Source organism: Xenopus tropicalis, chromosome 2 (genome assembly GCF_000004195.4).
Source record: "Xenopus tropicalis strain Nigerian chromosome 2, UCB_Xtro_10.0, whole genome shotgun sequence".
NCBI lineage: Eukaryota > Metazoa > Chordata > Amphibia > Anura > Pipidae > Xenopus > Xenopus tropicalis.
The window spans coordinates 78,757,182-78,829,270 of NC_030678.2; the positions used below are offsets into that span (position 1 = coordinate 78,757,182).

Consider the following 72,089-nt stretch of genomic DNA (forward strand, 5'->3'; position numbering starts at 1 on the left):
TCACGGCCTGTGAATGGGTGTTAGGAGCCACCTAGAGCATGGGTAGCCAGCATCTCCTGAAATAAAATGAGATGGAAAAGGGTGCTGCAAACAAATAAGCTGCTTCCAGTCTCCCTCTGTCAAAACATGGCCCTTTTGCAACAGATGTGACAGTGTGAGACTGATAGGTGACACTACAAGTAGCTGCTTTGACTCTCCCAGAGGCAAAAGAGGGCACTTTTCAAATTGCAAAACAAGCTTATGGCAGGCAGGGACTGGTTTGACAATGGGAGACAGAAAGCAAATGTGGGCAAGTTGTGCTAGACATGACACAAATACTTACCTAACAGCCACCCGTGAGGCATTTGTCCTGTATCAAAAGCATCGTAAAGTGCGGACTGCCTTAGGATGTAAGCATCGCGAGAGGAGCCGGGGAACCCAGACACAATACTCAGGATATTCATCTGTGCATCGCACACCACTTGCACATTGAGTGAGTGGTAACCCTTCCTGTTCCTAAAGATGTGCTCCCTGTCTTGGGGGGGGTTTAACCCCACATTGGGGATGCCACTTACCCCATAAAACTGCCTTTTCACGGCGTTCCACTCGTTCCGATTTTTGGGGAACGAGATGAAATTCCCAGATACTGAGCAGATGGCGTCCAGGACCTGGCCAAGGCAAACCTCTGGAAACTGCCAGTGGCCAAAAAGTGCGGGGAGCACAGCAGATTGACCATTCCGGGAACGGCACGGCTTCTGCGAGTCCGTGGCTGCAGGGAATGCTCAAGCAGCTCATAGAGGCTGGATATTGCGCCCGATTGAGCCTGTAGCGCCTGACCACTTCATCCTTGCTTAAGCCCTCTAAAGTGGCCCTTTCTCAAAAAAAAGCGAGGCCGCATGACTCTGGAAGGCTCTGGGACTTGATGTTCCTCCTCCAAATCGAGCAAAAACCCCATCGCAAACTCCATCTTGCCTTTTTCCACCAAAAAATGAAAAATGTGGTCTGCACAACGCCTCCCCCAATTAGGCGCTAAAATACGCACACATTCGCACACTAATTAACGCATTTAACACTTCATGCGCTTTTGTGAATCATGCGTTACTATTCTTTTCATTCGCTAATTAACGCACTGCGTTAAAATTAACGCATTTGGTTGCGCACTAATTAACGCACGCAAAATGCAACTTAACGCATGCGATAATACTTTAGCGAGGTTTTTTTCGCGTCTATTTTAACACAAAAAAAGCATGCGATAACGCTTATCGACCTTTAGTGAATCAACCCTATGAAGCGTTAAATGCACTAAATATCGCATTAGTCTGTGCGAAAATTAACACCTACTTGGGGCAGGCGGTACTTAAAGAAAATTGTGGTTTGTGAGCTTTTGGCAACACAACATGGACTTTACAGTGGGATTTTTTCAAGTATGTGTTGGCCCTAGAATGATGCATCCTCCGGTTTTCAGGGAAATGGTATTTTTCAGAAAAGTAGTTTTCAGAAAGTAATGGTTACGTGTGTTAAATCATGTGCTAATATAGCACACGGCGAAATATATCGCACACGGCGGGAAATAACGCACGTGCCGGAAATTAATGCAAAAAAAAGCTCATCGCGAGTTAAATAACGCAAAGAATATCACGTCTAAATTATGACGCGTGTCCTTTTAGTGAATCGTGCGTTGTCGCAAAAATAAGAAGCGATAACATTTTTAACGCATGCTATAATAAATAGTGCTCGTTTTAACGTACTTAAGTGAATTGATGCTGTGTCTAAACTTCCCATCCATCACTGCCTTTAGATGCATTCTGAAGTGAGAGACCCACAGTAACATGACTGAAAATACAAGATAGGTCCAGGTACACCTAAAAATATGAAAACAGGCAAGGGGCTACACTTTTCCAAAATGATAGAAAATCAATTTTTCAACACTCTATAAGTACACAGAGAAGATTTCTACATAGAAACACTATGCATTTTCATGCCAAAATGTGCCAATCCCACAACTCAGAAAACACACACACAAGGGACAGAAAGAAGTTCATTGACTTTTCTAGTCATTTCAAAAAAATCAGTTGTTTGCCAGAAGGAAGGCTAAGAGGAGATGTTGATCATCACATTGTGGATTGTGCAGAGGGAAGATCGCCATATCGCCATATTTGAAATGACCAGAAACCAAGTTTTAGCAGGTATTTTTTAATAAAGCATTCAGAATAATAAACACTGTGAAGGATAGGGCAATTATTGGAGTAGGGTAGAATAGATTTTTTACTTAAAAAAAATTAGTGTTACTTTTCCTTTAAGCTTTACTTCTTAAATACTTCAGGCTGAGATTGATTGGAAAGGCATCTCCTAGATGGGGATCCCTCCAGCATGGCGAGATCCCCATCTAGGAGACTAGTTTCTGCCTTGGGCAGTGCATTTCCATTTAATTTTCCTGTTCATGGGAACAACTGCAGGAAAGATTGTTGTGACCTTAGAGTACTGCACTGTCAAATGCGGCATGCCCAGCACTATATGACAGGGAAAGCCAGAAATCTATGTAAGTACAATTTTGCAAAGCAACCACCAGAACCTAACTGCTAACGTTCCGCCCCCAGTAATAGTGCGTGCCTTTCATAAAGTAAGTAAATAAACTTGCCCAAAAAATTATACTTCATGCTAATGTTAAAGGAAATGTAACAAATTAATAAAGCAGAGAAAGACTGCTATATTATACTGTATGTGCTTTTTAAAAAAAAAAAATACTTTACTATAGATTTATTGAGCTCAGGCAGCACATCTCTCCCAAGTCTCGCAGCCTGCTTCCGTTCTGCTCCCCCTCCCTTTCCCCGTGCAGGCTCTGGCAGCGCTCGCTCGTTGATACAGACACACAGACGCAGCAAAAGAGCAGGAAAGGTCCGTCTCCTGTCCCTCTCCTTTCCCTCTCTGTGCTTGATCACTAGAAGCCTATAAATCACTTTAAAAAGGACTCAGAAGAATGCACTAAATCAACTTCCGGATTAAACTGGAAGTCTACCCATTGCCGTATCGCCTTTTGAGCGTGTCCCAGTAAGACAGTGGCAATGTAATTTATTAAAAAACTATTCACAATATTGCAATTTTTTAATGTTAAATAGCTTAATAAAAGTATTTAGAATTGATATCTTTAAAGTGAAAATTTTGTGTTACTGTTCCTTTAAATCCCCACCTTTTATGGAAAAAAATACCCGCCTTCTTATGTTATCAGAGATAATAAGAACAGAGTGTCACCTTACTAGGAAAGCTGGTAAAGTATGAATCAGATGGCAACCATTAAAGAAGGCATACTGCAAGTGACCCCCCCTTCCCTTAAAACTGCTATGGCCCCTGTCCATGTTTCAAATGAGGGGTGGGTGTGTCCTAATGGTGCCTGCCAGAAACACAGTAGGAGGGGGTAACAAGCAAGGACAAGTTCAGTCCCTATCAGGTCTACCTAGCTGCTGAGTGGTTTCTTCTCTACGGCACAGAGTAAAGGTGCCCATACACCTTCAGATCCGCGATATTGGGAGAATCCAGGTTAATTCAATGATTTGGCCCTGGGGCCAAACGATCGAATTATAACGATGGGTATAGGCAAAGTCGGTCCGACTAGATTTTTTAACCTGCCCGAACAATATCTGGCCAATTTCAGGCCAGATATCAGTCGGGCATGCCCGTCGGTAGTGCCCATACACGGGCCGATAAGCTAGAATCAGCCCGTGTATGGGGGCCTTAAGGAGTGCCACTGGCTCCCCTGCACAGTCTGGGAAAGGGGGCAGCAAGACATACAACAGATGGGCGGGACTAGTAGGGTTTTTGGAAATAATTTCAATAAATCAGCCAGAAACACATTTTTTTTAAGCACATTCCTTAAATATTTAGAAGTATCATGCATTGGCATATTCCTGTTTTTTATACAATGTGTCCCACTTTAAAGGAAAGAAATATAAAACAGAGATGTATTTTTCCCCTAAAAGGCAGCAATCCTAAATCAATCTTCCATGTTGCAATGGCAGATCAATCATGTGAAAAACAAATTGCTTGTGGGTAATTCAGCTAGGAGTGCTGGATTGACTGCATTTAACAAAAAATTTCCAGGGGTTGCTACTTTTTCTGGAAAATATACGAACCATCCTACATCAATTACACGGCTTGGAGGTCAAGAATATGCCCCTATGCTGCTATCAGCTTTGGTGTGCCTATACCAGGAGTCAGTGTCGGCCCAGTTGCAGGCACATGGAGTGGATTTCGGAACTGAAACACAGTTTTTGAAAGTCAGTTTTAAAACCAGCCCAAAACTAGCCAAAAGCCACTTTGAAAGTAGCCCAAAAAATAGCCCATTGTGCCTGTAAGGCTGATGCCAGATGTGGCGTAGGGCTGATACTTTTGGCAAGTGGAAAAACGCTTGGCGAAAATACAGCCCTACGCCTGCTACATGTGCCTGCACCTGAATGAATGAGATACGCTCGGGTGCAGGCACATGTAGCCGATATATGCATGAAAACGCGAGACTTCGCATTCTATCCCGTTTTCATGCGTATATCGGCTACATGTGCCTGCACCCGAGCGTATCTCATTCATTCGGGTGCAGGCACAAGTAGCAGGCATAGGGCTGTATTTTCGCCAAGCATTTTTCCGCTTGCCAAAAATATCAGCCCTACGCCACGTCTGGCATCAGCCTAACTTTATAGAGGTAGGTTGGGACATGATTGGGCTTGGCCAGGGTGTAACAGAGCATGGTCAAACTTCCAAAATCTATATTCTGCTAAAATGGCCTCATTTTAATAGCATTACACATACTTTTTAGTAGCAAGGTGGTAACCCTGCAACATGCAAGCTAACAACCCACATTTAATGTCCTTGATTTTTCAGGTGATGATGTGAACTTTAGACAATACCCAAGCATAAGGGCTGTGGCATACAAGGAGATTAGTTGCCACGCGACAAATCTCCCTTGTTGCGGGGGACTGACCTCCCCGAAATGCCATCCCACCGGCTAAAATGTAAATCACCGGTGGGATGGCAAACGCGGGAACTCTTGGCACGTATGCCATCCCACCAGCGATTTACATTCTCACAGGTGGGATGGCATATTGGGGAGATTAGTCGACAAGCGACTAATCTCTCCCCTAAATGCCATCCCACCGGCGACTAATCTCCTTGTCTGTCACAGCCCCTAAGGGCTTTGGCACACGGAGAGATTAGTCAGCGTGCGACAAAGCTCCCTTGTCGAGGGCGACTAATCTCCCCGAAATACCATCCCACCGGCTAAAATGTAAATCGCAGGTGGGATGGCATACACGGGAATTCTCGAGGCAACTTCGGCAAATCGCCACGCCACATATGCCATCCCACCGGCAATTTACATTCTCGCTGGTGGGATGGCATATTGGGGAGATTAGTCGCCCACGACAAGGGACATTTGTCCTGGGCGACATATCTCCCTGTCTGTCACGGCCCTTAAGGTGGGATGGCATTTTGGCAAATCGCCGCACCATATATGCCATCCCACTGGTGATTTACATTCTTGCTGGTGGGATGGCATATTGGGGAGATTAGTCGCCCGCGACAAGGGAGATTTGTCGCAGGCGACTAATCTCCCCATCTGTCACAGCCCTTAAGGGCGTGAGAGGCAACTTCGGCAAATCTGCGCGCCACGTATGCCATACCACCGGCGATTTACATTTTAGCCTGTGGGATGGAATTTCGGGGAGATTAGTCCCTGTGTGCCACAGCCCTAAGTGGTAAAATATACGTTTGCTTGTTAGAGATTATCTTAATTTACATAATAAACCACCGGTCGTCTACTAAGGGCTCTGGCACACGGGGAGATTAGTCGCCCGCGACAAAACTCCCTGTTCGCGGGCGACTAATCTCCCCGAGTTGCCATGACCCGCCATCCCGCCGGCGAACATGTAAGTCGCCGGCGGGATGGCACACTCGGCGGCGCGATTTCCCAAAATCGCTGAAAAAGACTTGCGAGTCTTTTTCGGCGATCTCGAGAAATCGCGCCGCCGCACCAACTTTCAGCTTTGTGTAATCATGAATTATTTCTGGCATTTTCCTGTACATAGACGTTGTACATTCTAGCATTACTTATATTTAAACGTATATTTTGCTTTTCTCTGATCTATTCTGTGGTTTCCAAATTCCACAGTAATTGTATGTTAAACGGCACGCACACGGTACTTCACACCACTCTCGGCACTTAGGCTTCATTCTTCCATCTCTGCCTTAGAGGGACCCGATTTCTCCCATGTCATTGCCAGACATGCCTCAAAGAGCATGCAAGGCCTCCGTCTCACTCAGTTGCCCCTGGCAACCATTTACAACAGTCTGGTGACGCCAAGCACAGGGATTTTCCTTAACCCGCCCCTTTCTAGACCGGTTCCCGGTCGTTCTACCACTGATTTTGCCTGTCGTACTTAATTCTTTAAGGAGCGTTCGTAACCGATGAGTCAGATTTGTTGAACGCATTAGTGATTTAAAGTTAAAGCTATGGTTCTGTACTGTATAATGGGCTACACTTATTTAATAAATCATATTGGTGTGAAGGTATCTTATATTTGATTTGTGACTGTAGAGGTGACATTGTGTGTTTGTAAAGTGCTATGTAGAGCTATACTGATCAGCATATGTTTCACCAGTGCAGTGTTTCCTCACCTTAATATGAATTATGGAAATCTTAGACTGTACTCTTTTAACAGCCTTTCCTATGTTACAATTCAAATGGCCAGTCTCTTAAACTTTAGTATGTATATAATATAAAGACCATCAGAATATTATTAGGCGTACACACAGTAGTAATTTATAGTAAACATTAAGCGGAAAACATTAATTTTAGGAATTCACATAATATTGAACACTATACATGATATACAGTGCAATACACAATACTGCCAATGTTTAATATTTGAAAATAGTATATATTTCTAGATAGGGTTAATTTTGTGCCTACACACACACACACATATATATATAGATATATATATGTGTGTGTGTGTGTGTGTATGATATTTATGGTGGTAACAAGTGTGTAAATTTGCAGGGATCACACTGCTCAGTGTGCTCGGTACAAATCTCAGCCAGTCTCATGTGAAACAGGAGGGAGGAGGAGACGGGAGAGGAGGAGCAAAAGGCTGCATCTTATTTATTTATTTCTCTCTCTGTCTCGCTCCCTCTCTCTAAATGCTTAAGGTGAAGAGTGCAGAGCTAGCCGAGCTCAACACATGGTCCAACCCTGCTCTGTCCCAGGAGGAGAAAGACACGAAGGGAGCAAGAGAGAGACTCCCTGAGAGGGAGAAGCAAGGAGCATCTTCTCTCTCATTTCTACCAAGCAGGTGTGACCCCCCCCATTCTCACACCCAGCATTTCACTCTCTTCTCTTCCAGCCAGGGATACCCAGCAGTTCCCTTTTCTCTGGATGCAGACCTTTCCTCCTAAACATTCAGAATGGATGAACCCCACTGATCCCCAACTGGCAACCAACATCATGACTATGAACATTTGTGTACCTCTCTCCGAAACTGCAGCATCTCCCCACGTGTGTCTTCTGGTTGTAGTAGGGGGGCTCATGTGAGTCTCTGAAAAAAGGGGTTCAATGTTCTCACCTGACAGAACAAATGATACCAAGTAATCTGGAATAATCCCAGCATCAAGCATTCCTGAGAGGGAGAGAAGAGAATTATGCCTTTACTTCTCATTAAATGGTCACTAATTTAAAGAAGGGGGATTTGTTTTTTTTGGATCCCATACAAATTTTTATCTTGGAGGAATGACTTGCCATTGAATCATATTTAGATTTTCTATTTTAGTTTCCCATATATAACATCTGTTGCTGTGAAAGACTGAGATTAAATACCATTTTGGACAGATTTCAAACACACCTTCCTTTCTTTAAATACACAGAAATCTCTTAGTAGATCTTAAATGGAATTTAAAAATCTGGCATATGCACCCTCATATCCTTAACCCCTGATGTCTTGCAGTGAAAGATCGTTTTTGAATTTTGCTGTTGCAGAAGATTACATTTTAGTGCAAACTATCAGGATTTTATTGCAAATTACAACTGCTGGAAGAAATGCTGTTATGCATTTTTATTTTTTTTTACATTTTTGTTCATTTGATTTATTGAAATGCAGATTTGATGGCTTCCTACCTGCATGCCGAGTCTGGCTGTTCAATGCAAATTAGTTTGCAATAATTATTGCAATTAGGAAAGCGTTTGGCAGACAGTTAAGATTATCCTTTTAAGTTTCTACTCCTATTTGAGCATCAGTTTCAAACAACTGTTCATTTCTTACAATTAGATGAATTTTTTTTCCACTTTTTGTTAGTGAATGTAGACATTTTACATTCTAAGAAGGCTTTACAAATAAAGTGCATTTATGGCCAATTTGCTAAACCTAGCTTTTCCCTCTTAATCATGTGCACCTAGCATAAATTCATTGGCAAATAAATAAAAATACTTCTTTTTACCTACATTTCAAACCCATTTTTCTACCTATTCTATTTTTACTCAACTTGGTGGTCTTTCTTAGAAACAGCTTTGCAAATGCGGAATTAAATTGGTTGCCATATTTCATTGTATGAGAAGACACAGGATTCTTTTTGGTAGTACAAATGATGGAGAAGTTGGACGCTGAATCAGATGTGGAACCACAAGGTCGCCCTCGTTCCTGCACATGGCCCCCGCTTCCGGACCCTCCTTCAGATATGCCGTTGCCACCTCCTGGCCTGGACCCAGGGCAGATACGGAAAGCCAAGAGTTCGCGTAGAAATGCCTGGGGTAACTTGTCTTACGCTGATCTCATCACCAAGGCCATTGAAAGCTCACCTGAGAGGCGACTGACCTTGTCCCAAATTTATGATTGGATGGTCCGATTTGTTCCCTACTTTAAAGATAAGGGTGATAGCAACAGCTCTGCAGGGTGGAAGGTGAGGCTCTTAAAAGGGGATCTGTTTGAATGTAACCAAAATTAATGGTATGTAGAAAGTATGGATGCTTTTAGGTAAATAATAACAAGGATAATCCTAGAAAGAATGTGTACATCTGGGGTTTAAGGCACATGTTGACTAAGCAGTGTATTTAATGCTCATTTCTTTTTATATAAAATAGTGTGCCTCATGTGGCATTGTTGGCCATTAAAGAATGAACAGTGCTTATATATATATATGTATATATATATATATATATATATATATACTCTTATTTAGTGAATATTGTAAGATATTCTTTTTTCTGTGTTACTTAAAAATGCAACTCTTTAAAGCTTTGATGCAATTTGTGGGTGGAGTCAGATAGTTTTTACATTGTAGACTGTATAAAGAAAACTCTGTAACAGTGAGTAAAAAATACCACTTAATGTACACTCGTTTGTTTTAACTTATTTTGCGTATCTGCAAATCTCTGAATTGTATTAACAAGTCTTCAACAAACTAATATTTCTGAGCTAAAAATAAGAATTTGCAAATTCATCCTAAATGTCTTCCATAGTGGTAATTATGTTACGTGGCTGTAAAGCAGGTGGTGTGTAGAGGGCAAATATACAAGATAGGGGGCAATGCAGCATGACTAAATGATAAAATGTTTTTAATCTGCTTTCCTCTGGGGCAATTAGTTAAGTTTATATGGTGTGAATAAATGCATTAAAGCTAATAGTAAATAATATAATAAAACAGAGAGCTTTTCATACAGCCACCATTGAGCAGTTTTTACAGAGGGAGGGCAAAATCATATTGTGGAATGAGCTGCACTTTGTCTTCCCACTTTAGGACACTTACTGGAGGTCAAATGTGTATGGAGTGGAAAAAGCACATCATACTTAGGCGTCTGGCTAATATAATTTAGTGCTTTAGGTATTTTGCTAGTTGGGGGTGCAAAAAAGCATTGGATATAAATAATATGCCCAACCGTGGGTCAGTTGATTGACTTTATATTAAAAAGTGCTTGTTTCTGTAAATGTATGGATAGACAGATATGTGCCTAGTTGTTTTTGTTTCCGAATGTTGCTTTGGGGCAGATTTATCAAAAGTATAAAATTAGAGGTCACCAAAGTAGAATTCCCCCACTCTTTACTTATTTCTGTGGGATTTTTAGAGGTGTATTTATCAATGGGGGAATGAAATTTACCCCATAAAGAATAAATCAAGATATTCAGTGACAGTCCTTTCACTAGTGAACTCTTTCCATTCACTACTCTAAAACACATCTCAAGCCACATTCACATTCAGCCCCTAAACACTTTGTCTTTTTTTAATGACTGACTGCCTTAGTTAGTAGATGTGGCAGTAGCTCAGTCTGTTTCAGTTGGAGATCGGCCACCTGGGCACCTGCCATTTACTTGGATAAAAAAAATGTTAATCTTAAAATTGTTATAAATCTCATTATTATTTATTGTCCTTTCTCCTCTATCTATCTTCTTTTGGATTCTGTCTTCATCCCTTTTTTTGCTTGTCTCTACATCCAGTTCCCTCTCCATCCCTATTATTTTTAATGCTAATAGACTTGTGCAGTGTTTTCAGCTTTAAACACTGGTATTTTAATGTGTAGAAGATTCAGTAAGGCACTAACCCAAGTTGTTTGTCCCTCCCCCCCTCACACCAAGCCAGTGACATAGTCCATTTATCCCCCTGCAGGGTGACAGGCAGGGGGGAAATATGTGACATGGAATCTTCCTTTCGTGTTACTGCTTGACACTTCAATGCCCCCAAAAGCATTAGTCCTTAAGATGTATTTGTTAAACATAATTAACATGCTAATAATGATTTTGCTCCATACATATGTGTCTACCAGACAGGTGTATTCAAATTTTTATTAGCACACATAGTATTTGCTTTTTGTGATATGATTGCTGAGTGTTATAATCTGCCATAGTGTCATTGACTTTTAAAGTAACAATACACTAATATACACTTTTGGAGGAAAGCACAGTGGCCTTTAATTAATTTTGCTTTATATGTTAGAGGAACCTGGTCTACAGAAATTATAGTCTGTATTATAAAGAGATATCTGGTTACTAGTGTAATGATAGTCAAGATTATTATGCTCACTAAAAGTCTAAAGGGTTATGTAGTAACATGGGCAAAGTATGACCCTTTCCAGTAACCCATAGCAACCAGTGAGGTTTGCTTTCATTATTCCAACTGCAGCAAACCAGTAAAAGCAAATTGCTGATTGATTGCTATGGGTTACAGGATAGGGACAATCTCTGCCCACGTCTATAAATAACTTATAGTAGTAGATTTTTATATTATTGGTGTTTTTAACATTTGTATAAATATATATAATTTTGTATAGTTCAGTACCCCATGTTATATGCTTGTGGTCATTAAATATATTATTTTTTTTCTTGTGTTAAAAGGCATTATAAAAAGAAACGGAAATATACAACACATTAATAGTTCTATTCCTATGAGAACTTTTGGCTTAGGGCATTTAAAAATGCATGGAAATACATAGTTACATAGTTAATTTTCTTTTAGCATCCATGCTGGTTTTGAGATTTAGGCAACTATTTAAGGAAAGAAAACAGTAAATAAAGTGCAACCCAAGAGCTTCCCTCTTTTGGAAGTTCTTGACATTCTGTATAAGATGATGTTACTTGCTTTTAGTGTACATGAATATTTTAGTCAGATGCTTTAGAGTTGTTGGACTGCATTGCCTTGGTCCTGATATATCAGAATATGGTTTACATTTTAGTCCAATTCCCAGTGCATCCCTGTAGCCGCTGTTAAGGCTATGGCACTTGGGGCATTTTGACCACCACTGTAATCAGGGGAAAAGTAGTGGTAGTCATAGCGCCTGTATCTGCTGCCCATTGAGATATATTGAAAACACTCTGCCCATGGCTTATGTGCTGTTTACAGGGGAACCTCAACTTGGAAAGTGGCAGATTTTAAAGCATTAAAAAAACTTTGTTTCCTGTCTGATTAAAGCATAAGCCATAAACCTTACTAATGAGCCATTAAGAAGCATTTAGAAGCATTTTTTGTCATTTTACGTCCTGCTAAGTGTGGCCAAAATGTTTTCAAATCACTGGCCAACTAATTGTGCCAAACTTTGTTATGATACTTGTGATGTAAGGTAACATAGTTATACCTTACAGATGACTTGCTTTAGCCTCAGAAGCACATAAACTACATTTACATATTTACAATATGCCGAGGGGCAGCAACTCATAGGGTGCACTAGGTGCATGCTGACACATTCAGAGTCTTCCTTGTGACCGGAAGTGACTTTTTTGTTGAATTTACAACTGGTCAGCAGTTCTTCACCTATAGGTCAGGAACAAAAAATGTATTACTGTGCTGATAAGACTGGGTTTTTCTCGTGTAATACAGAAAAAATGTCATAACCATACTTTAGCATGTATTTAGCTGGTAGTCAACAGTGATGATGCTGATTGAAAGCTCACTTGTAGGCATAGTGATTTAGCTCACTTCCACACATTATGAGTCCAGCCTGAAAAATTTTAAGACATTTTGAACTAGTGCAACATGTTACTAGTCTTTTTGTAGAGTTATTCTGTCATTATTTCTTTGAGTATATTAATGAGTATATTATTATACTATACTGATAACAAGTCCTTGGGTACTCATTTTGATAATGCAGAAAAGCATGCTCATTGTCAGGGTCACAGGAGGACAGTGTGAGGTAAGTTTGGGGTTCACACTGGGACAGCTCTGCCTTTTATTATATCTATAAAAGTATCCTGCTGTCCTTAACCCTTTCCCCAGTAAGCACTGACTTGCCATGCATAATGCTGTTGAAGATCAGACATCCAGTCCCATGACTCCAGATTTTAGGAGGATTACAATTCATTAATGAGTTTGCAAGAGCTCGTCTTTCTTTTGTATGCTGTTATCTGGGACTTTGGGACACAGATGTAGGCTCTAGTTTCTTGCTAACTCATTTGTTTCCAAGTGCAAATATGCCATATTCTTCAACTTAACACTTGGGGTAAAATATTTATTTGTATTTTATAATAAAATTTTGCAAGGATGGGTCTCCTAAAGCACCTTTTTTATCATCAGCATATTACCCTGTATTCACTGGAGCATTTTGTATTTTGGTAGTTTCCTTGTTCAAAGGCAAAATTAATTTTATTTAGAAATGACCTTTCAATTGTCCTATTAAGTGTTGTCATACTGCACAAGCAGGGAAGCTTCAACGGTCTACAGGGTACTATTTTTAAAATCATCACAATTTCCTGAGATATTGATGGACATTTTAGCTGTTCATTTGCATTTAAATTTCTTAAATAATTTGTTCCCTTATATCCTTCTATTATGACATGATATAGTAATTAGTGACTGGAATTGGCAAGGAGATTCAATAATTTGAAGATTCTTATTTTTTGATGCAAACCGGGGTGTACAAGGAGTAGAAACGGAATCTTTTGTGCCAATACTAAAACTGAACATTCCAAAAGGAATAGATTTAAGAATTAAGAAAAAAGATAAGTAAATATGCATTAAAATGGCAGATATGTATACGGGGTACAGCTTTGCTTATTCTTATAATTCATGGAGCCGTGAAGACTACCTAAGTGACAAGTAGTTGGTCACAGCAGAGCCCAAGTGTTATATTTGCACAGGTATCCAAAACACTAGGTGAATTATCTAATGGCATATGAGAAAATGGAATTGTCCTAAAAGAGAGAGAGAGAGGCACAAGAAGATGCATCCATGTTTATGGTTTAATGTTTCCTCATTTACTTTTCTGGGTTCCATCGTCTTAGTGTTTATTCCCTGGAGGAAGGGGATTTTATGCAAACCAATTACCTTTTTATACTTTTTTTAGGTACTTTTCAATGGGAGGCATTGCTTTATTGTCATGGGAAGTAGAAATCCCTTTTTTATATGGTGCCCCAGTCACTGTGAATGGGGATAGGGTACCGTCTACCCAGCAGTATCTAATATTACCAGGTAGTGCAGATAAATAAAGAAATTTGTATCAAAGCAGATAAGCGCAAGAAAGGCAATTAGGATTTTTAGGGTGATGGAGTCCTTTGAAAGAACTATCTCCTATACATAAATATATATGTATGTGTGTATATAATTATGGAGCAATTCACATTTACTTCCCTCTATTAAATATGCAATTCATTAAGGTTGCACAACTGCTATAAAGCACTAATACAGCGGTTCTCAACCTGTGGGTCGCGATCCCTTTGGGTCAGTGTTTACACAAATATCTTTTTTACCCATAATTTTTTTATATATAAAATGTCAACATTTCTTTGTTGGTCTTCATGTAGCAGTTTTACAATTTTGTTTGGAAAGGTTTCTTCCCATTTTGACTAATGTCACAGTGGCAACTTTCCATATTATTTTAAGTAGCTGAATACTTCCTTTGTAAATCATGTATCAGAAATTTACAGTACCATTGTTTTAGTATAATAATATGTGTCTCAGAGTCATTAAGAAAAGTTTAGAGCAATTTCTCTGCTTATGGCAACTTTAAACAATAATGACCCCAAAACATGATGTTTTTAGAGTGTCTCTAGCATTTGTTATAATCTGGGGTCCTGCCATTTTCCCAGGTAGTCAAAAAGATAAAATTTCCCATTTGGCATTAACCTTAAGCCATATACTATAAGATCCGCCAAACAAGTAGATCCTTCCCCCAATATGCCTGCCTAAGGTTGCAGATATTGGGCTAATCTGATCGTTTGACCCTAGGGCCAAATAATCTATTGCAACAATGGGATATGAGCCATCAGTGCGAGGATCAAATCAATGAGCCGATGCGGCCCTCTATCCAGTCGACATCTGGCCTGTCCTAGCATCTCATACACGGGCACAAAATATGCCAACTTGGTCTAAAGGGCCTGAATCTGCTGTTTAAATCAGCCCATGTATGGCCACCTTAACTCAGCAGGAAAGCCAGGATAATATTTTATCCATTCTATGTTAATGTAATTTTTCTTAACTTTTACTGGATGTCATATAAGGATGGAAGAGTATATGGCGTAAGTCTTATTTTAGCCTTGATATCTTGTGCTAAAAGTAGAAGTTTTACTTTCAAAAAGTTTTTCACTTCTAATAATCCTCTACAAGACTTTGTTATATTACTTCGTATTAGAAGACATGCAGGAAAATCTAAAAAAGAAAATAACTTTGGATTTCCTATGGTCCTCAGAGGCAATTATCTCAGTTTAATCAAGTGGACAAAGCATGAAATGTAAATGCAAATTGTCCCTTTAACAAATCGCATTGAAAATTGGATGGAAATAATTGTTGCAGCAATGAGCTAGTGGGTGTGGGGAATTAGGCTACATATCACATGTCTATTTCTGTCTGGACCAATCTTTAGTTATAATCTCCCATAAACTACAGAATTATAGACCGAAACAGTGTTAAAATCACAGTTGTCACTTTACCTGTACCTTTAGGGCTCTGGCACACGAGGGAGTTTAGTCGCCCCCCACAAATCTCGCTTGTTGCGGGCGACTAAACTCCCTGATATGACATCCCACTGGCGAAAATGTAAATCGCTGGTGGGATGGCATACGCGGAGGCGCGATCTCCTAAGCTGCCTCTCGAGGCAACTTTGGCGATTTCCACAAATTGCCGTGTATGCCATCCCACCGGCGATTTACGTTTTCGCCGGTGGGATGTCATATTGGGAAGTTTAGTCGCCCACAACAAGGGAGATTTGTCGCGGGCGACTAAACTCCCTCGTGTGCCAGAGCCCTTAATTGTATCTGCAGCATGTGAGGACAGAGGTTTTTATGATAACAGTTTCTGCTTTACAATAACAGAAATGTAACCCTAATCTTTTCAGCCTGCCCCCACCCACTGCTTTGGACCACTTTTAGGGTATAGCCCAAGTTTGGAAGGCTTTATGTTTAAGCAGCCATTCAATAAAGAGAATAAAATTTTTTTTTTCATGCAACACTTATTTAAATCTAGTGGGGCAAGGGAATTCCATACGAGTCCAAGTCCAGCTGTAATGGCCAGGAAGTATACAGGTTATCTGAAAACCTATTATCCAGAAAGATCCAAATTATGGGAAGGCCATCCCCCATAGACTCCATTTTAATCAAATAATTCATTTAAAAAAAAACAACAAAAAAACTATTTCATTTTTCTCTGTAATAATAAAACAGTAGTACTACCTTGTATATGTTTTTTGGACTTGGGGCCATGGCCCATGGAGAGATCAGTTTCCCATGGGCCACAGCTCATACCTATACAAGCTTTTAGGCTACCTGTGTATGGTTCAAAATTACAAAATGTATACATGAACATATACCCACAACTGTGTTTTTTTATGTCATCTGAATATAGCACCATACCTTTTATTTTGAAATCATTATTTATGAAGTGGCAAAAAGGAATACAGTTACAAATGTCTTACATTGTTTGTTTATTAACTAACAGAGGTTCAGACAGCCCTGAGAGTTTTAAGTCTAGTAATAGATTTTTTTCTTGGTTTTGTAACAGCTGGATAGTGGTACATGTATGTGCGTGTGTACATCCTTCAGCTGCTAGCACTTGGTCTTGCTCCCCGTGACTCTGACTAATGAATACTTTCCTGTTTTGGTTTCTGAGTAACTTTCCCTACCCTACCCTTTCTTTACCCTTTCCTCTTAAAACTCACCTCCCTATTCTCTACCCTATCATGCATCCCTCTTTTCTGTTTGACAGGTTAGACTGAGGCTGTGAAGAAGGTGAGAGGCAACAATCACAGAGAGGTCCTTTTTTGAAACATAAAACAATTATAAATCTTTTTATTTCATTGCCTCTAAAAGAGCATTTTTCCATTTTAACAAATAGACCTGTGTATATCACTTTAGTGATTACTTATTTATGCTTAACTGAACAAGAACATTTTGCTAGCTTGTGTGTTGCTTCCAATGGAACCCCTTTGTTATAATAAAATGTATATATTGTATATAATGTATAATAAAATCTTTTATTGGTTAACATGACATTTATCAACTCTTCGCTGTGCTCAAGTACTGTACATACCTGTAGATAACTGCAGCTGTATTTGCCCTCCTGAACACAGGCCACCAATGAAGAATATTTAAAAGCTCTGCCAAACATTTCATGGGGTGGGCCAATTCTGTTAGTTTCACATGCTTCTTAACCTAACCCTAACAAATTATTTTGTACATAGCAAGGAAAATTACAGTAGCAGCTGCACACAAACAATCACGCAACATAAGGCTAGTACCATAAAGGATTTTCGGCCTGCGGATAAAAGCAGGCGGAGAATTTCTTAAGCCTGGGTGCAAGCAGTGCCGGATTTAAAGTTGGGCGCCCCGAGGCCGCGACTCGAGCGCATGCATGCGAACAAGCTCCCCAATCTTCTCCCCCCCCGCGCCAGCAGCGCGCATGCACAGGTATTTAAACTCCCATACGGAGCTGTGGTGAGAAATCCCCATTGCTCCGTATGGGAGCGAAATGTCACAATTTTGTTGCGGCGGGGCAGCATACCGCCCCTAAATTTGTGCCGCCCTTGGCCCGGGCCTTTGTGGCCTCGCCACAAATCCGGGCCTGGGTGCAAGCACACGTCTTATATTTCAGCCGGAAACTGATTGAGTATGCCCTTACTTTGGCCTGCTACCTTGCTTGTAACCAGAAACATTGCAGATGCGGTAGATCAGCCAAAAAAACGAACTTTTTACAGCCAATATCCGCCACTCTGCCTGCACCTGTGCGTAAAAAGTGCTTCCGGATACAGGCAAGGTAGTAGGCTGGTGCCAGTGTAGGGGCTGATTTTCAGCCAGACAAGTAAGTTTTAGTTTTTTGTCTTTTGTTTTCTGAAATAAGTGGTATTGTGCTGATACAGATGCCTTCTGCTGACATGTTAATTGAAAACGCTATATGCATTATTTATGTATACATTCTAGAATTCTAAGGGAAGCATGTAACATTTATTTGCAAATTTATACTTAGGGTATTTATAACACTCTTTTTAAATGATGACTTCAGATATTGATTTTCTTCTTAGTTAATGGTCAATACAGTTTAATAGCCTTCCATTGTACAGCGGTTCTATACCTTTCTATTGTACCGGACTGTGGAATATGGTCACACCTAAATGTGTGTTAATAATAATTATTTTCTCCTAAAATATGGTCTGTAAGCAACCATGAAAACCATGTAGACATGGAAACAAGAATATGAAATGCACATCCCAGATATTCAATCATATAGATCTTCCAGAGATACTGATCTCTAATATGTAGTGTAGTCATTATCCAGACAGCAGATTATGTCTGGCTAGTAAATTCTGAATTTCGCTGCAGGAAAATATTTAAGGTAAGCATACATGACTGAGCAGGGTGGCATTTTTAGTGGTATTGCCACTTGTGCATCTATGAACAAAAGGGTTAGTAGAACAATCAAAAATCTTCTTTAGATGGCCAGTTGTAAAGTCTGTCAGCGCAGTGAAATCATTGTTTGCCTAAAACTTTGAATTCTTGTTGTTTTATTTTATTAACATTTTATCTGAAGGTATGTGAAAATAAACTGTAATTTTAGTATTGATTTTTCAAATAATGTATTTTCGCCGAATTTTTCATGCTTGCGTGACTTTTTCGTACACCCGCGCAACTTTTTCATATGCTTGCGCAACTTTTTCGTACGCTTGCGCAGAAAAAATTGGAAAGGTTCTGCTGCTGTTTACAATCATTCAGTACAAAAATTTTGTGACTTTCAGATCGCCAATACGATATTATCGTGACTAATACGATTTTTTCGTAAGCATTTTCGTGATATTTGTGATCTTCAGAAATTATTGTATCCAATCCGAATTTTTCCTATTCGGGATTCAAACTCGTGTTTTAATGAATCGACCCCTAGGTGTTCCTTGTTATAAACAACAAATGTCTTGGAGGAAAGGTTAGCTATAAGGTATCCAACCAATAGGCCCACTTCCCACAGTAAAAAAGTCCATACACAGTATAGCCACCTCTCTGCTTATTTGGATTGACAGTCTGGATGATCGGAAGAGCAGGAAGTGTAAAGAGGGTATGGTTCCTCTTCAATCCCTCATCTTCTGATGCATGATGCAGTGGCCATCATAGTGCATTTTTCATGTATCTTTGTAAAGGCAAGAAGCACACCAATATGCCGGCAATGTCTTTAACTCATTTAATGAAAAAATAAATAGCACAAGCTTTCAGGGGATAGCCCCTTCTTCAGGTAAAATACACACAAGTGGACATTTTGCTTATTAAATACCTTAACAAATCATGTGATGCTACCATTTGACCCATTAACCCCATCACGGCTGCAATATCAAACAGTCCCAAGCAGCCATCTCACCACTCAGTTATATGTAAAATGACAATCCATTTCATAGGAGTCTTTATAATTCATAGTCTGTAAAAAATGTAACCATAAATACAAAGTATCACATTAAAAACAATAGTCACATCATAGTGCATTGGCACTTGATATTTTCCAAAATGCCAGATTCTTGAACAACAGTTATCCATGGTACATAGATTTGTTTGGGATCATCTCACCAAAAATTGTAAAATAAACTGTTTGGTATGATTTTATCAGTACATGCATGACCCATTTGAAGATTACGTCACAGACAAATTGCCAATTTTACAATGATCTTTACATCAGTATTTTTCATGTTTTTTTTGGAACTGAGCTTCAGACATTGTACAGCTCCCACTAATACATTCTTCCAATGCATATGTTAAAAAAGATGGAGCCAAACAACTTTTTTTAATATATTCAGTGGTTATTCCCATAGGCACCAAATGGGATTGGTAGCCATTTAATCCCAAAGTATTAAGTACTCTATATTGTCACTATTTCACAATTGATTCCTCCATTGCCTTTCCAAGTCGTCTTTCTGTGTGCTTTTGGTTAAACTGCATTTAGAAGAAAAGCTGCGGCATACAACTGAACAAATGTAGAAGTGTAAAGGGTACAGAAATCCTAAAGTCTAACTATAGTGTAAATCTATGTTAATTTTCTGCTCAATATGTATGTTTAATGTAACAACACAGTGTTGTAGTATTTCTCTGCCTACTCATATCTATTAATAAGTTTAGGGGCCCCCATACTGCCATTTCTGCCATTGTATTACGAACAGCACACTCAGTGGCCAAATTATCATTAAAACATGTAAAAGCTTGGTTTTATTACATAATAACATTGACCTAAGCATCTTCCATACATGAGAATACCCCTGTTTTACAAGATATAAATGACCCAAATTGTACAGAATAAAGTGTCATTTTAAAAATGGGATACAGAGCATTTTGACTGCTTCACCTTCTTGGGGTTAATAGCTGCAATCAAACCTGAACTGCTCTACCTTATCGTTAGTCGGAAGAATGTTGCCTGTGGCATTTAGAATGTGGGATCATAAGAAATTGTGGATGTCTACTATTTTCTCACATTACTAGCTGAACAATATCTACGGTGTGCACGATTAAATTATAAAGACTATAGTGGTCATGTATAACCAAAAGCCCAGTTGTATTTTTATGGAAATTTCAGTTGTGAATAAAACCCCATTAATAAAATACACAGCAAAGTGCACTCCTTGCACTGCTGTATAGTTGCACTTGCAGCCGGTGCCTGCCTCCTGTTCTTAATCGAGTGCTGCTGGGCCAGGTGGTAGCTACAGGGTTCCCTCATTGCCCTGCATGAAAACATGCAGTGCACTTGTGCGTGAAGAACTGGGCATACGTCACTCTAACACCGAACACTGGAAGTGATGCCAACCAGACATCACAGTGCAAAAACAATTGAGTTTTGAAGCATCAGCTGCAATCACCTCAGGCATAACTCTCCCGTGCATGCACAACAATGCTGGAATTGTGGGAAAGAACTGCACTTGTGGTCGTAAAGTACCCTTTATAGCTAACTTACAGAGAATTGCTTATCAAATCCTTTGAGTTCCTCATAATCCTCATGGCATTTCAAAAATTGTAAGGTAGATTTTGTGGTATGTTACGTAAGACCTGTGTATAACAGCAGCTAGCATGTTTAGGAGAGAGGTGATTATAGGAGAGAGATCCTCTATATCCACTAGTGCACAAGATACCTTGCCCATGCATTAGATTGTTTTGATTGTACTGTGTGTGTTGGGTTTATTTTTACATGGTTTCTAGGAATATGGTAACCTTCTGCTTTAATTTTTCAACAGATATAAAAATATTGACCGTTTTATTTTTCAGTTTAATCATTAGACTGGTTACTGAGAAGTCTTGCTTACCCCAAACCAGAGGACCTCTACAAAAAATTTTGTATTTATAAATAGAGATTTTCTGCTGTCTGTGTGGGCAGAGGAATTGAAGTGTACTAAATATTTCTTCAGTTTGCATTCACTTTGCACATTTCCTCAGCTGAGCATTTCTACATAGGCAGCCATAGAACTGTACCACTGGTGGTCATAAGCAGATTGCAGTGTTACACATTTTATTTATGAACACTTTGAAGTGGTAATAACAAATATTCAGTGGTGTAGACTAAAAGCATATAAGAAAATTTTGGGAACCTTCCCTGCACAGTGGCTTTAAACCGCTCCCCAAGGAACAATTGTCAGTTTCACCTTCTCTACACATTCGAATCTCCCAACCCTTTATAAGGGCCGTGGCAGACGGGGAGATTAGTTCCAGAGCGACAAATCTCCCTTGTCGTGGGCAACTTATCTCCCCGATATGCTATCCCACCGGCTAGAATATAAATCCCCAGTGGGATGGCATACGCAGCACCAAAATCGCAGAAGTTTACTCTCAAATATTACATTCTAGCCGGTGAGATGGCGTTTCGGGGAGATTAGTCACAAGGGAGATTTGTTGAGGGCCTAAAGGATTTTGCTTTGGCATTGGTACAGTAAATGTAGTTTGTACTTTTCTCTGAGAGAGATTTTCTTGTGCCTGCAGGTCCCTTAGCCCCTGCACAGAATGCATGTATGTCCCTGGCAATATGGCAGCTCTCATTTATTTTTTTAGTGCAAATATGTCTTAAAAAATGCTGTGTATTGCCTCTTATCTGAGGGCAAATATAAGGAATTTCAGCTAGGTGGTACATAGGTATGTTTTCCCCCAACAGTACACACTTGTTTAATCATTTATTCTCTGACTGAAAAGGTTAACCCTAACATTGCAGTAGGTTGTACTTGGCTGCCATTGTCAAGAAACCATGTATCTGGCCACAGTTCTCCAGTCTCTTTTTATAGGTTAAGCAACACATTTTATAATATTGAACACAAAATCTTCCATAGATTCCCAGTAAGACACAATCCCCTCACTGAGAGTGGCAGTGTGGATGCTTGGATCCCTTGGGCAAGTAATGCTGTAACGTTGCATCATTAGCAAAGGAGGGGGGTGTCCAAGGAGACAGGTCTCTGGGTAGCACTGCTGATTAACCCTGCATATCCTCTGTTAGCTCAGCTCTGCCTTCGCCCTATGTGAGCCCTTTACTGGTAACGGGAAATGGTGTGCCATGATAAATAAATGAGTGTGCCCTAAAGGCTAAATAGCTAGTTGATTTATAGAACAAAATAAATCAGTGCCTAGTGATTCCATAAGGTCAAAATCTATGTTACATTTATGTTATATATATTACATTTATTCTTTACTAATAATTAGCTGAGCATGGAAGGGTTAACGTATACAACATCATGAAAATTAAGTGTATTTTTTTCTACCAAGGTCTGCTTATAGGTTTTAGAGTATACAAACATCCTTTTCAGGTAACCCTTTCTTTATATTTATGTACATGTTTGTGCAGAGTTGGTATCATTATAGAATATTCAGTTTATATTTAAGCTAAATAGAGAGAGAAAGAGGAAGGAGCGGGCATGAGAAAGGAGGAAGCGAAGTAGGTGAGAATAAGAGAGGTCAGCAAGACTGGAGAAGTGGAATTGCTGTAATTGGTCCCTTAGTGTGAATGCTGTAATACACATGCAGAGTTACACACTGTATATACAGAGACACGTGAGCATATCTATCCAGCTCAACCACTTTGCATTCTGGTTTTTTCTCCACCTGTGTCTAACCCCCTTCTATTCCTCACTGTCTCTCAAACTTATGAACTATTCTGCTCTACAGTTTTATTTTTTTCAATATCTCTTATATTTTGACTTACTGCCATCCATTTATCCTCTTCCCATACTTATTCAATTCAAAACAGCGGACAGCAGCTGGGGGGATAATGGGATGCAGCAGACCCTCCCTTATGCACAGCTTCAGTATATATGTGTAAAATGTGTTTACAGTGTAAAATGAATTTTTTCACCCAAGGTTAGTGGCACAAGGACTCTACCTCTGCCCTCCTTTGTATTCTCCATAAGCATCATTCCTAACATTTTTTTGCTTCTACTATATAATCTCTTCCTCGTTCTTTCTCTCTCCCTGTCTCCTGCAAGTCCCTGTCTGACCTTTTACTTCCTCCAGAGTTGTAAAAGAACTGCAGAGATTTAGCTTTCCTTCTCTCAGTCCCTCCCTTGTTTCGTCCCCCACCCGCACCAGGAAGTCAGGTCCTATCCTCAAATGAACCCTATAAAACTTTACTTCTGTCATTCTCACTGGCTGTCTGCTAGAGACATTATGTAAATGTTCAGTATCTATATGGAGACTAATCAGGAGTTAACAGTTTGATCACTGACCTAACTTTAGACTCTAAGCAATAATTATACAGAGATATAGGTGTTCTCTCTAAATGCATGGCTATTTCATATGCAGCCATGCATTTGGAGATGGGGCATTTATGCAATCTAATGCCTCTCTGTTTGATTTTTGAGAAAACACCAAATGCTTATAGCTTTGCCAGTTTTCTAAGAAATTATTTAAAGGGGTTATTAACCCAAACATAAAATTTTGCTGAATAAAGAAATATATATTTTTTGCTGTGCAGAGTTGCGTACAATGGTAATGCTAAATAAAAATGTATGTGCATATGTACATACCGCACATACAAGTTTTAAATTTGCATTTATTAAAAATGTTCAATGATTTTTAAGTTGTTTGAAAAAGTAACTTATCCTTTCCTCGCATTGCATTAATTCTTGCATAGATATAATACTAACGCATGATTCACAAACACATATGAAGCATTAAATGCACTAAATATCGCATTAGTATGTACGAAATTTAACACCTACTTAGGGTAGGCGGTACTTAATGAAAATTGTGGTCCGTGAGCTTTTGGCAACACAATATGGATGTTGCAGTGGGATTTTTTCAAGTATGTGTTGGCCCTAGAGTGATGCATCCTCCAGTTTTCAGGGAAATGGTAAGTAGTGGTTACGTGAATAAAATCGTGCGCTAATATAGCAAGTGGCGAAATATATCGCGCGCAGCGGGAAATAACGCACACGGCGGGAATTAATGCAAGAGAAATGCTCATCGTGAGTTAAATAACGCAAAGGACATTGTGTCTTAATTATGACTCCTGCCCTTTTAGTGAATTGTGCTGTAAGTCGCAAAAAATAAGAAAATTTTTAACGCATGCTATAAATAGTGCTCGTTATAATGCACTTTAGTGAATCAACCCCAGTATCTGTCTGTCCCTTGCTAAACTCTGCATTCACTGCTGGTGTTGACTGTTGAAACTATATCGCATAGCCTGCTCTCCTGCCACAATGCTTGATTACAGGTCTGGTAATCAGTTGGCTTCTGCTACATTAGCTCAATAGTTATAGCCAGCAGTGTGAAAAAGTAGCAGGGGACAGACAGTTACTGTTTTTAAAAGCAATAATATTCAAAATAAAGCAAAATATTAAGCAAATCATTTTGCTTAAATTTACCATTTTTTTTAGGAAGTTTTATTTTTAGATTTAAAACTTTTTAGCCCAGTTGCACACATGGTGTAGAAACAACTGTGAAAAAAGAAATTCTAGAAAGTGCATAGTTAACCGTTTCTGAGCTGTAATCCACCCACGTGCCCACTGAAGTGCCAATACCGTACCTGCGTACAAAACATGAGGCGTACAGCTGCAGATGAGGCCATAGGTGTGCTTATGCGTATCTACAAAAGCAGGTTCCTATGCTAATAACTTAGCTGTATACTGATATAGATACTGTAAAGGGAATTAAACAGAGAAATAGCTACAGGGGAACAAGCAGGTATACTGAGAGGATATAGAGGGGCCATGGATAGTAAGGAAAACACTTGGGGAGTAAGATGTGAAAGGGGCATCCCTGCCTCCCACAGAACCCCCTCCCTCCTATCTGCTCTTTATTGATCCCCTCTCTCTTTCCAGTGGCTTCAGAAACTCGAGGTCACATGAGGAGAGCAGACGCTCCCAGTGCATATTTGTCTTTACTGCTGACTTTATTTTTATGGCCAAACCATAAAAGGCTTGAGAGACTTAGGATAAGGGGATCATATCAATGAAAAAGTTGCTCATTCTGCATGATGTTGCACAGCTAATGAATGTTTTGTACTTGTGCTCTTCAGGTTCTGAAAATAAGCAGGTGCTGTGGTAAAATGACAGCGTATCTGCCTGCCGATAAACATAATATTTTGTATAATATCCAAGCCACATCTGTCTCTTGTGTGTTTTACCCTGTTTTTTGTAGAACTGGCTCCAGAAGTCTGGCCCACAGCTATTTTGTGCAATTCCCTTGATTAGCTGTCACAAGCAATTAATACAGTGAAGGGCCACATCCCACTTTGACTCATATGTCTCCATGTACAATCACTGATATTTGGTTAACATTTTAAATTACAAGCCTTTTTTGAAAAGTGTCTAATTTTGGCACCAATACTCCAGTTTAAATTGGCAAAAACTACTGAGATACTCACTACTATTATTTAGTGTATTGTACTGTTGCATAAACTGTAATATGTACACAGACTACACTTTATTTACTGCATCCAGTTATGTTAGCTAATGTCCCCCTGCTGTAATTATTATCAGCACCGGATTTCATATCCGGGCGCCCAGAGGCCGCCCTCATTTGACCCCCCCCGAATATGTGCGTTCTGAGGAGACAACCCCCCGCGCGCGCACGAGAGTGGGCACACATTTAAACTCATATGGAGCAGTGGGGAGAGGTCCCCATTGCTCTATATGGGAGCAGAATTTCAGTGCGGCGGGGCGGCATGCCACCCCTAAACAAACTAATCCAGGCCTGATTATTATATGGATATTGGATGATAAGTGGTGTTTTTTATATGCCTTTTTTGGAAAAGGCCATCTCTATAGTACTGTTCAGATGCTGAATATTGAATATTATCTGGCTGCTGCATGCCAGTCAGATACTATTGGCACAGGTTGTATATTAGATATAAGAATACCTTTCTTATATTCTTTATATTGACTCTTCCAGTATAGTTTCAATGTGTGTATATTTATTATTTTCTGTTATTTATATAGTGCCAACACATTTACCTTACCCTCTAAAGGTGCAAACAGCTTCCTGCCCTCAAATTCACGTTACTTCGCAACTCCCGGCACCTGTCCCCTTCCTCCTTAAATCTTCCTATTTACCATGCATTTTCACTGTGTGACCAGCATCCCTGCAAGCTATTTCCAAATCACAGCCTTTGGTTCAACATATGTCTTCTCACAGATCTGGCCCCAAACAATATCTGGTTGTCTTCCCCTCAAATTCCTTTGATTATAGTAATCCCTAATGAGTGGAATTTCAAGCACACTGAGGTCCAAACAGCCCCCAGGCCCAATGGAGTCTATAGATTCTTACATCAGTCCCCCTTGCATATACCAGCATCTACAGATTGTCAGCCCAGGCATGTAAATCAGAACACAGACTTTATAAGAAAATCATTTACAGTTGAATGCATAGCAAAATTACAGATTTAGTAGATAATACTAGCACATTTATAACACTAAAGAGCCTTTGGTACCCTGTAAATTATATATTTTTTAAAAAGTTCTCAGTTTATCATTAGTTATAATTAGTCCACTAGTTTGCCTTTGTTTGGAGCATTTATTTTTCTTTTACTTTATAAGGGTAAAAATTAGGCACATAGCGAATGCACCATAAGTCATCCCTAATTATTTTTATAAAGGGAAGCTGTTGTTCATTGAAGCATGTTCAGTACTGGCATTATTAAAAATAGTGGGATAGTGTATGTGTGTATAAATACATGCTCAGCCTCATTATATAATTTAGCATATTCATTTAAAGTGCTGCATGCTCATGATCTTTTTGCAAAATGCTAATATTATTATCGTACAGAGCTAAATGACCTGTAAGCTTGCAGAAACATTATTCGGTGGTACTCCGTAGCAGTGTAAGTTGTGGCCTCACTCGCTCTGTCCCTACACCCTTCAAGTTTCCATGGGAACCCTCCCGTCGCCGGGTGTCATAGCAACCGTCTGGGACACCTGTAACCAGGGCGACACGTGCACTCCCCCCACACACTTGCACACTTACAGAGGGAATTCCCTGCTTCCACTTATTTTAAAGAAGCAGACTTCTCATTTACTATGAAATTGTCAGTGGCTTGCCTGATGCATTCTACAGAGATTCTCTCTGTGTTTTTGCTGCTTTTTTTCATATGGCTTTTTATATAATTAATATTTAATGTTTTACTAGCAATTTACTAGTGGTTTATGTTCAACTGATACTCTCCTTTAATGATTTGTTCAGTTGTGCATTTCACTTATTTTCTGTCTGCCCTCTTCCTCTCCACTGTGCTTTATAATACCTTTCTCTCATCTCTGGCTGAGCCCTCTTTTTTATTGTGCCAGTACAGAGCTAACTTCTCTCACACAACTCACAGGCCAGTTAGCTTTCTCACACTACTGCTTATAGATATGTGCAGAGCAGTGGTGGCTGTTAGCCTTTGGAATACTGGGTGTGCAGTGCAACAAAAGCTGGAGGGCTGTAGATTGGTCATTTTTAAAGAATATAAGGACACTATGTTCCATAATGTTAGGAATAGGTAAAAACTATACTGTTCATACACCAATATCTACCACTAACTATGTGTTTGAGAAGTAAGGAAATATAACACTAACTGTTAAAGAGGACCTGTCACCCACACATAAAAAACTGTATAATAAAAGTCCTTTGCAAATTAAATATGACATACGAATTATATTATTATTAAATCATCTATACCTATAATAAATGTATGTTGAAATCTGATCTGTCAATCATATATTTCTTGCCCCGCCTCTATGTCTGAGGCATAGAGGTGGGGCAGGCAATATATGATTAAGAGATGTGATATTTAATTACAATTACTTTAACTTTACATTTAGCACTTCCTAGATTTTGCCTAGATGGCACATACACAAGATTTTGGGGTTAAACATCAGTGTCCACAAAATGGGCTCCTGCCTGCTGTGATTATAACTTTCAAGACTGAATGAAACAAAATGTAAATAATTTATTTTGTGTAAGTAAAATTTATTTTGCTTGACTAACATGATGGAATTTAGAATTATTTCAGAGGGTGCCAGGTCCCGTTTAATTTGGGGTACTAAGGTATTTTTGGTCAATATACTACAATGCATGTTCACATTCATAGAGACAGGACATTGTTATTTAGTGCAGTGGTTTATTTCAAATTCAGTAAGTATCAATATGTTCATCTCTAGGCTGTAAAACTGGGCAGCTAATACAAATACAAAGCTGTAGGTTTAGATAATGAGGGGGGCTCAAGCCTCTTACAGTCTAATGTCCATGTTGATCCATGATTACCAGCCTTCAGATTTTATAGGATGCAGGCTTATGTACTATAGCACTTATCTAAAGAGAATCTTCATGTTGTTACAAAGTGAACAATGTATTATTTCAATAGCAAATAATTCATAAATAGGCTTCTTTGTTACTGAGTAACATTCCACAGCTCTCCCACTATATGGCCTGCACTGCCTGTCCAACATCTCTTTTTAAACCAAGGGTATTTATATCTGTGGGTCTACCCATTGCTGATGTAATAACCTATAGTCTTTTGGAAAGACTTGTTAGAGATTTTGGTGAGATTATGTTCCATTCAAAAATAGAGCTTACATGAGAACCCCAGCACTGTGTCTGGGTTTTTCAATCATCACAGAAAATGTTAATTATGTATATTATGCCAAACTTAGCATAAAATATTGTATGGCAAGGTAACCTGAAGATCTACATTGCTTCTTGGAACAAGTTTGCCAACACTCTTAAACTTAAAATTACATTATAAGACCACAAGAAATTGCCCAGTCAGAATATTCCTTTACCCACAAAGAGGGCAAGGTCATGCCATCTTCCCCTCTGACATTCACACCAAGATCTTCTTAACTATTGTTTATCAGGGCCACCAGCAAGATGATCAGTCATTGTCATTGTCATTCTATTCTGAGGTTCCTTATGCTAAACATGGTAGCCATAATACTGGGCAACTACGTCAGCCAAGAAATTTGATAAACGTACATAATTGCTTAATTAACTGAAGAACTTCACTTGTGAAGAAGCATCTACTGTACATTTGAAAAACCCAGGCCTCTAGCACTAATTCTATTATTTATGGCAGCTTTATATTTTATTTACCAGGTGAAAATATATCTGGACAGCCATATTTTTCTGAATTCCCATTTGTACAATTTTGTAACCCACCAAATGTAATGATCATTTTAAATAGATCTGTAACTGCTACTTAAAATGTCATTGTTCCCATGTATAAAAACTAAGATATTCAAGAAGGCCTGTCACATTAGAGACAATTAAACTGATGGGTTGGCAGCTACATGTAACAGCCACAAATATCTAGCCTAAATAGCATATTAATTTAGGATGAAAATTTTTTGGTGTAAATGAAACCTGTCTAACTGCTAGTTGATCAAAAGGAAGACAAAAAAAATAATCTTCTATTTGCCTTAGAGGGGGAAAAAATTCTTTAAGTATTGTTATACAGTGCAATCTACAACTTATTGAAGACACTGTTGATAATTTTTTAGGTGTGACAAAATGATCTAAAATACAATTCTTATGACTACAGAACTATTTAAAATAGCATGTATGTTTTACAGCCACCTTTTTCTTGTTAGGGTTGTATTTGAGAAGGTAGTGGGTATAGGGTATCAATTGACCTTAAGTAAATAGAAAAAATATTCCAGGATATACCTTCATTCATCTAATTGTTCAGCGACAGGTTGGGGGTGGGACAGGACAGCTGTTTATCTCCTGAAACTTGCACTCTAGAAAGACCTCAGGGGACTGGCCAAGAAGGGGCGTGCTTGGAACGCCTACTGTACTGCAAGCTGCAGCTTGTCCTCTTAGGGCAAGTTTACACCCTTCCACACACCGCTATCCACTGGGACATTGGCTGGTTATCTTTGGAGTGGGAGGTGCAGCATGTGGCTTTCAGAGAATGTGGAACTCTCAGTTATGAGATTGTAATCTAGATGGGCAATTTATGGTTGAAGAGGAATGTGAAATAAAAGTGAAAGAGCACTGTTTATATGATATATTGGACTATATTAGTTCAAAGTAACAAATGATCCTCTCAATGCTGGACCAAACCAAATTGATGCCCAAGGCAAGCACAAGCCCTCCTACCATGGCTGCTGTAAGATGCTATACACAGTCACTAGTTATTGGAGTGGTGGGTGTTGTTTGGGCCTCTGTATATTTAAAATGCCAGAGCCTATTTATGAATCCCAGTCTAGGCCTGTCCCTGGAAATCTTTCAATACCTGCCACTCTGGTTGTCCAGAGGTTAAAAGTAAGGCTGCAGCATCCCCTTAATCACTTAGATTTCCTTCTCCTCCTATAACCCACTCAGCCCCCTCCCTCAGGAATTTGCTTTGACTTCTGGCTTGTGGGCATGATCAGTTGTACTAAGCTCAGATTACTAAACACACCCTCCAGTCTAGCAGCCAGTGAAGAGATGGTATTGCTGGTTCTGATAGAAACTCAGCTCTGGCTGTCTGCTTCCATTTTTTTCTCCTAACCTCCTCTCCTGAGCTCAAACAAAGCAGAACTTTTATTAGTGACAGTTCTGCCTGCGTGAGCCTGTATTCTTGATGAAATGTATGCTGAATAAGGGTCTTTGTGTGTGTATGCTGTTTGCAGATTAAAATGTAACTGATTATGTAACATAGTAAGTTGGGTTGAAAAAAGACATACGTCCATCACATTCAACCATAATGCCGATATATAACCTGCCTAAATTCTAGTTGATCCAGAGGAAGGCAAAAAACCCCATCTGAAGCCTCTCTAATTTGCCTCAGAGGGGAAAAAATTCCTTCCTGACTCCAAGATGGCAATCGGACCAGTCCCTGGATCAACTTGTACTAAGAGCTATCTCCCATAACCCTGTATTCCCTCACTTGCTAAGAATCCATCCAGCCCCTTCTTAAAGCTATATAATGTATCAGCCAGTACGACTGATTCGGGGAGGGAATTCCACAACTTCACAGCTCTCACAGTAAAAAATCCTTTCCAAATATTTAAACAGAACCTCCCTTCTTCTAAACGGAGTGGGTGCCCTCGTGTCCGTTGGAAGGACCTACTGGTAATTAAAGCATTAGAGAGGTTATTATATGATTCCCTTATATATTTATACATAGTTATCATGTCACCTCTTAAGTGCCTCTTCTCCAGTGTAAACAGACCCAACTTGGCCAGTCTTTCTTCATAACTGAGACTTTCCATACCCTTTACCAACTTAGTTGCCCTTCTCTGGACCCTCTCTAACTCAATCATGTCCCGTTTGAGCACCGGAGACCAAAACTGAACAGCATATTCTAGATGGGGCCTTACCAGCGCTCTGTAAAGGGGAAGAATAACCCCCTCCTCCCGTGAATCTATACCCCTTTTAATACAGTTCAAAACCTTGTTTACTCTTGCAGCTGCTGCCTGGCATTGCTTGCTACAGCCAAGTTTATTATCTACAAGGACTCCAAGGTCCTTCTCCATTATGGATTTGCCTAGTGCAGTCCCATTAAGGGTATAAGTGGCTTAAATATTTTTACATCCCAGGTGCATGACCATTTATCCACATTAAATCTCATCTGCCACTTAGCCGCCTAGATTGCCAGTTGATCAAGATCCTGCTGCAAGGATGCCACATTGTGGATAGAATTGACTGGTCTGCAGAGTTTTGTGTCATCTGCAAACACTGATACAGTACTCATAATACCCTCAGTATCAGAGGAAAAATGGCCACCGGGTGAAAGCTGCTATTTGCTTTAGGAAAATGTGATAGTGCTGGCAAACGGAGGGGATAAATGCAGTACAAATTATGCCATTTGCGTAGGGGACACATGCCCAACTGATATACATTGTAGGCAATTGTAGGCTTTACTTTTTCTTTAAGGGGCCCTGCATACACTGTTACCCAAATCATATTAGGGGTAGACAGGCAGAAGTATGTGTCCAAAGGCCCCCACACTGTTGCGCCCTAGCCCAGAATTCTCTCCTTTCAGTTCCTTAATTTATTTTTCCAGTGAAATGTGCAAAATTATAAAGCATGCATGCAAGTATGAAAATAAAGAACTGCACTGACAGCTGGTTATTTTTACTTTAGATTCGCCTGTTGGTATGTACCATACTGTGTAGCATGGGTTAACCTAATCCCCTTTAACTTTTCCCATTTATAAATGAAATTCATTTTCTATCATTTTAAAACAAATCTTTGGTCACATTCCGAAGTGGTATAGAAACAAACTACAATGCTGGAAATTCTGTTTCAACAACTTAAGTCGGAACAGACAGCAGGCCTAGTGTCCAACAAATGTCCTCATTGATATTCAGCTTCACTAAACAGATGGACCAAGCATCATTCATGCATTGGAATGGACAGTTAAATAGTTAATATGAGTTGGAGAAAAGACAACTGTGCATTAATTTAAACTCTTACGCATAGTCTCCATCATAGTTTCATTTACCTCATTGCTTTAATAAACATTTTAATAAACTAAGGGAAAATTAAATAATGTATAAGTTGCTTAAAATCAAAGAACATTCCCATTGACTTTTATAGACACTCGACGGCTGTTACTTACCAAGTTTTGTCATGCAAATGTTCATGTTTCTTTTGTAAATTGTGACTATTTGAGTTTTCAAAAAATATTTTTAAGTATATTGGCAACTAGTGATGGGCGAAATGTTTTGCCAGGCATGGATTTGCGGCAAATTTCCGCATTTCGCCATTGGCGGATTGTTTCGCGAAACGGATGAAAAAATTTGCCGCGGAAAAATTCACCACGCGTCCAAAAATTGTCGCCAAAATAATAGCCACAGGCGACGAAATAATAGCTGCGGGCGACGAAAGAATAACCGCGGACGACAATTTTTTTTTGACGTGCAACATTTTCGCCGTTTCGTAAATCTTTTGAAAGATTCGCAAATTTTTCGCCGAACCGAAACGGACAGATTCGCTCATCACTATTGGCAACTATGTTTTTTCACCTTGTATCTTCTTAAATCATAGTAAAAGAGGTCATTTATCGTGCACAATTCAGTGTGCAAACAAGGCCAAAAATGGCCATTTATTTGCACTTTGCACACTGTGTTGTCTTGAAGAATGGCCACAGGAGCAGAGACACATGATGGCCACAGGAGCAGAGACACATATGGCTTGCCCCTTAAATAGTGCACTACTTTATCTACTCTATCCAAGAGGGATAAGCTGGAGAAGCACATAGGTTTCCTATCTCCTGCTCCCTACCCATTCCCTAACCTGTACACCAGGCAATTAATAGTACCATTACCTAACCATACTCACCACGAAGAACCATTAGTGTTGATCAGGTCAAATTTCTGTTTCTCATTTCAAAGATGGTGGCCTCATGCCCCATGTCATTTGTTCTTTTTTATGTACAAATTGACTCCCGCTACCTGATTATAGTGTCTTCTAGCATCTTTGTAAAGAGTTAGTCTCCCGCAAAAACAAACCCAAACCCGTCTGTAACAGTGAAGACACCAGAAGTAGTAATGAGCAAATCTGTCCCATTTCGCAAAGCTTTCAAAAGATTCGCGAAACAATGAAAATGTTGTGCGCAAAAAAAAAAATTTGTCGCCCGCAACTATTCTTTTGATGCCCGCAACTAATTTTTTGACACGTGACTATTATTTTGATGCCACAACTATTATTTTGACGCCGCAACTATTCTTTGATGCCGCGACTATTCTTTGATGCCCACGACTATTCTTTTGATGCGCGACTATTTATTTTGATACCGCGACTATTCTTTTGACGCCCACGACTATTTATTTTGACGCGCAACTATTCTTTTGATAGCCATGACTATTTATTTTGACATACGACAATTCTTTTGACACCCGCAACAATTTTTGGACTCGCGGCAAAGTTTTCTGTGGCAAATTTTTTGGCGAAACTCGCAAATTCGCCATGAATCCATGCCTGGCAAAACATTTCACCCATCACTAAACAGAAGTGTAGAATAAATGTATTAGAAGGACTTCATGTAGGTTTGGTAGGTTAACAGACATTATCTAGCTATGACTATGTATAGTAGAATTTGCTACCTCTAACTGGATTATCATTTGCTTGTCCCCTTCTACAGATGTCCTGCATTTATTATTATTATTATTAACATTTATTTATAAAGCTCCAACATATTCCGCAGCGCTGTACATTAAGTGAGTTTCATACATTGGACATACAGAGTAACATATAAAGCAATCAATAACCGATACAAGAGGTGAAGAGGGCCCTGCCCAAAAGAGCTTACAATCTACAAGGAAGAGCTTACAATCTACAAGGAGCATATTGTTTTATGTGTCCAATCCACCACTTAGTTTAGACATGCATTTTTTTTACAATGCAACTGAAAAATAAAATTAGAGTCAGTAAATGGAAAAACTGTATGAATTGTGCTCATAAAAAGTCCAGAATTTTTTTCTGCAACAAAGCCAGTTCATACGGTTGAAGAATCCAAATGTGTTTTTTTAAATAGTCTAGGAATTGTACCAAATACTAATGAGACCCCATTCTGTGGGATTTCTTGAATATTCTATAATGTAGAAAATTCCTAGGTTAGGAATTGTACATTTTCTAGGCCCTTGTTGGGTATTGCTGGAGTGATCTGTAATTTGAAAATTGTTTTCCTGTTTACCTAGATTATTTAGTGGTTACAGAGTTTACTGGACATATAAATGCAAGCTTGTTCGAATACAGGTATAGGACCCGTTATCCAGAATGCTCGGGACCAAGGGTATTCCGGATAAGAGGTCTTTCCGTAATTTGGATCTCCATACCTTGTCTACTAAAAAATCAATAGACCATTAATTAAACCAATAGGATTGTTTTGCACCCAATAAGGATTATTTATATCTTAGTTGGGATGAATTACATTGTACTGTTTTATTACTACAGAGAAAAAGGAAATCAGTTTTAAAATTCTAAATTGTTTGATTAAAATGGAGTCTATGGGAGACAGGCTTTCCGTAATTCGGAGCTTTCTGGATAATTGGTTTCCAGATAAGGGATCCCATACCTGTACTATGGATTGCTCTTAAAAATTTACAATGCAGAAGATGCATCCTTGATTATTTACACTCTATACCTGGTAAAACTATTACATCAGCCCTTTGCATAACCATACTCTATTCAATTCTGGTAACTGCATCTTTAAAAAGGGCCATATGTATACCCACCTGTCTACAGGGAGGATTTCTTTTCTGGTACCTAATGACTATCATTAGTTCTAGACAGAAACTTACGGTTAGATCAAGTGATTAAAACAGGTGCCAGGACCAGTTTCTCTTTATTTACTGCACTGCTCTGTGGGCTCTATGATCTCATTTAGCTTAAATGAAATCAAATGCAATTAAAAAAAAGAGGAAATGACCATTAAACATTTAAAAAATATAAGTATATGGTTAAAAAAGATTATGTTGGAGGTAAGTTTGCAATGGCTGTGCCTTTTAAAAACTTTTTTTTTTTTTTTAAATGGTCCCCACATCAGGGGATATTTTTTTTCTCTCCTACAGAGAAATACACCTAGGGGCTGATTTACTAACCCACGAATCCGACCCGAATTGGAAAAGTTCCGACTTGAAAACGAACATTTTGCGACTTTTTCGTATGTTTTGCAATTTTTTCGGCGTCTTTACGAATTTTTCGTTACCAATACGATTTTTGCGTAAAAACGCGAGTTTTTCGTAGCCTTTACGAAAGTTGCGTAAAATCTTGCGCTTTTTCCGTAGCGTTAAAACTTACGCGAAAAGTTGCGCCTTTTTCGTAGCGTTAAAACTTAAAAGGTGCGAAGTTTCGCGTAAGTTTTAACGCTACGAAAAAAGCGCAACTTTTGCGCAAGTTTTAACGCTACGAAAAATCGCAAGATTTTACGCAACTTTCGTAATGGCTACGAAAAACTCGCGTTTTTACGCAAAAATCGTATTGGTAACGAAAAATTAGTAAAGACGCCGAAAAAATCGCAAAAAATACGAAAAAATCGCAAAATACCGATCTTTACGAAAAAAACGCAATCGGACTCATTTCGACCCGTTCGTGGGTTAGTAAATGTGCCCCCTAATGTAAGGCTACACATATATCAACATAGCCCTACATAGTACTTTTTATAAATTATTATATGTGTACCTAATGGGGCTGTCCACAGAGGCCATCCTCTCATATCACTGAATGGCAGTCTGTCTGGACAGAAAATGTAGTTGATCAATCCTTTTCCAGCAAGTCGAAAAGGGAGAAAGGCTCAAGCTCATTTACTTATCTTGAGATATATACTTATTTGTGCCATAAGGGAGATCAAATTAGACATTACTAATCTGGACTGACAATGTAGAAATAGCTTCTAGCCTATAGTATTTCTGTCCAGCTGACATGTAACTACCCTTTAAACACTTAAGGCAGGGATCCCCAACCTTTTATACCCACATTTAAAGTGCTGGGGAGCAACACAAGCATGGGGGGTGCAAATAAGAGCTATATTGGGTTATTTGGTAGCCCCTATATGGATTGGCAGCCTACAGAAGGCTCTGATGGCATTCACCTGGTTTTTATGCAACCAAAACTTGCCTCAAAGCCAGGAATGAGCACCTGCTTTGAGGCCACTGGGTGCAACATCCAAGGGGTTGGTGAGCAACATGTTGCTCACAAACCACTGGTTGGGCATCGCTGACTTAGGGGGTTATGTAATAAAAGCCACTAAGTTTGCCCAGGAGCAGTAACCCATAGTAACCAATCAGCAGGTAGAATTAACTCCCCTGTTTAAAAGCAAACATCTTATTGGTTGCTATGGGTTACTGCTTCTGGGCAAACTTAGTGGCTTTTATTACATATGGGAGTGCATCATTTTCCTTTTTATGCAGTCTCTTCTGTTGCGAGTGTTTTATATACAGCTAAACTGTATAAAATGCATAAAAACTGCGTCATATATCTATGTTGCCTGTAGTGTTGCTTGTATTACTGCTACCCATAGTTGCCTTCCTATCAGATTAATTATGGCCTCTGTGTCTGGTGGATAGGGATACCACATCATGACTTTAACAGCAGCGAACAGAATTTACTCGATCAAGTAACTTGCAGTCATGTATTTAAATGTATTCTTAGTAAAATATATCTGTTGTGTTTTTATATAGGAACTCAACTGATTCATACGATTTGCGGTGTACGACTTTTTAAATTTCATCCTCCACACTTAATCCAGTTATTATATTCATTCTAAACCTTTTATAATTGAAATTCTAATCAGTCAATGCTTTATCCATATGAAAAATCTTCAACAAAATTATCATTTTAAAAAAATGGATGTTATGAATTGCGATTTAGGTGACACTTTAAGATACACTTTATGTCTATTTAGCAGCAGTTACATAAACAACAGCTGCAAATTGTAGGGAACTATCCATTCTACATGATACTTATTTTCAGGTGAATGTCTATTTAAGCCCATTCTATGCATCCATTTTTGCAAACTGAGCCTCATATGAACTGCTCTTTCAAGTCTTTTTAATTCTCCAAATGCCTTATTTTTACTTCTAGACTCATCTCACAAACTGCATTTTTTTGCTAATTAGTACAACCATCACTTGATTCCCACCTTTTGCTGTTTGAACTCCCTTTTTTATAACATAGACAGACAAGGCTTGGCTCTCTAAATTACAACGCCCAACATCCACTTCATCCTGATTCTGCTTTCATTCTTCAATGGGTGACGACTGATAATGTCTCCAGTCACCTTTACTTGGTTATTTATTGTGCAGATCCTTTTCACATAAAATAATAACAATGTAAAGTATATTTCCTATTCTAACTGATCTATTATGTATATTTTATTCTTTTTACCAAGGATTTTCTATTTCATTTGTAATATTTATTTTAATTTACTCAGTGCTGGTTGTTTTACTTTGTCTTTATGAAACCATTTAATTCTGCTGATCCTAACTATTGACCAAATATCTTTTTAATGTGTGTTATGATTCCCCTGCTTTTACTGCACTGATGCATTTTTACAGGCAACAGAATGAAAACTACCTGAGCAGGGTGAAATATTTTAGAAGTACATTCTGTACTTAAAGGACACATATTGTAAAAAAAAAAAAAAAAAAAAAAACAAGAATGTGCCAATGCATTCTCTCTTAATTATAGCTCCAATGTACTTTAAAAAGATGTGTTTTAAGCCGATTTGTTGAAAATAAAACCCTACTAGTCCCACCCATATTTTCCATGTCCTGCTGCCTCCTTTTCCAGGCTGTGCAGGGATTCCAGTGGCACTTAGCACACTGCAGTGTAGGAAACAGCAGTTAGGAGGACCTGATAGGAAAACTAAAACCTGTCTTTGTGTGAATCAAGGGCTGTGTTAGAATATGCCCCCACCACACATTTGAAACATGGACAAGAAGCATAGCAGATCTATAGAGAGCTCCAATAAAGGGTCTATTTAGCCCAGAGTGAAACCAGCACCATACATAATTCATTATTGCCTACAAAATTAGGGCGGCGGGGTTCAATAATGCTATTTGTCTCCTTTATAGGAGAAGGAAAGGTTAGGCACCGTCCAGTGATTGTGATCACTTCCCGATATCCTAGCCAGTGCTCCTGTTAGCAGAATAGAGCACTGGCCCCCTTTTTTTTTCAAAGTTTGTCTTTTCACTTTTTCACTTTACTGCACATGCACACACACTCAAAGGAAGAAGAAGGAGAATCGCTCTGTGTTGCTCCTCTAGAAATATTCTGGGCTGAAGTAGTTTTGTGATAACTGCTCACTAAATGCCCCAGGTATCAGATAAGTGATTAAAATTACTTGGGGGAGGGATCCTAACATTTGGCACCCTTCCTTTGATTAACCCTTTCCTTCTACTAAAATAACATAATAATAAAACATAAAAATGTGTTTCACAAATATGACATTTCCAGTTACAGTTTCCAACATTCTTGTATAGTGCTCCATTGTCAGTGCATGTTATTTTTCAAATGCAGGCCAAAAGTAGTATTATAGAAAGAGTGGTATAATGTAGTCTGTAGCTATAGTCCTATAATTCTTCAGAGCCTAGGCGTACAAAGCTAAATACAATAAAAACAGTAACAAAATATATGCACCTATACATAAAACAAACTTTATAAACCAACTTCTGTGCTTCCTCACATGTTATAATGTTCCATTATAACACGTCCTATCTAAAAATATATGCAAAATTTATAAAAGTAAATGAAACCAGAAGACTGGAATGTAATGGTTCCATTTCTAATGCGTGTGATGGGTTGAGGGCTACAGAGGTAGACTCAGATGATGGTTTGTCTGCTGCACTATCTTCTTATTTAGTTGTTATCTCTAAACCTTAGACATTTGTATTTGCCACTGATGCAAATATTTTTATTGGCTTCCAAGGGCTTGCATGCAATCAGTACCCTTATGCTAAGAAATGAATATAATATACATATTTAATTCAGTAGTTTGGACAAGATCCAAGATTGCTTGTATCTTGTTTAGTCCTTAGGTAAACCACTTGCAGCCATTGTGAGGGAGTTTAAGGCTCTGCACACAAGAAATTCTATAAACATGAGAAAAGAACAAAATGCCACCCGCATTAGATTTTAGGAATTTAATTTTCAGAGGAAGCTATGCAAATGTTTCTTCACAGTGAGGTTGTAAAGTGCCGTGCTAAGTGATATTGTAATGGCAGACTCTAATGCATTTAAGAGTGGCTTAGATGACTTCTTGGACAAGAACAGTATTTAGAGGAGCTATAGTGATCTTAACATCTTAAGACCCACAGTTAGTTTTATATATGTATATGTATGTGTATATATTTATATGTTTGGGTATATATATATATTCGTAAAGCGAAGAGAACAAACTGGCTTTAGAAAAAGTCCCATGACACAATAACTTTTGTGACAAAAATATGTCCTGTAACCCTTTCAGGCCCAGACTAGCAATTTTGTGGATTCTGGCAAATGCCATAGGGGCTTCTGTCAAATGCTACAGACACTTAATATTTAGTGGGCTGGTGGGGGGCAGCATGGAAGCCATGGCCTTTTCATACCAGCAAACACAGAATCTAACCTCATGATTAAGAAAGTGTAATATAAGTGTAATATAAGATCCCATCTTTCTGGGTTGCATTTTGATGCATTTGGTTGCTATGCTGCACTGCATGTTTACAGAATGAATAGACCAAAAAGAACCAGCACTTAAAAAAGAAACTTTGTTTTCCTATTAAGGCACAGCTTTATCTTGGGATAACCTTAAACATTAAGTATATAGCCACTTAGTTGCAGAAGAAAGTGGCAGAGCCACCTGCACATACAGCACAATAATTTAACTAGTCAGTGCACAGCCTCCATTTGTATCTGTTGGAATATGTACCTTATTTCCTGTATTAAAGGTCAGCATTGGTAAAGTTTTCTTTCTCTCTGAACATGTGGTGTAATGTTGAATGCAGCAGTATAATTAAAAAACCACGGTCATATATCATAGTTCATAGAGAATATTACAGGGAGTCAATATGGAAGTGTGTACCAAGTTCTCTACTAATTATGTCCAACCACTAGACTCCCAATAGTGCTCTCTGCAATAGCGCTCTCTGCATTAGAAGAGCTGAAATTCTGACTTAAAAAATCTGAATTTTTAAGTTACCAGGAGCACCTTTTTACCACTATTAATAACTTGCCAGGTGATGCCTTATGGCAGCAGCTCCCCTGTGTATTGCAGCATTTTGGTGAACTGGATCTCATTTATGTAAGCCACTTTAAGCTTAGCATAGAAAAGAAAATATGCTTAAGGCTCAATAATACAATGAAATTGGTTTTTAATACAATTTAATTTGTTTTATATAATACAAATAAAATATGTTTTAGTAGCAATAGCCTTATTTTACATGTCTAATAGGGTTGCCAGCAAAAAAAAAACAAAACCAAAAACAAGAGCAATTTCTTGACATTAAGGGGGCAGAGCTATGGTGTTCAGGGGGCACCAGGGTGTCACACCAAGGTTGGCAATTGATTTGTTTTTTGTCCAGGTTTCAGAAGCCAATACAGATTCAAAGAAAAAAAAAATCAGATATCCTACAGATCCTTGCAAATATGGGCCCTACAGCTGTATCAGAACAATTTATATGCTAAACCATGAACTTCTATTGTAGCAAGACAAAAGCTCGTATGCGCTTTATCCTTCATGGCCAGCTTGCATGTCAACAGTGATTGAATAATTGCTAGATAGGACTTTGGAAAATGATATGTCAAACTTAGCAAACTAATGAAAACTTAATTGTGTACACAGCCAGTAATTAGTATCTAGTGTATATTCATAGATTTTACTATAGTCAGGGGTAGTCCAAGTCAGTCGGCCACTGTAGGCTACCTGGCAGGCTACCTCGCCTCCTCCCACCCCCCTCCACTCCTGTGTGCTCATGTGTGATTATATTTTTGGAGAAGAGCACAGTCAAGGTGTCAGGGGGCAAAATATTTCAGTAGGGGTTGCACCCTAGGCGGTGCCCCTTCTGCCTACCCCTAGCTCTAGCTCTGACTACAGTACAGGTACATATTTTACATTATCCTTATGTACCTCTGAAAAATATGAACCATGAGTCATTGGTTTAAGAGAGAACTTTAGCAAAGCTCCTGCACAGTTCACACTTCCATGTACTTTGAAGGATTAACACCTGCATCAATGAGAATCTTGGTACCATTGTGATTGGATCATACCTTCTTACACCTGTCAGTTTCAGCTAACACCTAACTGAACAAGTTCAATGGAACCATTGTGATTGGATGTCTGTGACTCTACTACCATCAAGAGTTTAAATACCGGGGAATTCCCTACCAGTCATTTGAACTGAAGAAGCCACTCGGATGAGTGGTGAAACGTTTTCAAGAAAAACTCAGAAAAGTCCAGTTGTTTTAGACTTAATTCTACTAGATACTATTTATCATGCTGTGTAAAAAGTGGAGTGATGTTTTACTCCACTTTTTACACAGCGTGATAAATATCCCCCTATGTCAGTGATTCCCCACCAGTGGCTTGTGGGCAACACGTTACTCACAAACCCCTTGGATGTTGCTCTCAGTGCCCCCAAACCAGGTAGTTATTTTTGAATTAATGACTTGATGGCAAGTTTTGGTTGAAGACAAACTACCAAATAAAGTCTCCTGTGAGTTGATAGTGTGCATAGAGGCTGCCTAATAGCCAATCTTAGCCCTTGTTTGGCACCTCCGTTGGCTTTTATGATGCTTGTGTTGCTCTCCAAGTCTTTTTACATTTGACTGTGGCTCACGAGTAAGAAAGGTTGGGGACCCCTGCTCTAAGTAGATAATTAAATACATGAGGGTTGATTCCCGAAAGTGCGTTAAAATTGATGCTCAAAAAAACGCGCAATTTGCTAAAGTATTATCACATGCGTTAAGTCGCATATCGCGTGCGTTAAATACCGCATTGGGTTAATACTCACGCAGAAATAATACTAACGCATGATTCACAAACACTTAGACGTAGCGCACGTGCATTAATTAGCGCGCGTCACAAGTAGCTGCAACTAGCATACTTCTGTCAAGCCTTAAAGGACAAGGAAAGGTAAAATCTAAGAAACTTTATCAGAAAGGTCTACGTAAATACAGCCATAAGCACTCACAGAAAAGCTGCACTGAGTCCTCTATCAAAAGAAACACAGGATTTCTTGTTCCCTTTTTTGTAAACATGTTCTTGGGTATCAGACACAGGATTTCTTGTTCCTTTTTTTGTAAACATGTTCTTGGGTATCAGACACAGGATTTCTTGTTCCCTTTTTTGTAAACATGTTCTTGGGTATCAGACTTCCTCTATCAGAAAAATCCTTCATTCATGGCCAGAGTCTTTGCAGCTCTCTCCTGCTCCCCCTCCCATAATAATTCATAAAACTCACTCCCCCCACCCTTAGGAATGTGTAATCTGAGCTACAACAGCTAGAGCTGCAAGCAGGAAGCTACTTAAAATGGCAGCTGCAATCTTAAACAAGCAGAGAAAGCTTCTAGGGTTCTAGCTTTTTGCAGAATAAATATAGCATTCTAGGTGGCACTAATGTGGCAAATCTATTGGCAGTAAAATGCCAAAATAACTTTCCTTCTCCTTTAAGGCAATGGTTTTATGATGTTTTATGTTCAAGTTCCCCTTTGGAGGACAAAAGTTTTGTTAGGGTCCCCCCACCTTATAAGAAAGGGACTTCTACTGGCATACTGTCACTATAAAAAGCCTTCTTTAATTTTCCAAATAACTTTGTAATGCAAACGAAACGAAGAATTCTAGTTTGAGGCTTACCCACAGTGCAAGTCATGACTGATGTTTTGCAAAAAAGGAAGAGAGAAAGTCAAGTGGGTACAACCACTATAATTTAGCCATAGCGTCCCTTAACCCAATATCTTAAAGTTGCATCTAACATATAAAGGAACAGAAACACCAACAAATGAAAGTGTACAAAAGTAATTAATGTATTATTTACTATTGCCCTGCTTCAGAAACACTACTAGAGTTTATGTGTGACCATGGGGTCAGCCATTTAAGATGAATGAAAAGAAAAGGCACAGATTACTTAACAGATAACAGATAAGATGTGTAGATTACCATTGTATTCTACAGAGTTTATCTGTTATCTGCTAAAAATGTGCTGAAAAAGTAACCCTCAGCTTATACTTGAGTATATACAGCAGGGATCCCCAACCTTTTTCTACCCGTGAGCTACAATTAAATGTAAAAAAATGTTGGGGAGCAACACAAGCATGAAAAAATGTCCTAGGGGATGACCAGTAAGGGCTGTAATTGGTTATTTGATAGCCCGATGATGACTGGCAGACTACAGGAGGCTTTGCTTGACAGTACACATGGTCTTTATGCCCCAAATCTTGTCTTCTAGTCAGAAATTAAAAAATATAATCCTGCTTTGAGGCTACTGGGAGCAACATCAGAAGGGTTGGTGAGCAACATGTCGCTCACGAGCCACTGGTTGGGGATCACTGATATACAGTATATGGATTCGCAGATGCAATGCACTCTTTGCGCGCACCCAATCCCCCCCCCGGACGACCTTACATGCATGCAAGCGCGTGCGCACGGCATCATGCACGGCGCTGAACCATTAAGCGACGCACATGCACTGTTAGTGCTTCTGATTACAGAACCGATGGGACGAGCATCAAGTGCAGCACCGCGGCGCGCCATAATGGGGCGCACATACACTGTCAGTGCTTCTGATTACAGTACTACTGATACATGCGCATTATTTATGGCAAACTAGGAAGTTCGAGATGAAGTCGCTGCAATAGTTGGGGAAATGGGAACAACTATGTAACATGTAACATCGCAAGCATTGTTTTATTTATTTGTTGAGTATGCAAACTGCTACCATCCTCAATTCCTTAAGGGCAGATCTTTAGAAATAAAAAAGCTCCAATGATGCACTGTGCCCACTTAGGATTTGTAAGTAATTCTTTTTGGTAATGGAGATTCACTAATGATGGGAGCGCACACAGTGCACAGAACCGATGGGACGAGCAAAAAGCACACAGCAGGATGGCAAGTACTTGATAATTAGTATGGCAGCTTCCTTAGCCTTCCCAAACTTGCTTTTGTCTGCTGCTGTAGCATTTTTCTTTCCCTAAAGTTATCTATTATTTATTTATCTGTTATTTGATTATTGAAACTAAGCAGTAGCGGCTGCATTTCCCACCCTAGGCTTATACTCGAGTCAATAAGTTTTTCCAGTTTTCTTAGGTAAAATTAGGTACCTCGGCTTATATTCGGATCGGCTTATACTCGAGTATATATGGTAACCTGTGCCTTTTCTCCTTTTTCCCAGTTTGAATGGCTGTTCCCATGGCTACACAGCAGCTATAGGAGGGTTTCCAAAGCAAACACACGAATTTACCAGTGCAGGGCAATAGTACATTATGGGCCCGATTCACTAAAGTCCGAAATAAGGAGTGCTATTTATAGCATGCGTTAAAAATCTTATCACTTCTTATTTTTTGCTCGATTCACTAAAAGGACACTTGTATTAATTAAGAAGCGATGTTCTTGGCGTTATGGGCCCGATTCACTAAAGTCCGAAATAAGGAGTGCTATTTATAGCATGCGTTAAAAATCTTATCACTTCTTATTTTTCGCTCGATTCACTAAAAGGACACTTGTCATAATTATGAAGCGATGTTCTTGGCATTATTTATCTTACAATGACATATTTTAATGAAAAAAACTAAGCGTTATAGGGGCCGATTCACTAAAGGTCAATAACGCTTATCACATAGTTTTTTTCATTAAAAAGCATGCGATAATTAAGTACCGATTCATCAAAGTCATTTCGCATGTGTTAATCCGCATATCGCATGCACAAAAAAAACGCATTGCGTTAATTAGCGAATAGAAATAGTACTAACGCATGATTCACAAACACATATGAAGCGTTAAACGTGCAAAATATTGTGTTAATCTGTGTGAATATTAACCCTACTTGGGGCAGGCGGTACTTAAAGAAAATTGCGGTTTGTGAGCTATTGGCAACACAACATGGAGTTTGCAGTCGTATTTTTTCAAGTATATGTTGGCCCTAGAGTGATGCATCCTCCAGTTTTCAGGGAAATGGTGGTTTTCAGAAAGTAATGGTTACGTGCGTAATATATTGCGCTCTGCATAAAATATCGCGCGCTGCGTAATATCTTGTGCGCTGCGTAATATATTGCTTGAAAATATGTCATTGTAAGATAAATAATGCCAAGAACATCGCTTCTTAATTATGACAAGTGTCCTTTTAGTGAATCGAGTGAAAAATAAGAAGTGATAAGATTTTTAACGCATGCTATAAATAGCACTCCTTATTTCGGACTTTAGTGAATCGGGCCCAATAGATCCTATACCTGCACCTAAGTCCAGGTTGAAGGTCAGTTACAGTCAGATTTTGGGTGAATATGTATTCGCTGGAACAATTTCTGATACGCTGATATTTTCCTGTATCTGTGTTGATTTCATGAGCTAAGCGAGTCCTGGCCAAATGTTGGACTTTCAAGAGGGGCCCTAACCAAATGTTATACCTTCCAGGGGAACTTAAATGGGGAAGTTTGACAACTACTGATATAGACTATGTATAAAAAAAGTATTACAGAGTGAAGTATTTTTCTAACCCTATTAATTGCTTTTATATTTTTAGAACTCCATTCGACATAACCTTTCCCTCCACACACGATTTATCCGGGTGCAGAATGAAGGAACAGGAAAGAGTTCCTGGTGGATGCTTAATCCAGAAGGTGGTAAAACTGGAAAAACACCCAGGCGGAGGGCAGCTTCTATGGACAATGCAAATGGAAAATTTATTAGAATGAAAGGCAAGGCTGGGAAGAAGAAGCAGCAGGCGCAGTCAGCTCCAGAACGGACAGTGGAGGGCAGCCCCTCATCCCAGCATGCCAAGTGGTCAGAAAGTCCATCTTCCCATACCAGTGATGATTTTGAAGTCTGGGCTGAGTTCCACAGCAGGAGCAACCCTGCAGCAGGTAATATGAGTGGAAGACTTTCACCAATAATAGCTAACGATGAACCTGATGACTTGGAAGATGATGATGTGGCCCCCTCTTCACCTCTTATGTATCCAAGTCCCTCCAGTGCCCTTTCCCCCAGCAATCGCTGCTCAGTGGAAATGCCAAGGTTGGCAGAGCTGACTGGCACAATCGGACTAGGTGAAGGTTTAGCAGACCATCTTCTGGATGAGCTTCAGGATAGCTACCCTGTAGGCTCTGGTGCTGCTCTTCGTCATAGAAATACTGCATTCTCGTTTTCCACAAAGTGCCCAACACTGAGCCCACCTTCTGGGGCTTATTGTGGTTCCATCTACAGTCAGCCAGCCATGGGTATGATGAGACGGTTGCCAATGCAGACAATCCAGGAAAACAAGCAAGCTGTTTACCCTCCAGGAAGCACCTACAGGAATTCCTCAATCCAGGATCTTCTATCTGCCATGTCCTATGGCCACAAAGATAGTTTAGGGCAAAGTGATCCTGGGTTGACAAATGTGCTTGGGCCACAGCGCAGTCATAGGCAGAACATTGGTATGTTAGGGAATTGTGACTCTGGCCCAATGCCATATTCTACTGGCCTAATGAAGAGTCAAAGCTTATATCACCAATCAACACTAAACCACCACTGCTCTGTTAACAACAGTGCCTTAATCAGTGGAAGTGGACTGGTGAACAACTCTGAATCCTGTAGCTTAGTTTCAGCCCAGCACCACACCTATTTCAGCAGCCAGTCTGGAAATGGGAGTCTGATGGAAGGGCCCTACCAACCTACATACCATCATCATCACCACCATCCCCAGTTATACAACCAGGACAGATTCCCTACAGACCTAGATTTAGATATGTTTAATGGGACTTTGGAGTGTGATGTAGAGTCCATCATTCTTAATGACTTTATGGACAATGATGAGATGGATTTTAATTTTGACTCATCACTTCCACCTCAAGGTGGGTTCAACATGGCAGTTAATTCGCAGCCAGCCAATCAGAGTTGGGTACAAGGATAAACTTGAACCAGTATATATGTGTAGGGCTTTTTTGCACTGGTAGTTGGTTTTGAGATATCTCCCTAATCTGCATAAGGTACATGGACAATGATAAACCTACATATTAAGCTGTTAGGTTACTGTACATATCTAGTTTTTAAAACATCTGTTTTATTCTAAAAGTGTTTTATAGGAACAAATGCTAGACCTATCTCTTTTGGGATAAAGAGGTTTGGTGCTGCCTGATTTTGATAATTAAGTTGGTCAGGTACTGCCCAGTTCTCATTTAATCACAAAAACACTTTGGCCACAAGGGATCAAACGTTCATTAACTGGTATGGTGTCTCTCAAACAGAAAGCTATTATCAAAATGTCTTTATTGTGGAAAGAGGTATTCTAGTTTCTCTTGTATTAATACAACACATATGTAAGTTACTGTTTTACTCTAAAAATAGATCATAATTTGATGTTATGGTAGCACAGGCCATGATTTAAACCTCACTGAGTAAAAATATGCTAAATCTTGGGAATCATGTTGCTTTTAGATTGAAGTTCACCTTTTTCTTAATTCTAAAAAATCTTCAAGACACAGAAACTTTTCGAGGTAACTTCTCAGCCATAGTTTGTAGACACTGAGACTCCTTGCTTTTAACTGAGCAATCATTTTGCCAACACAGTCTCTATCAAGCAATAGTTGAAAGCTTCCTTAATATTTTGTGCATTGAAGCTTTTTTTGTACGTGAAAAATCTTTTTCCTAGACATTTTAACACTTTTTTTTTCAAGGCCCAATAATATTTCATCATTTTATCTATAATCAATACCTAAACTAAAAAAACAATAAGAACCCTCTTATCCCAAAAGACGTAGTGCTCAGTAAGGATCCTAAAATGTAAAGAAATGTACAGACCTCTCCACAGTCTTTAAACTATGTGTCCATGTAAGCTTATTCCTAATTCTAAGGTCTTTATTGTAAGGAAGTCTCTATATTTTCTTACCAGGTCTGTCTACTGAATTTGTATACAATGTTCATGTCACTGCAGAACAACATATTTAATAGGGCAGACAAAAAAAAACAAATCAAATTCCCATATGTAATATTTAGTCATTAGCTGTGGCCCCATTCATAATGAAACCATGTACTAGTCAACGTTGCAGGGCATTTACCAAAATGATAATGAGTTGGAAAAAAGTATGAGAATAGAATATTGGTAACTAAAGTTAAGTACTAATATTTATATGACTTAATACAAATTATTTATAGACCAAAATAATATTTTTATCAAAAAATGGAATTAAATGTGAAAAATGCACACTTTAGAGCACAACATTACCAGTACGCACCTACTACCTTTAGTCTAAATTTGAAAGTCATTATGTTTTCATTCAAATCCCGCCTAGTCATATATACCTGAACTAAATATCTACCAACAACTTTCTGTAATACAGTTCTAAATTTACCATACAGCTTGCCAGATCATTTTTAAATGATATATGGGAAATATAAATGTTATCTGATTTTCAGTCTCTTTAATATATTGTTTACATGTACTAATAATAAACCCTAAAGCTTCAATGAATAAAGGGGGGGTCACACTGTTTATGGCACTGATGTTTAATGCTTACCCTGTTAAATGTAACACTGTTCTTATGTCACGTTACTCTCCAGTGGGATAAATTAAGAAAAAGTTGCAGTCATAAGTGCAGCTGACAATCTAATGTAGTAAACACTGATTTAGTGTCCCATGGTCCCCTTGTGTCTGCACTAAGCTGCAGTTGGATAACTTGGGCAGACTGCGCTAATCACTACACTTACGACATTCTGTGGGTTACACATTCCCTGCAAATTTCAAATGTTGCTGTTTACATGTGTGTGTGGTTTTATTTCATATGCAGAATTTAATATATACAGAACTGTGTACATACAGAAGATATATTGTGAATTAATTTTATTTGTATACTTTCTTTTTTTGTTCTACGCACTCATAACATTTTATCCTCATGTTTTAAAGGACTGTTAATTTTTTTTGTAATGACCTCCATAGAAAATGATGGAGGCTGTGCAATTATGGCAGTGTGGGGGAAGGGGGAACAATTAAATATACCCTCCAGCATTGTGCCGTCTACAAATATGACTAATCCATAAAGTAAATTGAATTGAAATGTTATTTTTTTACACAATTTAATAATTTCTTGTTGTGGATGTAAAATGGAGGAATTGCAGTTTGAGGATGATGGTTATTGAGTTGGAAGCTACAAGGCTTACTCCTAATGTGCCTTATTGCACCTGGAAATGCCTTGTAGTATGTAACAAGTCTTAACAATGCCTTCTGTAACTGAACATGAGCTCTTTATCTATACATTGACAACAAACACTTGGCTCTGTATAACAATGCTGAGCATCAAAGCACTGCTTATAAAATAACTACAATGTATGATGGTGCTCAGGATTGCTATACAGAACTCCCTTGTACCCGTTATCCTCCTCACTGCGGTGTAAAGCGATTGTACTGTTTTTGAATGTGTTGTCGTAGTGCGTGGATTTTCAGATGTAACATAAACCTGTGTATACTGACTGTACAGAATATTTTCAGGAATAAAACTGTTTTAAATATTATATGTATGTGGTATTTAATGCTAGTATTAAACTACATCACAAATGTCAAAAAAGAGGTGACTGCATTCTGCATCCTAAGATGACTCAGATCGCCCCTGCTTGTTTCTATGTATATATGTATTTCTGCATATATATCTTATATTTAGATAGCAATGATTGTTTATACATTGCTTAAAGGTGGCCGTACACAGGCAAATTTTAGCTGCCGGTTTGGTAGCTTATCTGTCTGTGTATGGGCACCCCCAACAGGCTTACTGGACCGAGATCTGGCCTACAACTGGGCAGATCTTAATCAGGCAGGATTGATTTTCCATTGGATCGGGGACTGCATTTGAAGTGGCTATATATTCATGTATTGAAATAACTGAAGAAGAAATATGTACAGAAAATTGTATATTGCTGGAATATATAGGTGGAAGCCGGGATTATATATTTAAACAGAATAATGATAGTCAGTGGGGGAATCAACCTTTGCAAACAGTGAGCAGACAAGCAGAACAAACAAGTGATTTGGACATCTCATCATCTCTAGCTAGCACAAGAGCACTGTGTTATCAGCATTATTCTCCCATGCCTTTTATAGATCATCCAAGCATTTGGAGGAGAAGTTTTGAGGTTACACAATGCAGTCATTGCTAAAACATTAATATACCTAGAGTATAGGAACAATCCCTAAACACTGTTGCCCTATTTACAGCTATTTACTGTATGGTTTCTGCTTAACATATGTAATGTACACTACAAACAGTGTAAATGTAGTTAGATTTATATCACCCTCAGATTATATAAAAGTATCTAAAACACTTTTCAGACTGCTCATGTCTACTACCTACCCTTTGTTCCATGGCTTTGATTTGGCTCATAGATGTCAGGGATATCCATCAATTTCTACATTGAGGATTTAAATCCACTCAGTGGAGAATAGCTCAACAATTAGAATTAACACTCTCCAAAACACAGGTAAGTCAGTAACATGATTCCTTTCCCTTTTATTTATCCAAATATTAAACCTAAGTCACCCTTCATTCCAAGCTTTACATTGTTCATTTACACATGAAAGAGGAAAGAGAAAGGACAGTGCTGGCTGGGTTAAAACCAATTCATTCTATGTCCAAGACATGTGAGTATATATTATAGTATATATTTATAGTAAATATTGTTTGCTTTTTTAACTGTGCTGCATCTGTAATAGATTTTAGAAGTGCAAGCCATTTAGTTGCTGCCTTAAGATATCTTATTAGAGATCATGTGCCTGTGTGTCCATTTACATGGTGCATGTGGGTTCTGGTGATGCAAACCAACATTTCCTCTAATTTCTTTTAACCCATGTATGCAAAACACAGTTTTAGAAATATGATACAAGAAATCAAAATTTCACTAATCTTAATCACCCTGAAAAAAAGTATATGCAGCTTCTAACAGTTTTTTTCAAACCAGAAGAATCGGCCTCTATTCACTTACATACGTCACATTTTCAACTGAATGGTTATATTAAAGCTTATATTTTGTTTCTTTAAAATGATTTAATGCTTTCTCTCAGTTCTAACCTGTGCTATATTCCAGATATAATGTTTAACTACAGAATGTAAAACCTCAATAATAATAAATCAAAGGTGTGAAATTCAAAGTGGATAATTGTGCCTCCCATCCTCTATCACATGGGGCTCTCCCTTGATGTGAAAACTGAGTTGCAGTGTTAATACTGACAAGGGAAGGCCCCTGGAGACCCTGATGCACTGAGCTGCGGCAACAACTTAGTGCATGAAGATAAAGAAGGGGAAGGCCAAATGCTGCCCATCTTTTTGTTTGTTTGTTGCAAAATAAATTTATGACAGATATGATGCCTTAACAGTCTTTTTCTATTTATTTATTATGTATATATATATATCTATATAATTTACAGCAGCCCTCTGGCATTTACCAGAATCCACCGATTGCCAGTCCAGGCCTGTATATATATATATATATGTGTGTGTGGGAGATTCCATGCATGGAAATAGTATATATATACTGCAGAAATCTTTTACTCCAACAAACTGTGCTGTCCAGTGGGCATTTTATCATGAAAATGTTTCCCAGGCTGTACAGAGAAGTGTGTTTTGAACTAAAGCTATCTGCCAAACATCAAAGTATAATCATTTGCTCAGAAAGGAAATCCACACAAAACCATTGTTTAACACAAATTTGCCAGTTAACATCCATCACTGGCTGTTATCCCTCTAAGGAGAAAGACAAGGGTTATATCTTCTCACCTGCCAATGCATCACCAGCATTTGGGCCTGTCTTGTTCCTGAATCCTATAGTCGGATTCTGAGCTGGCAATGGATCCTTGATGGCTAACTACTCATACAAATGCTCTGCATTTTAAGCTTAAATGTGTACTTGACTGCATCATCACAGTGTGTTTGAGGGATATTACTCATTTGCCAATTAGCATCACTGATGTAGAATCACAGAGAGAATTATATAATTAAATAAATGAAACACTGGAAGGCATTCTGCATTTACCTGGGGAGGTGCTAACCTGCTCTAAAGTACTGGCCATTACTGAGGCGTCAATGCTGCAAGCAGCTTCATTATTAACAGTGGAGCACCAAACATAATACATGTATATGCATTGTGTATACTACTGAGGAATAGCTATGCTAGTATAAATGGTATCAGTAAAGGCTATGAAAAACCTAGGGAAGTACCCCCACTATATGGAGCTCCATTCATGCTCCCAATGTGCAAACACAACCCCAATACTATCATAACATGCCCCCCAGATTCCTACAAAATTCTTCCTGCTAGCAGTTGGGTATATAACAAAAGGACGTCTATGGTTAATGATAAGAAAGGTTGCCTGACAGAAAATGATTGCTCAGGCGAGGTTACAGGCAAGATGAGACTCTTAAACCTGTATATACTTTAGGTGAATTAAAACAAAGAGAAAATATTGACACCTCTCTCTCATCTTAATATTTCCATTAGACATATCGATGTGAAATAAAAAAAATAAAGGTATAGTGGGCCTTTATTTATAAATATTATATTTAATACTGATAATTAAAAGGAATGCTGAAATCACTTAGCCTTTTTATTCTAATGCCATAAATTTGATATTGTGATAAAATTTGATATGGCTATTATTGAAAAGTGGATAAATACAAGAAGGCACTTGTGTCATGGACCATTAGGGCCAGGTAGATCAGGGATCCTAAGACAAAATGGGCAGGATTCCTTGCAAGTTCTCACAGCACTGAGGAAGGGATAAGTAAGGGAACACATATATAGATATTCAAATTCAAGACTGCGCTTATATTGTTTTATTCCAGTATGGTGTACACTTTTATCGAAAAAGGTAATGGCCCTATAAACCTTTTTTAAAGCCTGAAGTGTATTTTTTTTTCATTGTTGAAACATAGCGAATGAGGACTACAGACTGTCTTCTGATAATTATTGTGTTTCAGATCTCAAAAAGTAATGTGGTCCTTTCAGGCATTTTCTTTCCTTGTTTATTAATTAAGTGAAAATAGCCCCCATCTGTGATCAGCTTGCAGGGTCTGATTCCCGTTTAATCACACAGCTCCATCTGGTAATGTGCAGATTCTTCCTCCACAGAAGCCCATATGCTCTGAGGATTCATGCTCCAGGAATTGGGGCAACGCATTATCAGGGTGCATATGAGTGAGACAGTAATGAGAGGGTGAGACAGCAATAAATTCTTCTTCCAGAAGCAGGCAGACTTAGTGACACCCCAGGCTAACTTTGTTATATGCAGCAAATCCCAAGTACAGACATAGCTTTATGCTGTGTAAGGAGCATAGTTAAAAACTAAACCAAAATATAATTTATTTAGCATCCTTGTTTTAAAAGGAAACTATAGCAAATTTTTATATGCTAAGTAAAGCTTCCCAAAAGTCTTCTGTGTCCTTTTTAGAAAAAAGGATACGTGTATTCTTGCTGTTTTCTACTTTCTATCTTTGCCTCCTTCCAGTTTCTTTCTCTGCCTGCTGTGTGTAAGGAAGTTCCTTGATATACTCTCTGTGTTTTTGTCACCTTAGGAATCCTAGTTACAAGGCTGGTGATGTACCCTCATCCTTGATGTGGGGCAATTTATATATGTGCCCAGCACCAGGTTTTGCTTTTGTACTCAAACCGCTGGCACCCTCTTTAAATATCTTTTCTAGCACACACATATGTGCCACCCTCTTCCTGGATAGCTAAATTCACTTTGCTAGCTCAGCTCTACTATCTCACACAGGGCAAGAGTTAGAGAAGAAGGGTCCCTAGCAATGCAAGAAGACTGGGGGCCACACAATTAGCAGGAAAAACATTTGACCAGCTTTGGCCTTCCAGCTGTTGTTCCATCTCATCTCCTCCTAGAATGACTAATGGTTATTGGCTATTTGGTAGCATCTATGTGGACTGGCAGCCTATATGAGGCTCTGTTTGGCAGTACATCTGTTTTTTTCCAACCAAAACTTGCCTTCAAGTCAGGGATTCAAAAATAAGCACCTCCTTTAAGGCCACAGGAAGCAAGATCCAAAGGGTTGGTGAGCAACATGTTGTTAGAGAGCCATTGGTTGGGGATCACTGTATCTTTGTGGCTGATGCTGGAGGCACAAAGATTTGCACCAGGTAGTTAATTTCATGCAGTTTTGACCAGGCATCTTAGGGCAGTACATCCTTTCTCTTACATGCCATTCAATAGGTGTGGTGACAAGTACCTCAAGGTGTAACGTACAAAGGAAGCCTTATACTTAACACGTGCTTAAGGTGTATAAACAAGTGTTGGATATGAATAAATGCAATGCTAATTCATAGAAATAATTTAACATTTTAGGTGTAAATGAATTTGTCTTGTAACATTTTAGCAAGAAAGATGTAATTCCACATAAGCTAGCTGAATGATCTCCACTTTTGTGCCTGCTGTTGATGCTTACCTAGCTATCTGCCAAAATAATTTTCTGTGGCAAACTGCAGTCGTTCCTCAGTGCACCTTTGTAGGCGCTAAGTGTGATGATGAAAAAAATTATTCCCAGAGATACTTTCCCTTTAAAATTGCCAAGTGAAACAGCCAATGAAGAGATTGCTATTAGACAGCAATATGTGCTTATGGAAGGTGATAAGTGCTCTGAGAAAAACTTGTTTCCCACTGACACTTTTATTGTTGTTTTAAGAAAAAATCTTTCTGGTTGGTATCTTTGTCCTTACATGCCCTTCCATAGCCTCTAAAAGCATTTAGCAAAAGGCAGATTAAAGGAACAATAAGGTCCCTTGAACTTAATAATGTTATGAAGATAATGACCCCATATGATATGGCTCATGCTACTTGAAATATATGTGTGGGGGTATAAACATGTGGGTGTTTGTGCATTTAATGTAAAGGGATGTATTTAAAAGATTTACATTTTAATAGCTAAAAATAAATGGAAAAAATCACATATATATATATATATATATATACAATATATATTTATATTTAAACTTCCTGTTCGCATCCTGACAATGGTCTCTTGAGGATCGAAACACGTCCATTTCTGCATAACTGTTCTTGTGATGGAGTAAAGATTTTGTTTTTCACAACACTATGGGGCAGATTTACTAATCCAAGAACGGTCCGAAGGCGTCTGAATGTGTTTTTTTTTCGTAATGATCGGTATTTTTGCGACTTTTTAGTTGCCGTCGCAACTTTTTCGTATGTTCTACGACTTTTTCGCCGCCAGCGCGACTTTTTCGTCGCCCGTCGCGAAAAAATCGTATTGGTTTTTCCGCCGTTTACGATCTCTGAATATGAAAAAATCGCGACACCAACGAAATAATTTTCGTTTCCAATCCGAATTTTTGCCATTTGGGATTCGAATTCGTGCTTTGGTAAATCTGCCCCTATGAGTGCTTCCATCTTTTCTATATATATATATATATATATATATATATATATATATATATATATATATTTATTTATATATACTCTCATATAGTATAGTTACACTAGACGAATAAACATTTTTAGTTTTACCATTCAGTTATTTGTATTTGACCCCATCAGACCACAACAAGGTAGATATTTGTGTCTAACCACTTGCTACAAGCCAGCACTACTCTCTACGTCTGCATGCATGCTGAAACACCATTTTTCTACTGTGCTGTTTTCAGGATACTTGACTGTCCAACATTTTCTTCTGAAACCAAAGGTAGTTGGTCCTTGCTTTGCTGCCATAACAGCATTTACTCTCCTGGGAAGGATTTCCACTAGATGCTGGAACATTATTGAAAGGATTTACTTCCATTTAGCCTCAACAGCTTAAGTAAGATTGTGTACCGATGTTGTCAAATTCTTCCTCACCCTCACACCACATCTCTGCAAACCTAAAGATATAAGGGTCATTAACATAGCAGAACACAGTGTAAAAAATGCAAATAAAAGGCCTTTGCACTTGTACACACTGCGTTCTGCTCCTGCGAAATGGCCAGAGGCCTCTGCTCTTTGTTTCAGCACTTACAGGATGTATGAAAAAACAGAAGTATGATGTATAAAAATACATTTTTTCTAAACCAGTTTTCTATTGATTTTGCTTTGCACATTGGAAGATTGTTATGCTGAAACCAGAAAGGGTCTTGCCCAAACTGTAGTCATACAGTAGGAAGCATTATGAAGAATATTAAAGTTTGAGGGGTCATTTACATTTAAGATACAGCATGCAAAGTGAAAGAAAAGTACACAATTGGCAATTTTATTGCACTTTGCACACTGCATTTTGCCTTCGCTGAATGACTGCTGCCCTTTGCGCTTCATTTTGAGCATAAAATAGCTAACCTGCCCCAAAATACACACTGACTGTGTTAGTCTTCCTGCTTTATTGGTGAGGAGCAGGAGGAGGGGAAGCACGTTTGTGTACCCCCAATTTGCACATCATTCAGATAAGCAAGTAAGGGAGCAGCAGGAGGCATAACCCGCAATGGGGACCTCAGACTAGCCCCTTGAATAGAGCACTGTTTGCTTTAGGCTGCATTGTATCCAAGAAGGGTGGACAGGGGAAGGCATGTAAGGGTTGGCCATGGGGCACGAGGAGCAGAATGCAGCTTTCTTTGGGGCACAATTGCTTTCTAGATGAGCACTAAGGGTGCACTCCTGAGCACCTTTGCATTCTCATTCAAGCAGGTAGTTTTTTTTCATGGCATGCCCAAACAAAGACACTTCTACCGGGCTGCTAGATAGTTAAGTGAGATTCATCATTTCTTGAACACTTTTACACTACTTTAGAGTCCAATTGTGGCGACGTTTTTACAACTACACACAACGCTTGGCATCACTATGCATTGTGCATGGTGATGTTAGGCTTGTGTGTTACAAATCTGAAGTTTAAATAGTTAGTCTAGCTCAGTGCTGTCCAACTGGTGGCCCTTGGGCCACATGTGACCCGTGACCCCCCCTCTTTGTGGCCCCCCGCCTGTCTGGCAGCTTTGATGGCTTACCTTTGTGTAAGCTTTAAATGGTATCAGTACTGAGATTAACTGGCCCCTGCGTGGTTCACACCTCAGATTCAGGCTGTAATCCCCCTGTATTGTTTAAACATGTAATCCCCTGTACTAATCACACTTTTTATTTAACACTTTATGTACTGTGTATGGCACACACAGGCAGCATTGGGCAGATAGAGCATGGCACACACAGGCAGCATAGGGCAGGCAGAGTATGGAAAACACAGGCAGGGTAGGCCAGCCAGAGTATGGCACACACAGGCAGCGTAGGGCAGACAGAGTATGGCACACACAGGCAGTGTAGGGCAGGCAGAGTATGGCACACACAGGCAGCATAGGGCAGGCAGAGTATGGCACACACTGGCAAGGTAGGGCAGGCAGAGTATGGCACACACAGGCAGATAATGGCAGGCAGAGCATGGCACACACAGGCAGGGTAGGGCAGGCAGAGTATGGCACACACAGGCAGCATAGGACAGACAGAGCCTGACACACACAGACAGCTAAGGGCAGGCAGAGCATGGCACGCACAGGCAGCATAGGGCAGGCAGGATATGGCACACACAGGCAGCATGGGGCAGGCAGAGTACTGCCTGTGTGTGACATACTCTGCCTGCCCTATGCTGCCTGTGGGAGGTGAACCTGGCAGGGGTTTGTTCTGGGAGTTTGTTAGCAGTTGGAAATAGCCATTAAAGGGTCCCTAAGGTGTGTAATTATCTGCTGGGGGTTGATGTGCTATCCACAGGGGAGGAGGCATATAGATTTAAGGGTGTGCCTTAATATGACATAATATAATTCTTTCACATATGAATGATGGTTGATATCCCCACAGTGGGTGTGGTTTAAAAAGGGGGAGTGGTAAAAACTGACTTCCATTAGCGGCCCTCCACTATATATTCTAGAGAAATTCCCCCCCTCAGCACCACAGAAGTTGGACAGCACTGGTCTAGCTGATAGCAGTTTTCTTTTTATTTTGTGGACAATGGGAGTAGTGCCACAATATCTAAGGACCCAATATTATTTGTCAGTCTAGCTGGCCCAAGTAGTTTCAATAATCAGGCTGCAGCCCTTTATGTATTATTCTGTCTGAATATGTCACTGTAATTCAATACGTAAATAGGAGATATGAGGAGCAGCTCCTATTTATTAACTTAATAACATAGATTTGAAAATTTACAACATATAAAACACTTGTGCCCTGCACTATGTGTTTTTCATTAGCAGTGTCTATTAAAAGATAGGAAAGGTCTCATCACCATATACTTGCATGTGTATATTTTTTATAGATGAAACACATCACTGTTAGAGGGTTTAATACTCAGGTGATACAGGATAAGCAGATGGAAAACCAGGGTACAGTGTTAGCAGAATGAGGCTGGTTTTGTCCTGGAAATACATTTCATGCTATTTATTCTCTGGCCTAAACCATTTTTTTCTGTTTTGCCTCTTCAGAATTAATGGATTTATTCATGAATAAATCATTATCAGTGAGACTCTGGATGCTGAGGTGTTAACCCCTTGAGCTTTAACAGTATATTTTCAACACTCACAGCCACAAAGTAGTTAAATCTCTAATCCTCCCACCTCATTTAGGGCAGTCTATAATGAATCTGTTTGTGTGTTATTAATCAGCCAGTGTATGGATATGGAGAGAGAATATAGGAAAGCAGATATAAAAGAAAAAAGAGGGTCTCGTGGACCATTAAAGCCAGAGACAACTAATTAATTAGCATAAATAAACATGAAATTATTGATTAACTGATCAGATACAATGAACAGGCTATTGATTACATAGACCAAAGGATCACAACAAAGACATGCATGATGAATCAAGAAGAATTATATTACTAGAAATAACAGGATAGTAAAAAAAGGGTTATTACAAGTTGTAAAGATGTTTGTGAGGAATGTTTGGGATAGAAAGAAATATGATGAAGAGAATGTGAGAATGGAGGAGCGCTCAGATATTGGAGGGGGATAAATAAACAGGACATGTTTTAAGGTAATACAATGAAGAAGGTGAAAGATAAAGAGGGGACCATAAAAAACAAGGGAATGAGGAAAGAATGTCAGAAGCACTGGATGTGACACACAAATAAATGTGCAATAAATAATGGAGAGGAATAGAGAGAGAGGAAATGTAAAGAGAGACACTTGGATCTATGTGCAGTGGCTAAAGGGAGTGGAAGTGACAGGATGCCGGGTATGAGGAGAAATGAAGGAGAAATTATGCTTGAGAGAAATTATAGCTGCAGCATCTGTAAATAAGTGACACCAGGCCTGTAAGAGAAGTGAGCATGGTGAAAAGGGTGAGACTGATGAGGTGTATGAGAGAAATGAGGTTATAATCTGCATAATTGGGAAGGGCATGGGAGATGTTAGGACAAGAAGATGTGAAAGTGAAGAGTTATATGAGATGGGCAGACGTGGGATAAAAGAATGCTTATGGGAACGTGATGTTGAGAGAAAGGGAAAGGTGGCAGTGAGGTGTGTGTAAAAAGTTGGAAAGATGACTGGGGGCATGTAAGATAAATAGGATACATGAGAGAAATATAGGCTTTTGGGTGAGTGAAAGAAATGAGGGCACTGGAAGGAAGAGAGATGAGGGCACTGGAAGGAAGATAGACGAGGGCACTGGAAGGAAGAGAGATGAGGGCACTGGAAGGAAGATAGACAAGGGCACTGGAAGGAAGAGAGATGAGGGCACTGGAAGGAAGATAGACAAGGGCACTGGAAGGAAGAGAGACGAGGGCACTGGAAGGAAGATAGACGAGGGCACTGGAAGGAAGAGAGATGAGGGCACTGGAAGGAAGATAGACGAGGGCACTGGAAGGAAGAGAGATGAGGGCACTGGAAGGAAGATAGACGAGGGCACTGGAAGGAAGAGAGATGAGGGCACTGGAAGGAAGATAGACAAGGGCACTGGAAGGAAGAGAGATGAGGGCACTGGAAGGAAGATAGACGAGGGCACTGGAAGGAAGAGAGATGAGGGCACTGGAAGGGAGACAAGGGCACTGGGAGGAAGAGAGTTGAGGGCACTGGAAGGAAGATAGACGAGGGCACTGGAAGGAAGATAGACGAGGGCACTGGAAGGAAGAGAGATGAGGGCACTGGAAGGAAGATAGACGAGGGCACTGGAAGGAAGAGAGATGAGGGCACTGGAAGGAAGATAGACGAGGGCACTGGAAGGAAGATAGACGAGGGCACTGGAAGGAAGATAGATGAGGGCACTGGAAGGGAGACAAGGGCACTGGGAGGAAGAGAAATTCAGTTAGAGTGAGAATATCTTACACAATTAATCATTCATTTGATCGTAGGTTTTTGTGTTGGCTTTGCTTACAATCCTAAACTGAAGCACCTGTAGCTTCTAGTAAGCAGGAGGAAATGGGCCCAGTGCCTCTTCTTGCAATGTATAGCATATACATATATATATGTATATCTGGTTGCTAGGATTTAGTTTACCAACCAGGCAGTGGCTTGAATGAGAGACTGTAGGATGAATAGGGGTGGCCTGGAATAAAAAGAAAAGTATTAAACAGTAACAATAACAATAAAATTGTAGCTTCTCCACCTGCAGGGGAGCACAGAACGACACATTCCTTTCTTATGAGGTTGTAATGACACAGACGCAGGTAAGCGCTGAATGCAGGTGGAACACAACATGATGCAGAGTAAAACACTTTTTTGTACCTCACAAAGCAACATTTTTTTGGCTGCTGTGGTCAGTGACCCCCATCAGACAGCTGGAAACTAAAAGTAAGACTAATAATAAAAAAATGAAGACCAGTTTAAAAGAATAGGACACCCTATAACATACTAGAAGGAACCCCTTTAATGCAAAAATGATCTAAAATGAATCTGAACAAAATGGATTTGATTCTAATTCTGATAGATTAGCTAGAAAAGCATGCCATGAAGAATTTGAACAATATAGATCAATATTGAAAGACTATATGAAGGTCTAACAACTTGAAGGCATCCTAAAAATTAGGGATGCACTGAATCCACTTTTTTCAGATTCTGTCAGATTTACATGACAAAAAGCGACGTGATGGATTCGGTTCGGCCAGGAGCGAGGATCCGAAATCAAATGGCTGGAAATATTGCATAATTGGTGTTAATTATTTTTTATTAATTAATTTTTATGTTCAATAAATCGATCCCTAAATGAAAAGAAGTGATAAAGGAGGATAAAAAGAAACCTTTGGAATAATAAACATGATATTCGGTTTAATATTGGGGTGCAGATAGCATAAAGACAAGTCAATGTGACCTAAAATGAAAGGCATCTGTAATTAAAGTGAATGCACTATAGGACATGGGCACAGACTGTCTTAAAGGTTCTTTGTATAGTGTATGAGAGTAAGCTGTAGAAATAACTGAAGAAAAAATACTGATATAGCAAGAGATATTAATATAAAAGGAAATAAATGTATGATTAGAAATGTATTGATTGGATTAGTCTATTTCACATAGAAATCATATACAGTCATGTTTCTATTCCTCAAAGGGTTAATCAGTGTTTGGCAGGAATAAACCATTAGCCCTAATAATTATCACGCACTCAGGTGAATGGTAATTTCTCTCACACTGTTTCCTGGCCTCTAACGAGCTTCTGACTCGTTAAAAGGCCTGCAATTAGTGAGTCAGCAGGGTGGACAAAATGGCTGAATTGTTGGTAACTCTTCAAGTTCCAGAATAGTCTTTCTACCACCGTTTTTAACCAAATGGGAAAAAGCAGTCATATCATATTACAATCATGATCTGCTGCACACACAATACTTGATCTGCTGTACACAAATACACATTTTCAGGAAGTATAAAGCAAACAGCAAGTCTTTGGGCCAATTCCTTTTAATGTGGCTCAAGCGCCAATTACTTTGAAAGACTTAGTAACTGGCACATAATGAAGCCTAATGGTTAGAAAGAGTAGCTGTAAATGAGAAGATTTTCTTTTTCAGATAGGGTATATATATTATTACGCTTTGAGCCATTTTTGCACAGTCTCAGTCTAAGGCTGCAAACAGGATACTTGGCACAAGATCAGTTTATAGAACCAAATGATTCTAAACTGGAAGAATGGTATCCTATAAAGTCACTGGGGCTCATTTATTAACACTGGTCAAATTTGCCCATGGGCAGTAACCCATAGCAACCAATCAGTGATTGCCTTTTTTCATCCAGCTGCATGTAGAACAATGAATGCAACAATTTGATTGGTTGCCATAGGTTACTGCCCACGGGCAAACTTGCCCAGTGTTGATAAATGACCCCCATTATTCTCTTGGTTTAGTGCAGAGAAGAGATCTATGCTGTAACACATTACAAGCAACCCTTAACGCTGAGGTAACATCTGCATGTAGCTGTGGAATGGGGCAGATAATGGATGCTGTCAAAAGTCGCCATTTGTCTTTATATGAACAGCTACATTGATCCACCGTGACTTCCCTGTCTATCTAGTAGTGATGAGCGAATCTGTCCTGTTTCCTTTTGATGAAAAATTTGCAAAACTGGAAAAAAGATTCTCGAAACGGCCAAAAATTTGCAAAGTGCATTGAAGTCAATGGGAGACAATTTTTCTTACGAGTGACAATTTTTCTTACGAGTGACAATTTTTTTATACACACTACAATTTTTCCTTACGTACACACTCCAAAGTCGATGGGCATTTTTTCTCACAGTGTGACTTTTTAGGAGACAAATTTTTCTCGAGTGAAATGTGGAATTTCACGTGAATCAATTTCATGTAAATCCATGCCTGGTGAAAACATTCGCTAATCACTATTGCCTAGTCTTAAGTCAGCGCTACTGATATTACACTGTAGTACCTCAACAGATTCTGATTTTGGTGGTTAAGCAAGGTCAACCTTGATCTTAAAGGGAAACTCCACTTTATTTTTCAAAAAGTTACCATAATTACAAGCAACTTTGCAATATACATCAATTAAAAAATAAGCAGCCTTTTCATGATTTTTATTGTAATAATATAGTTTGGAACAGTTACTTAAGCCTAGCCCTCTCTTTTCCTGCTGATCTGGCTGACTACTTTAAGATTAAAAAAAATGTAACCATAGTTGACTGCCCTCAGCCTGCCTTCAGCTTACGTAGCTCCAAATCCCACAATTCCCTGCACATGTAATGTCAATAAGGAAAGGGACCTCACAGTGCAATTCATTGTGGGTTGTTTAGTTCCTACATGCTGTCTGTGGAAGCTGTGGAAAAGTTACAATTTGTAGCAGCAATGTTTTAGTTCCTCCTCCCCTGCCAGGATTTTTGACATGATGCAGAAGAACTGTCTTGCAGCTGGATTTCAGCATATAAAAAGTATTCTAATTCATACTTTTTGAAGGAACAGATTACAGTGATAAGTAGATTAGGGATTTCAGTGTGGGGCTCTTTAACTAATTTTGGTTCAGAAGCTGGAGTTCCCCTTTAAGTACTTTAGGTCTTATTTTCTTACTGCAGGCAAAATATCAGGTGCAAAAACCCATTCAAAACAAAAGATGTAAAACTGCCATACAGAATGCATTTGTGCTGTAAGCATTAATATTGTAGCAGCTAGCCTTTGCGTTAGTGCCTATAAATAGTGACTGATGCACATGATGCAGTATGTGCTGCTGCGGTGGCAGGGGATTCCTGTACTGTACAGCAGTGTTTTGACCATTCATTAATTCCAGGACTCCCTTTGTGCTGTGTGGAAGCAAGCTTCTTCTGCACTAGCTGAATAGCATAAATACAGAGGGAATGTATAACAATAGCATAACAGGCTCATGTGACACCTACTGTATGCTGGTGCTGAAACAATCTGTGCACATTTTGCAAAAAGATACACATTGTTGCACAAAGCCTAATGGTGCAATTCTGGGCAAAACAGTTCACACTGTGATAATTTCGAAAAGTTTGAGAACCATTTTATTTTTTTTATATTTTAAATCGGCTACTTTGTCTTTATTAGCATGTTTTAATTTTTTTTGTTTTTAATTGTAAAGCTTAAACAATGCCAGTGAAATAAATGAACTGCAAAAAAATGGATAAAAAAAGAAAAAGAGAAAATGAGTAAGGGGATGTAAACTGAGAGATTTGGTGGTGGTGTTGGTGGTAGTGGGAGGAGGTGATGGGAATAGCAAGGGGTGAATTTGTTTAGCGGGATGGGGAGAGTGGTAAGATGCCAATTGGCTATAATATGACAAAACCATAATTTTGTTGTGGAGGGAACAGCAGATTGGAGAGAACAGTCTCCGTCTGGCTCCGGAAAATCCTTTTATTTTGGCAAATAAAACATTGATATAACTACTTTCTTGTTAGCCAAAAAATGTAACACTATTTTTATATGAGAACAGTACTCTCCCCCTCTAAAAAATAAAAAAAATGATAAAAACATTAACCCTATGGTTGTGTTTGTGATAACAGATACATTTCTATAATCATACCTTGTAGGGTTTATCCTGCACAACCTGCATGTACCTTCATTCTCGTTGGCATGCGACAGTACTTATGGGGATGTAGCAAACAAATAGATGCAAATGAAATAATCTCGGCAAGGTCACAAGCAACCTTCAATTACCAACAATAGCATGCTTGTGTGTCCTCTTTGTCAGTAAGGGCAGTTGTGGCCCCTCACAAGTACAAAGTGTATAAGGCTGCTTATATGACCTTCCCATGGATATAAAAGGCAGAACTGGATGGCAACATTGGGAGGAGGGGAAATGTCAGTCCTGCACTGTTGCAGAAATAATAGTGCTGGAGCCAAATGCTTAATTTGTATAGGTGGGCATGAAACACAGGGCCCAAATGACACCACTAGGTCTTTAGTTCTTAATGAGGGATCACTAAGTGCCCTGTCATCTTTTTAAACAAGTGTCCATTTAACAGAATTATGTACAAATGAAGTAATGTGCATAGCAAAAATAATAATATAGATGTTGAGGATGTTGAGGACAGAGCAGTACACAGGGCAGTTAAATATATATATGTATACAATGTACATTATATATATATATATATATATATAAATATATATATATATACATGTAAAGTGATGTTTATAACCCCCTCCCGTCTCTCTCCCACTCTCTGCATCTGCTCCCCTCCTGCCTTCTGTCTCTTTCTGCCAAATTCTCTGTATTTTTCCAAGTGGTTTTTTTTTTTTCTTCCTTTTTTTAAGATATAACTTTGATATTTTTCCACTTTTTCAGGGGTGTAAGAAATTTTAACCCTATCTGTCTAAACACAGGGATCCCTTGAAGCTTTACTGTTATCATCCAGTCTTGAACTAGGTTCCATTCAGTATAAAGCCTGCCTTTTTATTGGATAGTGTTTATATTTATTACAAATGGTCACCTTTACCTAGAAATGCTCACTAGATTGTTTAACATATATAATATATATATATATATATATATATATATATATATATATATATATATATATAAAATTACATTCTGTGCCCTATAAATAAATGAACCCTTTGGAGTGAGACAGTCCTCCTTTTGAGAGAACTGACTGTATTCCCTCTTTGCAGATCTGTATAAGAGTAGCAATAATCAAACAGTACATCCCAAGCAGCTAAGTGCAACAGTTACAGAGGCTTTATACTTCACTTTATTGCCCTTGAACAGTGGCATATCTTAGTGTTACTGGGCCTGGTATACAATTAATACCACCTCCCGAGAATTGTCTCAGTTTGCTGATTTATTTTCACAGAAGAAAATACTTTGTCATTTCATAGAATAGGAAATCAAACATTTTTTATACATTATAAGGGTAATAGCACATAGGTCGTCTTGCTATCACGATAAATTTTTCACAGGCGACAAAACATCCCTTGTTTGTTTCCCACTAGCTAGCATGCTAATCGCTGGTGGGCAAAAATTCGCAGTGTGAAGTTGCCCTAAGTTTCTTTGCAAGGAAAGTCCGGGCTGCTTCAGAAAGCCCTGCGTATGTTTCCCCACCAGGAAGGAAAGAAAGGAGGGAAGGAAACAAGGGAAGTTTTTATGCTTGCAGTAGAAAAGATATATTGTGTGCAACAAAATGTCCCATGTGCCATTACCTTTGTCCCTCCATTACACCAGCACAACTGCACAGTGGTTAGTTGTATTGCTAACCTGGTACACTAGGTTCATTTTCAGCCCTGGCACTAATTATATGTTCACCTGTGTGGGAATTCTCCCACACTACAAAAACATACAGGCAGGTTAATTGCCTCCTGATTCTTTTTACCATAGTGTGTGTCAATGTGAAAGGAACCTTGGTTGATGATTAGCTGCAGTGTGTCAGGGACTGATGAGAATGAAATATAATACATGTAAAGCACTGCTGTATGCTGTATATTGGCACTATATAAAAAGTTATGTTGGATTTATTATCTGGAAACCCATTATTCAAAAAGTGCTAAAATATGAAAATGCTATGTCCTATATTGTCTGATTTAAATGATTTACTAATAAAATAGTACCTGTACTCAATGTTATCTAAGCTAGAATCAATTTGTGTTACTGGAAACACAGTCAGATATACAGATTTGTGTGTGTGTGTATTTAAATACCTTTTGGCGTTATCCACAAAACTGCAGGTCCCAAGCATTCCAGAAAATATATCTTATACATGTAACAATAATAATTATACTGGCCAAAATAATATTTTAGATCAGTTTAGTTCACTCTATAGATGCTTAGTATTATTCCTCTAAACTATAGATAGTAGAGCAAAACCTAGAGCAAACAGAGGGTATGGATACTGTGCATCATTTTACAGTGGGGTTTGGGAGAGGCATTGTGCTATGGGTGAGTGCTCTCTCTCAGACAGTGTTTATTGCAGACAGATGATGGTAGAGGAGGGAATAATTGATAGTGCTATGAAATATTAATGAATATCCAGGGGACTGAGCAGAGCTGCTACCCATTGCTCTCTAACTGTGGGTGAGTATGAAAGAGTGTGCTATATGCTTGTGTGTGTCAATGTATATATTTATATATATATATATATATATATATATATATATATATATATTTATTTCAAAGCTCTCTCTTTATATACATTGTATACATGAAAGACATGGGCAGGAATATGTGCAGCCTTATTGTTGAGCTCACTGGGTGTGTGTCCCACACAGCTGGCAGTCTGCATCCTGCACCGTGACATACAGATTGTCCCAGTCACATGCCGTGCGAGGCTGGCAGGGACACCTCATGTATCACATGGATTCATCCCTCCCTGTGTCACACAGACAGCCAGCGGCTTCCATAAGCCAGGGAGTGCTGCAGCCAAGCGTGCAGCCTGACACACAGTGACAGTCCCACTTCAAAGACTGTGCACACCTGCTGCAGAATTAACCCTCCTGACTGTGGTGCCCAGCAGGGGAATGGGCAGAATGCATGGCCCATAGCTCTCTCCTGTCTGTGTCACTGTGTCGTACTGCTAATAAGGCAGACTAGGTTGGTGCTAACAAGCCCATCATCTTCAGAGAGGGAGGTCAAACAAGGTCAGCTCCCTCCACCCTTGATTATCAGCCAGTCCCTTGGGTCCCTAGGCAGGTGATAGGTTAGTGGGTAATGTTAATCGCTGTCTCTGCTCACAGTTATTTCGCCTGGTCGGATACACATCCGATTCTGCACGCACAATTAGAGCAGCGTGAGAGAGAGGGGAGGGGGTGAGGGAGGAAACCTGAGGATGAAGGAAAGAGAGGAAAATGGAAATAAAGGCAGGGGGTAGAACTGGAATGTGGGTACCACTTGAGCCAAATGTATGCAGATCTGTTTGTGCTTCGGGGGCAGGCAATCCCACATGGCTTAAAATTCATGTATGTAAAACTGTGTGTAAACGCAATTATCAGATGAAGAATAATTTCAAACTTGCAAAAATTTTGGCTATAGGTGATAGAGTGATTGCCATTTCAGACTGCCAGAAAAAAAACAGAATAAAAAAAAACTTGTAAAACTGAATTGTTCTGTTTGCTTTAACAGTATTAGATATTGCTTTACTAGAAATCCCTGCAAGACCAGAAATAATGATTAATCTGTTTAAAACATGAAAATGAAGCTGTTGCATGACCTAGAACTGCAGGGGCTCTTGCAAGTAGCTCCATTGTGCAAGGCCCTGTCATTTGTAGGCTTTCCCAAGGCACAAAAGGCTTTATTGTTCGTCTGAATGTGTTGCTTAGGCTGGTACACACAATGCAAATATTTTGGTGAGCAGAAGTGCTATTCCCTCGCATGAAAATCCTGTTCTTGTCAGTAATTCTCTAGGCATTGATTACATTTTAATCACTAATGATAAGTCTACTAAACTTTTAATAAGGGCCTTAATGCAATCAAGCTGATAAATATATACAATTGATCGTCTACTTACATAACCACAATCTGAAGTAAAGTACAAATTCGCACCAGAGAGGAACTAGTAATCTTTTAAATGCCAAAAGTGCACATCTGCAGACCCTCTGTGTACATTACAATGTATGGAGGAGAAATGACTCCTGCTGTATTGTTTCAAGAGTCAAGCTGTAAGTGCAGAAAACAGAAGGTAATTAATACATACTGCTTTTAATTACATTAGCAAACCATTTAAAAATGTCAGTAAATGTATATTGAAAAGTTGCATAGACATTGGTGTAACTATCTGTGATTGCACCTGTGCCTGCTCCCCCCAAGTGCCTGGGGCCCAGGCGCACATCCTGCACCTGGGCAGTGCTAGGGGCCTCCAAACAATTTTTCCTTCTCTCTTCACTTGCATTATTTATTCTCGTAATCCCTTCCCCGTACATATTGTTTTTTATTCTACCTTACATTTATTTTTTTTGTTCTCATATAGAAATGAGGAATGACCATGGTAAAGGCATACAAGGAAAATGGCTGGGTGAGCAGGAGGGCCCACCGGGAGTTTTCCTGGTATGAGCTACTCCGACACTGCACCTGGGCCAGGAAGAGGATAGTTTTATGTTATTGTGCATAGAGTTACACATTATGCAAGCAATTTTTATGGACCCCCTTTAACATCTTTTACATCAGGATTAGAGGAAATTGTTTATTTAATGGGGGGGGGGGGGGGATGTCATATTTCAGGGTAGTACAGCACCAAATCTGGCCCGGTTTTGACACAGTGCATAGTTTATTGCATTCCTTGGTTTGTCTTTTTTCAAGTTTTATTTTACAACATTTATGCCCCAATATCAGACTTGTCCTTACACTTCACACATACTAACTAAGTGCTAGTTTCACCTAGTGAGCCAAGATAATTACTTTTAATTATTGTTATTTATAGTTATATAAAGTGCCATCATTTCCCATAGCACTTTACAGGGTAAAGGGGTACAAATACAAGATCAAACGGTTACATGTACTAACAAACCTTTTTACAAAATCAATTTATAGTTACAATAGGATATTGTTGGAGACAATAGGAGAGGGTCCATATCTTAGCCATGCTCATACTCTTGATGAACTGGGTAATGCTGAACCATGTTTTCCCTGGCTCATGTTATGACCCTGAAGCATTAATATTTAGCCCAAATGATTGAATGTTAGCAGTTAAACTGTTGATTTGATATTGTACATTGCCTCTCCCCTTAATATTACTTGTGTATCCTCATTGTCACCTATTCTCCTGCCTCCCTCACATCAGCTACTTTCTGGGAAACTCGTAAAAGCCCATTTTGAGACACATCTTTCATGTACTCCCTTTCTGAGTTCCAAAATATTACTTCATAGACACTGCCAAACTTAAAGGGAATGCTTTCATTTTATTTAATTGTAGTGCTTTCCTGCTGAGAAAAAAGCTTGCTGTCATTTTTTGAAGTTTTTTTTTCATATTCGATCTTTATGTGTGGATGATGCTTTACATTTTTGGCAAATGTTTTACAGAGAACAGGATAAGCCTTAAACCACCACATTAATACTCAACAAAAACTGCATATTATGCTTGGCCATACATTAAGTAACTTTGCTGCTAGCTTTAATAGTTAAGGAACTATGTAACATCAGAACATCAGAAGCCCACAAAGATGAAGGAAACAGGTGTTTGTGTTTTGGCAACCATCCACCTGACATATTTTCCACTCTTAGGGGACTAATAAACATGCCTATGCTAAGGGCTGTCTAACCATTAAACTCAAGAGACCAATGGCTGCCCAGATGTCTCAGAGAGACAAAGATGGCAATTACCCAGAAGCCCTTGGGTCTTTCAGTGGAAGTTACCATTTACCCTATGTCTGTCTGAAAGTCAGGATGGTGCCAGAAATCATTGCTGCCCATCTTGAGGCCTGAAGGGTGGATGCCACCTTCGAAATGATATTTATGGTCTCTAGACTGCAAAGTATCACAGACACTGTGTAAAAAGAGTTGGACAGTTAAAAGAATTAAAATAAGCCTATAGGTATATAATAATAGCAGTAGCAGCAGGCTAAAGAATACCATCTTTTCACTTCCTATTTGGGGAGCGAGGCCCCCACCACCCACAGAGTCCTCGGGGTGTGAAGCAAACAAAATCATTTTCTTACAACTTTCAGACTGTATTTTTACCACGGGCCCAGTAAGGGCTGCCTTCCATTAAGGGATTTACAGAAGAAGGAGACATCAGTCAGTTTCTCCTCCCGCTCAGCTTCTCCCTCCCTATGTTTCCTTATTTTGTTTTATCTCCCAGCACTAACTCTGCTCTTTAATTCACAATGTAAGCTATATCTCCTTGCCGTTCATTCATTGTGCTCTCTTTGCCACGTTTACTTCTTTTTCTCCTCAATTTTTTTTTCTATTACTCTTCTGACTTCTCATTCTCAGTTCTTCTCTCTCTCTCCCCCCCCCCTTCCCCTCCCACATCTCTTTGAACATTAAAGACTTCTAGCCAAAGGGCTGAGGATCTAATAGAAATTCAAATGAAGTTTTCACTATCTGTTCATGTTCTGTATATAGTTTGGGGATCCAGTATACACTGCTGCAGCATGCACAGCATTGACTATGATGGCATACTTCATGATGTGACAGTTGGTCATATATATATATAGGTAGATTTGATGGACAAAGATATCTATATACTAATAAAAAAGACTGTACCTACAGTTGATCAAAAGAAGAAAATTATATCAAACTGTGACAGTATTTAAATCAGGTTGTACACAAAAAAATAAGGCTGCTTGTCACGCACACAAATTGAGAGTGATGATAACAATACATCTATACTGCACAGTAGCCATAGGGACTGTA

The 72,089-nt window shown here is 39.0% G+C and overlaps 1 protein-coding gene across 1 annotated transcript; it reads left to right on the forward strand.

Moving 5' to 3' along the window:
- Positions 1-7,123: 7,123 nt before the first annotated feature.
- Positions 7,124-50,433, forward strand: foxo6 (forkhead box O6). The gene is made up of 2 exons (XM_002939355.5): positions 7,124-8,913; positions 46,472-50,433. The coding sequence occupies exons 1-2, from the start codon at positions 8,599-8,601 to the stop codon at positions 47,837-47,839; spliced, it is 1,683 nt and encodes a 560-aa protein (XP_002939401.1). The 5' UTR covers positions 7,124-8,598; the 3' UTR covers positions 47,840-50,433.
- The last annotated feature ends 21,656 nt before the right edge of the window (positions 50,434-72,089 follow it).

Excerpts from the sequence above, each read along its gene's own strand:
- foxo6 (XM_002939355.5), top strand. The coding sequence starts at position 8,599 with ATGATGGAGAAGTTGGACGCTGAATCAGATGTGGAACCACAAGGTCGC. Across the intron at positions 8,914-46,471 it reads ACAGCTCTGCAGGGTGGAAG|AACTCCATTCGACATAACCT; the intron begins GTGAGGCTCTTA and ends TTATATTTTTAG.